The sequence below is a fragment of the Cryptomeria japonica genome, chromosome 6, assembly GCF_030272615.1.
Source record: "Cryptomeria japonica chromosome 6, Sugi_1.0, whole genome shotgun sequence".
In the NCBI taxonomy this organism is placed as follows: Eukaryota; Viridiplantae; Streptophyta; class Pinopsida; order Cupressales; family Cupressaceae; genus Cryptomeria; species Cryptomeria japonica.
In genome coordinates, this window is record NC_081410.1 from 219875774 (window position 1) to 219947862 (window position 72089).

Consider the following 72089-nt stretch of genomic DNA (forward strand, 5'->3'; position numbering starts at 1 on the left):
CTGTATTTGAGAAGTTGGTGATCAAGTACTTTTTATGAGTTTTCTTTCATGATTATACCTGAGATAGCTCATGCAGAAGGTTTAGATTACTTTGTGTGGTTATATATGGATTCGAGATTGAGTGGCAAGTTATGGTTTCCATTTTTGTTTTGTGTATGTGTTTGCTACATATTACTTTGGGTTTCATGTCAACAATTTCATCTTCTCAGTGGTTTAGGATTTCATTGCTACCTAAGGTTTGTGATTTTGAGGGTTTCTTTTGTATTTGACAATGAGAAGATTGAAAGTGTGTTTAATTAATGTTTTTCAGAGGCTCCTTATGGAATTCAGAAGGTGGTGGGTAAATCTTGGATAGTGGAAAATGTGAATGTTTCTTTATCTGAGGTGGATTCTCATTTTTTTAATGTATGCATGAATCTCCTTTTGGATACTCCTTTGGTTCGGGCTCTCACTGACATATTCTTTATCCCCTCCTTCTATTCTGCTAGGGATATGGATTCTGCTTTGTCTAATTATAGTTTTGATGTTGGTTTGTTTCCTTATGATGGTTTCCTTCCTCTTACTGAGCTTCTTGCTAATGATTGGTGTGAAGAATTATTGTTTGTAGTCAGATGTTATCTTATTGCAGGGAATTATGATGATACTTTGTTGGAATTTGAGGCTTCTATTTACCATGTTTCATTAGATCTCTTGGCTATGGCACTAGATGTTTTTACAGGAATTCATTCTTTATTAGAAGTCATGGCATCTATCTTAGCCTCTCCCTTCTTAATTGAGCCATTACAGTTGATTTCTCTGAATGCTTTTGTTGGCAATTATTCTCCTGATGAAGTTGCTACTCTAGATGTGGTTCCTCATTCTTTTTCTTAAGTACCTCTAGAGGAATGTTCAAGCACTTGGTTTCTTGAGTCATGATGTAAACTTTCTTTTGGGTTCCTTTTGATCATAATTTTGTTGACTGATCACTGTGGGGGGGGGGGGTTAACGGGTATGTATTGGGTTGGGCCTTGGGTATATTATCATTTATAGGGTTATTCAAATGGCATCCTTAAACGGGTTTTTGATCAAGGGCTACAACCAGAGGTTTTCTTTGTATGGTTCTTTCTTGCTGGTATGCCCATTTGAACCAAGTTTTTTAAAACTTTTATATATTAATAAAATTACTTAGTGGCTATGCCACTTTTATAAAAAAACTTAAAAAATTTAATATTAATTAAAATAAAATAATAAAAAAAAAATTAAGTGGAATAATGAACAAATATGATATATTTCAACATACTTTTACTTATATTTCTTTAATTATGTATATGCTAGTATATAATAAGAAATGGATCAAAAGATGGAAATAGGTGGGTGAAGATACCCAAAGTATACACAAAGAAATTGTAATTGAGATAAGAAAGATACTAGAGAATAAATAATATTTTAGATGATAAATGTTTTGGGAAACTGTGGAAAAGAAATAGCTATAAATCAAAAAGAATTTGAGGTGGGTTAGGAAACAATGAAGGCTCATGATATGTAAGAGAGAATTAAGATTGAATTAAATAAGTCCCTTATGGTATTAGGGAGTTTGAGAAAAACCATTCAAGAATTTAATGTTCTTATAATTTGGGGAATCTTAGAATGATTGTGATAGGGAGCAGTAAATGATGATTATTTTATTCAATTAATGTTAAATGGATAGGTTTTTATACGAGAGGGAAAATGATTAAAAATGAAGTAATTGATAAATATGAGTTGTAAAATCTAAAAAAGTAATACAAGAAAATTAGTTAATTATCAATAAAAGAGAAAATAGATTAGAAAGTCAATAATATTTTTCTAGTTGTTAAGGTAATTTTATAATATGAATGTTAAGTCTACATTTTTTTTGTTTATATATAATTTTGTGATGATATCGGTTATTGATTTTTTAATTACTAATCAAGAAGAAAAAAAATTAGAAATATAGTAATATTTTTTTGGTTGTTGAGGTAATGCATTAACATATGCTAAGAGTCTGTCTATGTGCTTAGATATTCTAAATAAAAGAGACGTGATAATTTATTCATATCTTTGGACATAAGGAATCAATAATTTACGATGGAAATAATAAATGAAAGAAGTTGAATGTTCCTTTGATTAATATAAACACTTGAGGTCTTATGTAAGAAATGGATCTCTCATTAATTCAAGTATTCAAGGTATTGTATGACAAAAAGGAAAAACTATTTGTGTTAGTGGACTCTAGGTCTAGAGAGAAGATTATGTATAGTCAATATCCATTAATGTATTTACTATTGTAAGAAGGTGATCAATCCTATCTATATTCCCAATCAAGTTAATCATTAGAACAAAAGAGATGGTTAAATTTGTCTAATTTCTTATATCTATTTTTTTTCCTACTCATAAAAGAGATAAAGGTAACTATAATTATAAGGAGTTAGTATATCCTAGTTGGAAGCTAGTAGAAGACTATATATAAGATAGTGCTAATAAATGCACAAAATAAAACTTTTCATACCAATTACATGGGTGTATCGCAATGCTCGCATAAAAATAACTGCTAAACAACCAAAGCATTTCCTTGATTTGAAAGTTGCTTGGCTCAGACACAAATCTGCAGGCCAACCACAAGCCAATATTTAATAAAGATTGCCACTATAAAAAGAATATATTATAGCAATGAATAGATCCAACCACCAAATGGAGATTAGATCCACAAGGCTTGCTAAGTAAAACAACTTCAAGCAAGAAATGTAGTGATTTGTTGGTGAGGTACATAGAAAACCGATAACATATGAATATAATTCACCACTAGATCGAATGAAATATGACTCAATAAAGGCTACAAGTTGAGCCAAAAGATAATTATGATGTTGTGGTATAAAAATACCTTGTAATTTAAAGACACAATTATCAGAAAGTACAAATAAAATTACAGATAGATGTAATGCAGGCCAAAATACCCTAGATAAATAATCTAAAATCTACTAACAAATGGAGATAATTTTTTTTTAAAACCATCCATAATATGCAACCATATAACATCATCATATGCAAGGTAATATAAACCCCATATTTAGAATCATAGATCAACATTACGCAAGCGGAATAACTCAAATTAACATATCTTCAATTATACTCTTACAAACTCTTCCATTCCCTAGGGTATCTTAACGTCACTAATTGACTTCATAACACAGAGAATCATATCCTATCAATCCTCTAAGATTTTCCTTCATACATCTAAAATAAAATTAACCCATATGCATAATACATTCATACAATAAACTCTAATAACAACATCTTACAAGTCATTTAACCATTTGATATCAATAATCTCCTAGTTACACAAGTAAGAATAATTGAAATCTTTTCTATTCTTTTTATTATTCATTATAAAACACAATGTAATACCAAATCACCCATAATGAAATGCAACTTAAATTCATATAACAATTACATTTCATTTTCTCATAGATCTCCTAACTCATATTACATAATGAACATCCAATACATCAAGGAAATATCAAAGTACTTTCCCTAATCTCTACATTAAGTCCTATTACAATTTCCTTTCAAATACATGATAAAATTTTATTCAAGAATATATCATCTATTATACATTTGCAATGCATCATGATACAATGTTTACTCTTCCAAGGATATAGAAATCATCTTGAAGCACATCACATGAAGAATCCAAGAATCCATGCATGCTACATCCAAGAAGAGGAATATCCCAATGGAAGAAGGCATCAACCACCCAACTGTGTGGTACCAAAAAGGAACCAACCCCCGTGCTATGAGATGATAAAATTTCCAACCCACACTCAAGACCTAAGCTGACACCTATCAACCAAAGGATAAACAAGGCTTAACAAGACTCCAACAAGAGAATGCAATACCAGAGAACAACACAAGGCTGAAATGAACAATAAACCCTTCAGAGGAGAAATCAACAAAACAAGGCATATGTACAATGGACACATGTAGGGCAAGAGTTTCATCACATACTATCCTCACAATATAAGGGACCGAGCCTCACCCTGATAGACATATGGAACCATCTTAACCTTGGAGCCATTCAAAGGAGATTGGTTTACCGCTCCAACGATCTTCCCAAGCTCATCCTGAGAACACATGCTTCTAGGGCTATGAGGAGGGGCACAAAACCAATTATTATCTTGTTTAGGAATTCCTAAATACCCAACCCACTAATCAATTATTAAAGTTATCACTTGCAATTACAATTAAAACTCTTCATGTGGTCCCTGTTGGCTTGATGATGATTATAATGAATGACTTCATATGTTGTCATTGATGGAACATCTATACACACATATGCTCACATTGTCTACCAGTATTACTTCTAAAAGTTACTTGTATTGCAATCGGTATTGGAAGTTTTGTTTATGATGGTTTAGAGAGTGTCAAACCGGTACATGTAGACAACCCGTATATGCAAGAAATGACTTGACACCAACCTAAAGATTCAATGAAGACCACCAAAGAAGAATTGGAGGACCATCGGTTTACATGTTGAAATGGTTAACTCTAACTGGTATCGGTGTTCCAACTGATATTCATTGATTGTGTGATGAGTTATCACCGGTCGTGATGAGTTACCCTAACCGACAAATTTTGGCGTTAATTTGTGATAAGTTATGTTTGATTGTCTTGATACACTGCACCTAGGAAATTATGATATAATTTCTAAGGATGACATGAATTCTAAATGTCTATATAATGACATTATGATGAACTATTTTAGAGATATTATGTGATATGATTTGATGCGAAGATAGAAGTGTTAAGTTGTTCAAGGAATTGCAGAGTATGTTGGTGATGCAGTTAAGAGTGAGTAGAAGAGGATCTATTCAAGCAAGTTGTGCTACTTCTAGATCACACCACCTATTGTTTTCTAATCACTACAACAGTCAAATCCCCTAACCGGGTAAGCTCTAACAAGCTTCATTATACAAATCATTTAACAAGGTGATCCATTAGTTTAGATTCAGAAATCCTCTACTGAGGTTAATCCTAGCAGGGTACTACCTTTAACAGGGTATAGCTCCTAACATAGATTTGAGATCTTTAACAGGATTCGCTCCTAGCAGAGCACTTTTGTAGACCTTAACTGACCGGTTACCTATTACTGTAGATAGTTAACTTGTGAGTCCCATCTCACCATGGTTTTTCCCATTTGGGTTTCCATGTATAAACACTTGTGTTATGGTGGATGTTTTACTTATTGTGGACGCTTTAATATCATTTTGGATTGCATGCATAGTGTTGAGTAAACTTGTTAAGTATATCTACCAATCAGTGTTTAAAGTAGTATTGTTTTTGGTGTCACTCATTCACCCCCCCCCTCTCAGTGCTTTATAAGTCTATCAGTCCCATCAAGTCTAGACCCCCTCCTAGAGGCCTAATGCTCAAGACCCTAGTCGAAACATGCAAGAGTCCACTCTCCCTACCATGGACCATAACCATAGGGTGAAAATATATATGAAAAGAATATATAATAGCATCATGAAGGCACAAAGATGATACAAAAACAATCTCAACAAACTGAGCACAAACTGAGCAAAAAGGACTCATGAACCAAACTCATAGAAAGAGGCCTTCACCAAAGCAACATCAAGAATAGGCCAATCATAAATGAAAAACATAAAAGAGATCAAAATAACATCAAATCCTCAACAACGAGGCATGAAACATCCCACTGGATCCATAAAACCAATCCCTCAATAATGAGGCATTCTCCCTCTCGTCGGAGCCACAAATCACATATGAAATACCTCTACGGTAATGCATGAACCCTCTTACTGGAGCATAAAAAATATCATAAGAGATCAAAATACATCATGAGAAAATCTGATAATATCATTATAAACCGTACAAGCCTTTGGAGTATTCACACAGTCTAAAAATGCACAAAAACAAGCTAAAAACTGACTTTCAGAGACCCCCCCAAGACAATTCAATGCCCCCAGTTCCTAGGTTAGTGCCCCTGGTATGTATGTCAACATCTTTGGTACTTACCATAGTGTTTCTGGTGTGTGTGAAAAGTGGACCTGTATTTGTATCTTTATACACAACACTTCAATTAAGTCATTAGATGCATGGTTAGTGTTTGCCTAGCCAATAAGAACAATAACTAGATTTAAAGTCTTAACTCAAAGATTGGTCATCCATTCCTAGTAGCTACCATTTCCATGACTAAGGTTCATTTACTTGTCAACCTAAGGATGTATTAATTGAAATGGGTCTGCATTGTATATGCAGTAAGTTCCGATGAAAGTCATTTTGCACTACTGCAGCAACTAAGTCTTTTCAAAATAAACAAGCGAAAATATGACAACTGAATGGCTATAGGAAATCTTAACATTAACAAAATATTCTAACTAAATAATTGTTAACTAATTTTAGAGCTAACAAATAGGAATTACTCTATCTGCTTTGGTTGCAGGAACAGTCACAGGATCTGGTGCCAGTGGTTGTAGGAATAGTCAGTTGCTAGAACATCTACTACAACAAAAAGGAAACTTAATCTAACAATCACACAAGACTACTCACCAAGTGGGGCCCCTTGGATGAGTGTATCTAGACTTCAAAATTATTTTTTATACTCAAAATAACATAGCTTTTATTCATTATTTTCAAAAGTCAATACAATGCATGAGATAAGAGAAATGCTTCTAATTCTAGAAAATGTTGTCTAACCTCTGTGAAGAGGTGCAGGTCTTTATTTAAAAGAAATTTATAACAAACTTTCAACTACTTAGATCATGCCCATGAAATTAGGTGGAAACATTTATTACAACAAGGAGAAGAAGTTAATCCATAGAGAAGGTGGGACTTCACTAAACCATAGCCAAGAATATAGAATGGCGGTGGTTATTAGATTGATGCTCACTGGAGACAATCATAAATGAGTTTTGTATCACTTCACTATTCCTTTGCCGATTCACTCAAACACCATCTTTTCTTCTATTTTAAATTCTCAACTGCCTCAAAATGTCTCCAACTATTTGCATGGCGTGATTCTCCATCTAGCTTAACACAACCGCTTCTGCAACAACTTATTTACTCTCGCATTAAAGGTTAGAACATACAAGCATATATATATATATATATATATATATATGTATATATTTCCATTAATCACAACATTTATACATCCACACATGATATTACCATAATAATCCGCATAGCTATAGGAATATTAAGTCAGAACAATATAGGGCTCAACGGATTTGGCTATCATTGAAAAATGCACATAATCAAAACTCTGATACATCACATGACTTAAACATTGTCCCAATATGAAACTTAAAACATAGGACAAAACTTATCAGTCATAGAAATAAAAGAGATATTATTTTAGCTCATCATTTTTCCCCCAACTTAATGTCTTGCTGGTCCTCCAGCAGGAGGAAAATTCCTTAGTTTGGCACTGACTTGAAAATCACCTATGGTACCTTGTCTTGTGCCTCCTGTAGCCAGCTTCCAATAAAATCCTTTCATCTTCTCTAGCCTAGCCCACCTAGCTTCCTCTGTGGCCTCATCATATGGTTTATCTGTAGCTCAAAAACCCATCAATGGCTACATAAGGATAGGTGGCTGAAATATCAAAGGTAACCAATTATTTCCTTTTGTCCTATCCAAGTGGATATACTTGGGAGCTCTTTCTGTGGCTGCATGATAATTGGGAAATGAATGGGGTTCACCCTGCTTTAGGTCCTCTGGAAGGTTGTTCCAATGCTGAGCCAGACATTCAACTACAACTTGATTCTCTATTCCAACCAAATTTTCATACTCCTGAAATACTTCCTCTCTCAATGGTAAAACTTGGCTTCTTACATCAGGTCTAGTCAACAACTTTTGCCAGTCATAGTACATCTGTCATGGATTTTTAGCTTCAGCTCTAAGTGGCAATGGACAATCAAGCTCCAAGTTCCTATATATTCTAGATTGTACTCCCATACTAATTTCATTCTGTATCTAGGACATCAATGCTCTTAACTGAATATCACCAATATATAGCGAGGGATTCCATTCATTGTCAGAAGAGACAACATAATTATTCAAATAAAACTCACATATAAAATTCTTAATGGATGTAGGAGAGATTTGGTAAGCACTATAAAACTCTTGTGGAGTCTTCAAAGAAGGGCTAAGATCCCTAACAATGTGGTCAAGTTTAAAACATAGATACTATTCCTTCAGATATAAAGCATAAACTCTTGGTGGAGCTCTACACTGCATTAACTTGGGAACCATGTTTGCTACAATATCTACTTTAGTTTCAAACTCAATAATTTGGTTGTCCCTCTTTTCAATTTCTTTTTGTTGCATGTCAATTATCCCCTGTATCCTAGCCTTTTCTATTTCCCACTGTCTATAAAATGTGAGTGCAATAGATAAGCTAGTGAGACATGAAGGGAGCCTGTGAGTAGTTACCTAAGGGCTCAAGATCTTATCACCTAGTTCTTCAAACTGCTTTGCTATTTGGGATAAATTTTATAGTCTTTCGAATTCATGTCCTTCCTACGGCTTACCCTCTTTCTGACTTCAGTGCCCTAATTCTAATATTTCCACGGAAATAACCTCACTCACACCTCCTTTTGCCTAAATTCTTTGCTTAACTCGATGGCTTATTCTTAATGTAAATTCTTGTGTGGCTGTAGTAGGTTCTTCTACAGGAAAATCCTCCTTCATTTTTTACTTTTGAGCTACAGGAGGAACCTACCCTTGTTGAGGCCATTCCATGGTTTCTCCCCCTGCATCGCCTTTTTCTTTACCTTTCCTTTTATAAAATGCAGCCCCACTTTAAGTTTGAGTGGAGGGATGCTCAACACTTAGCTCAAAAAATATTCCTTCAGTGCTATACAAAGCTTCCTCGACAATAGGAGGTTCGACTTCCATAGAAACCCTAGGAGATGAAGCTTCTCCGATATTTTCCTCTTGAACTACGATTTCTTCTACAGCAGGAACATTTTCTTCCCCAAATTTTCTGATATCCTGAAACTCTCCCCATGACATCTGTAAGACATCTCTAAGAGACCGTTCTACCAATAATTTGATTAATTTGTGATCACTTACAGAACAGGTACTACCCTTCTGTGTCTCCTTTGCACTAATAGAGATAAGATGATACAAGACATTTGGAATATTCATCCTTAGGCCATGCCTTAGATGACTCAATAATTTGAAATGGACAAAATGCAGATTGGAGTACTTACCATCACATGTGAAATACTTCATTATATGAAATGCAACCTGCAACCATTCTCCTGGAAGAGATATCCACTTAGTTCCTTGATTGTCCATGCTTAGAGTTCCATCAGCTGGGTGAGTAAACTTTGCCCTTGCACTTCTTGCATCTTTTGCCTCAGGAAATAGTTCTCCATCCTGTGGCAACTTGGTGACTTCAGCTATTCTCTGCTCTATGGCTATGACTCGTAACCCTTTGACAAAAGCCTCCCCTTCACTAAATGTGTGCATACATTCCTCCGTAATCTCCTCATTAAAATCTATCAATTTCAAAATATAATCGATCCACCCTTAGGTCCACAAATAGTGTTCGCATTGGTTGTCCTGCAACAAAGTGTCATGAATCACAGACTCATGATGGATAGGAAAACCTCCAATGGCTAACTTGACATTCAAAAACAATCACCACTGCAAAATGAATATCATCACAACAAAATAAATATCATTGCAACAAAATGAAAGGCTGAAATATCCTGCGAGATTTGAAAATTCATGCCCTGTAACCTTTTATTTATTCTTCAGTACCTTTCATCAACTATGGAGAAAAGAAAGGTATACTCAATCGTACTAAAAGCTTTCACATAAGTACTAACTCATTCAAAAACAATGTCAAGAAAATTAAAACACATCATGGACAAGGACACATAATTATGCAGTTGCAAATAGAACCATAAAACACCCCCCAACTTAAGATGACACATGTCCACACATGCAAAAAAGGATAGAGGGAAGGGAATGTGAATTATGTGAATCATATCAGGTAATAATCATAATAAAAGTATAAATGCATAATTAAAGAAAAATAAATAATATGAATACTTGCAGTCATGCTAATTGATGTTGCAATCAAACAATTAGTTATTCATGATATGAGATGAGGTGACTTGAAGTGGATGATGTGGCAAAAATAGAAATAAAATGAGATGAGGTGGATGAGAAAATAATTAGCGGAGAACGGTATTTCCATAAAATATGGAAATATTTATTATGAATGCATGCAAAAGGAATTTTAAGACTCTCGACCAAGAAGGCCCCTACAGAGGCTATAGGAATTGTGGTCTGTACTTGGTTGTCAAATTGCTACAGGAAGTCTTCTTTTGTTGCAGGCTTCTGATAAAGGCGTAGTTGATGATGATTGGCCAAAATTTTGAATCTGATTGGGTCAATTGTTGCGAATCGAACTACTCCATTTTGAAAAACTTCATCAATCTCATATGGGCCCAACCAATGTGTCTATAGCTTCCCCATTGTATCCTTATATATGGAATCATATAACAATGCCCAATCTCCAGATTTAAACTTTCTCTCCTTAATATATTTATCATGCCTTTTAGCACGTTGATGTTGAATAAATTTTGTATGCTGGACAACCATCTTTCTCAGTTCATCTAGGGCATTCAATTGCATGATGCGGTCTTTTTGTGCTTCTAACAGAGTCATATTTAATTGCAAAGCTATCCTAAGAGTTTTATGCTCAAAATCAATGGGCATCATGACTATTTTTTCATACACCATTTCAAAAGGTGTAAAATCAGTTGTTGTCTTCCATGTTGTTATGTATGCTAAAATGGCTTCAGGAAGTCTATTTGACTAATCTTTCTTATGAAGAGCTACTGTCTTGGTAAGAATAGCTTCTAAATCCCTATTTGTAGCTTCTACCTGACCATTTTCCTGAGGATGGTATAGAGTAGACTTCCTGTGTCTGATATTATATTCATTAACCAATGCTGCAATTAATGTGGAAGTAAATTGTGGTCCTTGATTTGAAACAATCTCTCTTGGGACTCCATATATTGTAAATATTTCCTCATAGAGAAATTTAGCTACTTTATTATCTCTTGCATGTGCCATTGCTCTTGCTTCCACCCATTTTGTAATATAATCAATGCATACTAGAATATATGATTTCCCATTGGAAGGAGGATCAATTGGTCCTACAAAATCAAATCCCCATTTGTCAAATGGTGCAACCAATATTTGGGGATATAATGGCATTTCATCAGATCTGGTGGGTCTACCCATTCATTGACATCTATCACATTTTCTAGTATATTGAGTTGCATCTTTATGCAAAGCTGGCCAATAATATCCTATGTTAAGGATTTTAAGTGTTGTTCTTTTAGCAACAAAATGTCCTCCACATGGCCCATCATGACATGCATGAAGAATATCATATGTTTCATCCTCTTTGACACACCTTCTTAAGTCTTGGTTAGGTCCAGTATAAGATAAATAATCAATAATCCAAGAGAAATTAAAGCTTTTCTCAACTAGCAACCTTCTTTCTTTAGGAGAAAAATGAGAAGGCATCTTATTAGCAGCCAAATAATTTGTAATATCAGCATACCAGGGAGTGTGAGATTTTATCAAGAACAAATTCATCTAGGAAAGCATCATCTATAGCTTCAGGATTATCCTGCAATTGAAGCCAAGAAAAATAATTTGCAAATACATTAGCTTTACTTGGTTTATCAACAATTGTAATATCAAATTCCTCCATCAATAGTAACCATCAAGCCAATCTTCTTGTAATTGAAGGCTTGTTCATGAGATATCTGATTGTTGTATGATCAGTATGCACATATATTTGATATCCTATGATATAATGCCTAAATTTGTTAAGTGCATATATTACTGCCAACATCTCCTTTTCTATGACAGTATAATTAAGCTCAGGTCCCTGCATATTTTTGCTAATGAAATAAATTGAATTCTCTAAATTGTCCATCTTTTGTCCCAAAACTGCTCCTATAGAATAATTTGATGCATATGTATGAATATGAAAAGGAAATGACCAGTTCAGACCCTTGAGAATTGGTGCTTGAGTCAATGCATGTTTGAGCTTCAAGAAAGCTTCATGGCATGCGTGAGTCCAATCAAACTCCATATCTTTAGTCAAAAGACAATATAAAGGTCCTGCAATTTTACTAAAATCCTTAATAAATCTTCGATAATATCGAGCATGACCAAGGAAACTTTGGACATCCTTTTGCTTTGTGGGAACATGAAGGTTTTGAATGACTTCAATTTTGGCTGGGTCAACCTGTATTCCAGTTATAAAAATATGATGACCAAGAACTAGGCCTTTCTGCATCATCATAAAGCATTTTTCACTATTCAAGGATAAATTGTAATCTTCACACCTGTGTAAAACTTTCTTTAAATTCTCCAATGCTTCTTCAGATTCTGAACCATAAGTGGTAAAATCATCCATATAGATCTCCATGCTATCCTGGGAAATATATGAAAATATGCTTATGACTACTATTTGAAAAGTAGCTGGAGCATTACACAACCAAAAGGGAAGAACAAAATAGGCATACGTTCCCCAAGGGAAAGTAAATGTAGTCTTTTCTTGATCCTCGGGAGCAATTTGAATCTGGTTGTAGCCACTGAATCCATCCAAGAATAAAAAGTACCGCTTCCCTACCAAGGAATCTAATACTTGATCCACAAATGGTAATAAAAAATGATCCTTCCTAGTTGTTGAGTTCAAAGCTCTGTAATCTACACATACCCACCATTTACCTCCTTTCTTTGGAACTATGACTAGAGGGGACACCCACTGACTATCTGATATAGGATAGATAAATCCAACATTTAACAATTTCTATAGTTCCTCTTTAACTATCTCCGTTAATGCAGGATTGATTCTTCTTTGTGGTTGTCTGAGTGGTCTACAACCTTCTTTGATATAAATACAGTGTGTACAAATCATAGGATCTACCCCTTTCATATCTTTGTAATCCCACACAAAAGTGTGTTGATGACATTTGAGCAATTTCAACTAGTGTTAGCCTTTGAGTTTCTGTGAGTTGATTATTGATATTCAAACATTTATTTGGATCAACTTTCACCTTGATAGTAAGATCCACCTAAACTGCTTCAGGAAGATAAAAAGTGTGGAATTTCTGCAACAACAAGGTATGCAATATGTCAGTGGTTGCAAGAAAAGACGATGTTGTAATACTTGATGTTAACTCTTGCGATTGTTGCTCCAAATTATACTGATTTTCCAGAATTTTAGAAAGGACAGAATCGTCATCCTGGAGTCGTATAAATGATTCTCTATTAATCATCATAAGATGTCTGACAGATTTGATTTCCCCTTCTAATTCCTCCCCCACGTCAAGCCAAACAACTTGTTCTTGATCAAGTTGGGGCTGAGCAGGTGAATACAGAGCTAGAGTTTTAGTAGTATTTTCATCAGAATTAGTCATGTCCCCTGATCGACATCCAATATATGCATTGGTTGTATCAAGCCAAGGTCTCCCTAAGATGACCGGATATCCCCCAAATGTAGCTTAGGAGACAAGATCATAAAATTTGCTGGATATTCCCAGGAGTCTAGAGTAATGATAACATCTTTAGTCATACCATTAGGCTGAACTGTGGAACTATCAGCAAGCTGTAGGACCATAGGAGTAGGCCTAAGATTGGTTATGATAAGTTTTTGCATAATTTCCTTTGTCATTATATTAATGTATGCTCCCAAATCTATTAAGACATTCGTTATTTAAGTGTCTTTGATGAATATTTTCACAATAGGACTACCAGGGTAAAAAATATTTAGGTATTTTAACTTTCCCCAACATAATATCAGCCAGTTGACCCATTACATGCATTGTTTGCAGATCCTTTTTCTTCCTACTAGGTTTCCTTAACCATGCCTCTTTAATTGCCTTACCATAGATAGGGACATCCTTAAAAACCTAAAATAATTGAATCTTAACACATATGTGTTTCAGTTGATCAATGATATCGAAATTTATATCCTCTTGCTGATGAATCTCTTCAGCTTGCAACCTTTGAGGAAATGGGGGTATTTGTTGACTCTGGGGAATTTGGGTTGCTGGGCTAGATATTTCCTTTTCCTTTTGTACTTCAGTTATAACTAGAGGGGGTGGGTTAGGCAAAGTTGTCTCAAATCTAAGGTGAATATCACTTATAGAAAGATAATATGTTGGGTATTGATTAGGCTCAGCTGAATAAACTTGTTGTTTCTATTGAGGCTTGCTATTAGGATTTGGCATGGGTTGAGTGGGCAGGTGTGTGGGTTTAGGTGGAATGGTATTAGTAGTAGGAGGGTGTATTATAGTAGGTTGTTGAGACTGCTGAGGCTACTGCAGAGGTTGCTGATAACCAAAAGATTGATTTGACCATTGTTGATTTCCTCTCCATTAAGGAGTGGGTTGCCATTTCCCTTGGAATGGTTGCGATGGTCCCTAAGATTGAGACCAATTTCCTTGTGCCTACTGCCATTATGGAGTTTGATTGACAAAATATTTCCCTTTGCCTTGAGGGTTATATCAATTTTGATAATTTTAAAATTTTTGAGCATATGGAGGTTTCCACTGATTATTTTGTGCATAGGAATTTCCATTATAACTAGAAAAAGAAAGTGGATCAGGAGGCATACCTTTTCTTGGAAAATTTGGCGTTCTTTGAGAAACATAAAAGATTTGTTCATCATCTCCTTATACTGTCTTGAAGTCAGGAATTTCAAGATTTGCAACCATCTTATATCTAAAGTCTCTTTTCTTCTGTCTACAATGTGGACATAATTCTGCAAGCATTGCATCAGCTTCCTCATGCTTCTTCTTAGCTTGAAGTGTGTCTAACTGAGTATCCATATTGTTTATGATATCCTCTTTAAAATCCTTCAAAAGGTGACTAAGCTCCATTCGTGAAACTCCATTACTAGACGTTGATGAAGACATTCCCAGCTTGAAACACCTATTCTTCTTAGAAGAAGTTCTGGAATACTTCTAGCAAATTTGGCCAATGTCATTCCATGTTGATTGAGTTATATCACCACCTCCCATAAGGTCTAAAAATTCTGTGCATTCGTCACTACTCCCTCTCAAAAATATCAACTTAAGAGAATCTTCATTTAAAGTACTATGCTTGGACTTCTTGACACTGAATAGAAATCTCTCCAGATAATCTTCTAGACTCTCATCCTCCCTTTGTGTCATTCTAAAGATAGCATCCCCATGGCGGTCAGTCCCTCTACAATAATCTTTATATTTCACAAGAAACAACCATTTCATCTCATCCCATGTATTGATTGTACTACTCCCCAGACTCATAAACCATCTCAAAGCTGATTCTTTTAGAGTGGCAGGAAATATTTTAAGTCTATGGACATCTGTAGTGTAATCATAACTCCTACAGAGGACATCAAATTCAAACAAGAAAGTATCAGGGTCCTCTGTCACTAGTTCATAAAATTTAGGAAGAGAAGAATATGGAATGTGCTTGAGGTTAGCATTATCATGCAAATAACAAATGGGGAACTCAAATGTTGGGTTCATAGGTGGAGGTGGGTTATTCCCATCGAGGGGTGGATTTCCTTGCATTGGTCTTTGAGGAGAAGTTACTAGACAAGGGTCCTTTTAAGGAGGTCCAAAGAGGAAATGAAGGTTGTTCTCAGAAAGTTGAAATGCAAGTGGGTTCAAATTATCTGGGGCTTGATAAAGTGCAACAAAAGGGCTTACATCTGGTGCTTCATATGGATTGAGTCTTGTATGATCAGGATGGTTAGGAAGGAATCTACCTTGAGCATCTCTTCTTCGTCTATGCATGCAGATTCATGAGAATTACTTAAAACAAGCTGAGCTATCAAAACCAACTATATTGAAAACTTTAAAATTCATAACTATGATAGGTTCTTAGTTTGACACCATCCCCGACAATGACACCAAAAATGTTTGCCTAGCCAATAAGAACAATAACTAGATTTAAAGTCTTAACTCAAATATTGGTCAGCCATTTCTAGTAGCTATAATTTTCATGATTTAAGTTAATTTACTTGTCAACCCAGGGATGTATTACTTGAAATGGGTCTACATTGTATATGCACTAAGTTTTGGTGAAAGTCATTCTACACTACTACAACAACTAAGTTTATCTAAAATAAACAAGCAAAAATATGACAATTGAATGGATACAGGAAATCCTAACATTAACAAAAGATTCTAACTAAATTATTGTTAACTAAGTTCAGAGCTGACAAACAGGAATTACTCTGTCTGCTTTGGTTGCAGGAATAGTCACAAGATCTGGTTCCAGTGGTTGTAGGAACACTTAGTTGCTAGAACATCTACTGCAACATAAAGGAAACTTAATCTAACAATCACATAGGAATACTCACTAAGTGGACCCCCTTGGATGAATGTATCCAGACTTCAAAATGATTCTATATACACAGAATAACATAGCTTTTATTCATTATTTTCAGAAGTTGATACAATGCATGAGATAAGAGAAATGCTTCTAATTCTAGAAAAAGTTGTCTAACCTCTATGAAGAGGTGTAGGTTTTTATTTATAAGAAACTTATAAAAAACTTTCAAATACTTAGATCATGCCCATGAAATTAGGTAGAAACATTTATTACAGCAAGGAGAAGAAGTTAATCCATAGAGAACGTGGGACTTTACTAAACCGCAACCAAGAATATAGCATGGTAGTGGTTACTAGATTGATGCTTGCTAGAGACAACCATAAATGAGTCTGGTGCCGCCTCGCTATTCCTTTGCTGATTCACTCAAACACCATCTTCTCCACTGTTTTAAATGCTCAACCACCCTAAAATGTCTCCAACTGTTTGCATGGCATGATTCTCCATCTGGCTTAACACAACCGCTACTGCAACAACTTATAAAGGTTAGAACATATATATATATATTTTAATTAATCACAACATTTATACATCCATGCATGATATTACCATAATAATCTGCATAGCTATAGGAATATTAAGTCAGAACAATACAGGGTTCAACAGGTTTGGCAATCATTTAATTACCTTTGGTGAGGACCTTGGTGATGTAGCTGAGATTAGGGGCCCATGGTTTAGGTAAGGATTTTTAGGGTATTACATTTTGCCCTCTTTGAATTGATGTGCGAGCAACGCATTGATTCAAAGAAAATTTAATGCCCAATAGATTATCAATTTTGAACTTGATGGATCACAAACCAATGAGACTAAGATGTTCAGCTTGATTTGAAGCGATGAAATTGAACATATTGCTTAAAGTGATATCGATCCTGAACTTGATTGATCTAGGATCGACAAAGAGAGAGATACTAATCTTGAACTTGATGGATAAAGAAACTAGTATCGATCTAGAACTTGATTGAACTAGGTTGAATGAAGAGATGAAACTGATTTCGAACTTGATTGAACTAGAACTGATTGAGAAAAGAGAATGTCCATCTTGATTTGATGCGATGAAACTGAACACTGACTTGAATTAAGCATGATTCAGACGAAGACAATATCAACTTGATTTGATGCGATGAAACTGATATGCCCCTAGAGATTGATTCAATTTTGAAGAACAATGAGGTTTTATTTAATTAATCTTTGATTAAAAAGATTTTTTGCTCGACTTTCGATGAAGATTTGAAAAAATCTTGACTTTTTATGATGCAATCATTGATAATGATGATGTAATGATTATGCCTCCTCAGGAGTGAAATCAAAAGACCAACGAGACCATAGGGATTTTAGGCAATTGAAATGATAAAAAGATTTAGCGCTGATAATCTGAGCACGAAGATTTATTGGAGAATTAAATTGAAATCAGAGTTGATTTGAGTGAAAAATGATGAGAAAAAGTGATCTGAAGACGAAAGTACCAAGTGGTCAACATTGTGAGATTTTGACTAGAAAAATGATCTCAGATTTTGATTTTAATCCCGAAAATGGACTCAAGACAGTCGTTTTAGTCAAGGGTATAATTTTCACATCCATCGGAGCAAGTTTAAAAATTAGGGTTTTCTATATAAGGGGTTGAATGTGTCATTTTTATTTCATTTTCACCTCTCAAAGTTCAAAATTTGAAAAAACTTCTCTAGAGAAAAATGGCAATTCCTGAGCATATGCAATGATTCGAGCTACAAAGACAACATAATCAACCTAGGAACTATCCCCTTGCGGTAAGTGATCGATCTTTAGCTTGTTAAATTTCCAAATTTTTAAAATTTTGCATGAATTTTTCATTTGAAATTTCGTTTTATCTCATTTTTCGATCGTTTAGTCGTATGGCGAACTAAGGTTTGTCATATGACAAACTATTTAAATGTATTTTTTCATATGAAGCTATTAGTTTTGTCATTCTATGGGCACCCTTGAGTCATATGAGACATGTTAGCAGGGTCTATTTAGTTGTTCTGTCTCAGCAAGTTAGTCGTATTAGTTTGTTTACTCGTACTACCGGATATCTTTACTCATACGAGTTTCTACCCCATTGTGAAAACTTGTATGGGAAACAGTGAGTGTTTTTCAAGTCATAAACATGAAGTTTTGATTTATGTGATTGATTATTTGGATTGTTGAGTACTTTTGATAGCTTTCTAACCCAATTTATATTGCATACTGATAAGTAGTCATTAAATTTTGTAGGTTAGCTTGCCAAACATACAGTTTCGATGTACCTATCTGCCCACTATGAGATTAGTTCGGTAGCTCTCAGATGCTCATAGGGCTCATGTCAAGGAATGTGGTTTTGGATGGTTGCTCCATATGCCAGATAGCTATGTGAATCATGGATTGCTTAGTTTGTTAGTCGAGAGATTCCATTTAGAGCATAACACTTTTTACCTGCATATCAGGGAGATGACGATCACTCCCGAGGACATATATAGGATTCTGAGGATTCCATTTTCAGGCGGTAGTGTGGACTATGATTCTTCTCCTTAAGTGGGGATTACATCATTACGTAGGGTATTCCATGATGATAGTCTCATAGTGCACTCCATTTCATGGGATGGCATGATGAGAAGATATGGAGGGCGATTTAATATCGCTTGTGTGCTTGCTGGACTTATAGGATGCTTTGTTATGCTAAACAGAGGACAACAGGGATTCTTATGTGGCTGGGGGAGGATATTAGAGATGTTAGTTGCTCAACCAAGGAGATTGGGTTGGGGATCCTTCTTGTTAGCACACATGTACCATGAGATGCATGAGATCTCATACCAAGATGTGAAGAGCATGGCCACTAGGGTATCTTGTATTACAGATATGGGCATGGGAGCATATCCTAGTTTTCAAGCTAGTTGTCAATGATTATAGAGAGCCACATCAACCCACCATGTGTCGATACTCAGGTTATTTGACGTAGCCCCACTTGGGGAAGACAACTTTTTGGAGGTGCTAATTGGATGATCTAATTGCAGTTGTTTGGAGGCCTTATAGGGGTTTAGAGGAATGGGATGACTGGAGGCGAGAGCAGAGATTGATGTTTATGACACACCCACTCATTGGGAGATCTCAAACTATTATTGAGTGGTTTGTTGTTAGCCAGGTTATGAGGTAGTACAGGCAAGTTTAGGCCATTTCACAGGAGTTTACTGCTTATGCCCGGTTCGGGGATGAGGAGAGGAAGGGATGGGGGCTGAAGTTATCTTATGCCTTGTTGGTACAAGAGTTGATAGTCATCCAGCCACAGTGCTGGGACTATTTAGAGGATATTGTTGATGCGGGGGTGACCCCAAAGTACAAGGATGAGTTCTTAAGACATCCATTTCCATGATTTACAGATCCTACAGATCAAGCACCTTAGATTGATGAGAGTGGAGATGATGTACCAGCTCAGGCACATGCATAGAGAGGAGATCTACGTAGGGAGGTAGAAGGTGATCCTAGTGTGAGCAGCAGTAGGGCACCAATGGCTAGTTAGTAGCAAAGGAGAGGAGAGGGTGGTTCATTAGGTGCACTCAGAGGTGAGGGAGGTGGAGCTCGGAGTGCAGAGGCTAGAGGTGATATTGGTGGTGAAGGGGAGATGGGAGAGAGAGCTGCCCCTTGACAAGTGTGATAGTAGAGGGATGAGTTAGCTGAGGAAGAAGAGGAGGAGATACCCTATGGATAGACATCGACAGACATGATTCATACATTGAGAGGGAGAGTGAGGACTCTCCAGACACAACTAATAGTCATGCAGACCTAGGTTGTAGAGCATGATCAAGAGGTGTAGAGATTGCGAGGAGAGTTAGCTGCCTCCTAGCATGAGGTTCTGCATTAGTCTAGTCGAGCAATTTATTATGTAGCAGCATGTAGTGCAATAGTGTTGACAGATAGACATGTGGTCCCTTATTCATATTACATGGCTAGATTGGAGGGAGCACAGACACCTTGATAGTTCGATGCTCAGCAAGCACCTCCTCCTCCACCAGGCGATGAGGGAGAGGGCCAGAGAGATTTTTATAGGCTATGTTATTTTGTATACCCCATTTTTGTAGATTATGTGATTCTTGCCCCGATAGACATTATGTACAACAATTGATATCCTTTGTACCCCTTTGACATTGATATTTTTATGAGATATATATACAACAAATGATTAGATCTCATTGTTCTTGTGTTGACTTATATGAGATGTTTTGTGAGATGTCCTTCTATATGTTATTTTTTTATATGAATGAATTTCTCTTCAGTATGTATGTAATGCAGATGAATATGAATGTTGTTGTTTCTTTTTCATATGCAAAAAATGATAAAAATAATGAGCTAATGATGCAAATGTTCTTTCATGCACTGGTATAAATGCAAATGAATTCTTAATGAACTTATGGATTTATATGATATGCTCATGTATGCAAAATAGGATATGTATGAAAACTAGGACTTAGTCACTAGATTTTAATTTTATTTTTATCATCAATGAGCGGAAATGTAGGCATAAACACAAGAACCAAGGCACAAAAAGCTAGGATGACCTGAATGTCACATCCTTTTTAAAATAGCAATAAAACATAAGCACCAAGGCATAAAGAACCAGGATGACTTGAATGTTTCTTGCGTGCAAACACACCAGACAAAGCAGAGTTCCTTCCTTCTTATATGCAATATTAATTATCTTTTCTACAATGACCCTTTTATCATTCATATCATAGGACATATTAAGCATGTATCCAGATTGCATGATAAAGAAATTTACTCAAAAAAAGACAAGGAAATAATTCCAACCTCCCTATAGTATACAAATAAATGGAGTCGAGGTATGTGTGGTGATTTCACCTTGATGTGAAGGTACTAATCATAGACACCCAGCTTATGAGATGTTTTCAGATTATTAGAATTATTCCTACAAGAATAAAACAAAGAAAAGTATTATTCCCCCAGTCCTTGTCCTCTTAGTCAAGATAGACTTCCTCGAGTTACTTAGAGGGAATAATAATTGAAAACCAATTTAAAAGACAATATTCAAAGAAAATTTCAATCATAGCTCAAACAATTTTTCAGTGATTGTGTTCAGTATTTTTGCTTTGTGCATTTACTCAGTAGTAAAACTCTGCAGTGGTTAGGAGATAGGTGACTGACTCAGATTGGATGACCTGGTACTACCAATAGAAAGATGACCTGGTTGAACTGCTTAGGACATTTAAATTGATCAGTTGATTACCCTAAGACTGGGACATTGATTGGTTTCAAGCCATGAGGGTTCCAAGAATAACCAAGGTGTCACGAAAGCGACTGAAGGATATGTACAAGCTAAAGCAAAGATGCAGGAAAGCAGGAAATAAAGCAGGAAATGTCAAATTTGCATTGATAGATGGAGCACTTCAGTACAAGAGGTGCCTGTTTACTAGGGTTTCACCTTCTTGGCAAAGATTCTCTCTTTTTTACTACCAAGGTGTCTGTTTACCAGGTTTTCACCAAGGCATTTTTTTTTCTCTTTTCTCTCTTTTTTTTTTTTTTTTTCTTCAAGACTTTTTAAGGATTTTTAGGATTTTTCTAAGGACTTTTTAGCTGTACAGATTGCTGTAGTAGAGAATGCTAGGTGTAGAATTTCTTTAAGTGGATGGTGTTGATCAGTTTGTGGAGTTATTCTCCTTCCAATGTTGAGAGATGATAAGCGCCAGAGCCAAAGGTTGTAGTAACAATGTATGGACCCAGCCAGTTGGGTTCAAACTTCCCCTTTTATTCTTGAAACTGTTGATTTTTTAGGATTTTCTCTCAAAACAAGGTCACCAACCTGAAATTCTTTGTGTCAAACTTTCTTGTTATAGCCTCTAGACATTCTCTACATTCTCTTCTAGTAAGCTCTCAAATGACCAAATGCCACTTGTTGACGTTCATCCAACAATTCTAGTTCTTGCAATCTAGATATTTTGTGATCTTCATCAGTAATAAGACTTTGCAAAGAAACTCTCAAAGAAGGAATTTCTACTTCAATAGGCAATACTGCTTCGGCCCCATACACCAAAGAAAAATGTGTAGCCCTAGTAAGTGTTCAGATGCTTGCTCCATAAGCCCACAATGCCAGATTGAGCTACAAATGCCAATCCTTTCCATATTTGTTGATCGTTCTGTGCAAGATAGTCAGCAAATTTTTATTAGATGTTTCATCTTTACCATTACCTAGAGGGTAATATATATAAGACCAATGTTGTTTGATTTTGAAATTTTCACAGAGCTCATCTAGATCCTTGTTTTTGAACTGTCCTCCATTGTCAGTCACAATCAAAGAAGGTATTCCATACCTGTAGATGATATAGTTAAGAATGAACATAGCCACTTGCTTGCCGATTGCTTTGATTAGTGGAAACACTTCAACCCACTTGGTGAAGTATTCAGTGGCAGTTATGATAAACTTGTGTCCATTAGAGGATGCATGATAGATTTGGCTGATGAGATCAAACGCCCATTGTTGAAAAGGCCAATGTGTGATAAAAGGTATTAGTTCTCTTGCTGGAGCATGTATGAGATTCCCATGTAGCTAGAATTTGTCACAAGTTTTAGCAAACTTTATAGCATCTTTTTCCATATCTAGCCAATATTAGCCAGCCCTTAGCAATTTTTGAGCTAAAGTTAGACCGTTTGAGTGAGATCCACATTACCTTCATGGACTTCAGATGAGGCACATTGAGACTCTTCAGGTTCTAGACACCTAAGCAAAGTACTATCTAAACCTTGCCTATACAGATCATTAGCAATGATGACATACCGTGAATCATTTTGGATCATGTTTCTTTTCTCATTATGGGTAAGGTTATTAGGGATGATTTGGTCATGAAAGTAAGAGTAGATATGACTATAGCAAGATGAGTCATGTCCAATGATAGAACAAACCATCTCAGACTCAGGGGAATCATAAGTAGGACAATGAAGCTCTTCCACTAGGAATTCATAGCGATACTCAAATTCTTGTAGCTATGGTATAGATGTCAATGTAGCCATAGCATTTGCTGCTCTGTTTTCTGATTTAGGAATTTGCTGAAATGATACAAAGGTAAAGTATTTCTTAAAGTCGTCAGCAATTCTTTTATAGGGAATTGGTTTTTCATCTCAAGTTTGATATATATCATGATTTGGTTGATTATTAGTTGAGAGTCGCCATAGATGTATAACTCAACAACTTTCCATTTAATATCTAGCTTGATTCCATTTACCAAGGTTTCATATTTTGCAATATTGTTTGTACAAAGAAAGAGGATATTGTACGCCTTTGGAATTGAGTATCTTTGAGGAGTGATAAAAAGAATTCCAGCACCAGAACCTTGTTGAGTAAAATACCCATCAAAGAACATTTTCCAGGATTGCTGAGTAAGATGCATTATGGATTCATTTGGAAATTCTATGTGTAAAGGTTGATTGTCTTCAAGAGGAGCATTAGCAAGTTGATGTGAAATGACTTGTCATTTGATAGCTTTGCATTCTACATATTCAATGTCAAATTCTGTAAGTATCATAACCCACTTAGCCAATCTCCCTATAAGCGTTGCCTTGCTGAGAAGATATTTGAGTAGATCTATCTTAGCCACCCGTTTGATAGAATGTGCTAGCATATAATGTCTTAATTTATGTGATGTGAAGACTAATTCCAAGAAATATTTCTCAATAATAGTATAGTTCATCTCAGAGGACACCAACGTCAGACTGATATAATGTATATCTCTTTCCTTTTTATTCTCATCTTGTTGAGACAAAAGTGCCCCCAGTGATGTATATTTAACTGATATGTAGAGAATCAAGGGTTTGTCTTGAATCAGTGGCATTAAGATAGGTGGATTCTAAAGATATTCCTTAATCTGCTTTAAACATTGTTCATAGTCTTCATCCCAGTTGTAGGTAACTCCTTTCTATAAAGATTTTGTGAATGGTTGAGCCTTATCTACTAGCTGAGAAATGAAGTGTCTTATTGATTGGAGTCTTCCTTGTAGAGTCCTCATTTGAATGACATTATTTGGAGGTGGCATTTCCATTATAGTTTTAACTTTTTCTGGGTCCACTTCAATTCCTTTTGCTGAAACAATGTATCCTAGGAGCTTTCCCGATGTAATGCCAAATGCACATTTCTTAGGATTTAGTCTGAGTTTAAATTTTTCCATCCTATCTAATATTGGATCCAGTTCTAAGAGATGTGTTGATATTTTCATAGATTTGAGTAGAGTATCATTGACATAGTCCTCCATGTTTTTGTGCATCATATCATGAAAGATCATTTTTACAGCTCTTTGATAAGTGGTGCCCGCATTCTTTAAGCCAAAGGGCATCACATTCCAGTAGAAATCTCCCCATGCATAGGTGAACGTTGTTTTCTCTTGATCTTCGGGTGTAATTTTGATCTAATTGTATCCAGAAAAACCATCTATCAGAGAGTACATTTCATAGCCAACAGTCATGTCCACTATCATGTTTATGTTAAGCATTGGAAAATCATCTTTTGGACATGCTTTGTTTAAATCTCTAAAATTTGTGCAAACACATATTGATTTGCCAGGTTTGGAAATAGGTACAATATTAGATATCCACTTAGCATAATCATTTGCTCTGATGAATCCAACTTTTAGTAATTTTTCTAGCTTAGCCTTAACAAGTAATGCAACATGAGGATGCATTTTTTGGAGTTTTCCTTAACATTTTAAACTCTGAGAGTGATAGAAAGATGATGCATTATGAGGTCAGGATCTAGACCCGACATATCAACATATGTCCATGCAAAATTGATCTTTTTTATCCGTGAAGAAATTAGCAAATCCTTTCAGTTCTTCTACTGATAAGGATTGAGCTACATCTATGGTATGCTGAGTTTCTTTTGTTCCAATGTTCACTGGCCGTGTAGGTTCAATCAACACTGATGATCCCTCTTGAAAGTGATCAGGCAAAATATCAAGTATCTCACCTCTAGGTGGCTTAGAAAGGTTTTCACCATTAGGTACGTCTTTATTTTTACTATTTTTTATTCTAACACTGCTACAGTGTGGTTTTTGCCATCAAAACACTTATTTTTCTTTTTTTGATTTTTGAGACTAAGATACTTGACATCTGCTTCTATCATGTTCTCGCTTTGTTCACTGGTGGAAGAGTTTGTTTGTTTGACTGCATTACGATAACAGGCTAATGTATAATTGATGGCAAAGGTAGGGATATTCAAGGGTTGATCTTGGAGAGTACAATCATTAAACTCGGGATGTACCAGGGATAAAGATTCAACAAGTTCAAGGGAATTCATAGTATTCTCATCACAACCTCGGACCAACAAGTTGAGTTCTATAAGACTACCTTGCGTAAGCATCTCGAGACTAGGAAGAGTTAGAACATGATAATTGAAGTTGATGTTAGTATTTAGGGTATCTAACTCAATAGACCTAGCACTATCACCTTCTTCTACTTCAGACTGGACTACATATTGTGGTTCAATAGTAACAAGTTCTTCAGACAAACTTTTGACATTCATGACAAATTAAGCATAGTTTGGTGTCGAATAGTTAATTTCATAAATAGATCTTATTTCAGAGTGATCAGAGTTAGAAGATGAAGCATCTGACTCTTCTTCAAGTGGCTTAGTGAAAGCATGTATAGTATTAATATCAACATCTTTTATGTTGCAAGCTACTTCATAATTTGGTTCAATGATCACTTGTAGTTGACATACTTGTTGACATAACCTTGATGACTCTGTTAGTCTCTATCTTCTTTCCCATTCAGCTTCCTCTAGATTGATGATCGATCCTGCTTGTCTAGCCTCGAGTTATTCATTTGTATTCCCATATCTAATTTTCTAAATCTCATTAGAGGGATATACAATAGGTGAGTAATTTTTTTGTGTCTTTCCTTCTTTCAGCTGGTTTTCATAATCTTCTTGTCTTTTTAGTCTGATTTCCTCTATTTTTGTGTGCAGCTTCAAGTGTATTATCTCTTGTGCTTCGTCTATGATATCATTAGGTTATTTACGAGTTTCTTTTGTAGATGTATCTGAGAGAGGCTCTGGACCCCATTCATATGCATTCGAATTTGTTTCTAAATCCTTTGCTTGCATTCTTCCCATATATGTGACAGTAGTGTTTAGTGGCACACACATGTTTTTAATTCCTTCCACCTCTTCTCTTATGTCTTCTAGAATATCTACTTCTTGTAGTGTTACTATTGATATAGTTGGAACGTGATTACAAGCTTCTTCTTCTCTCTTGATTGCTAGTTCTTCTTGTTCTTTCTCATACTCATCCTGAATTTGTTGAGTATTTACTTCTTGTGATGCTTGATGTAGTATCTTTTTCCTCCACTTAGGTTGTTGATGAGAAGTGTGTTTTTTATTTGATGACTCTTCTAGATGGTATCCGAGTCTAGTTTTATCATTTGTAGTCTTAGTTTTTAGCTTGATAGGTTCAATGATTCCTTCTTGCTACTTTCCTAGAGGACCAGTACCTAAATATCTAATGCATTGAATCATCTTATAGCTTGGACCATATTGGTCAGGGGAAATATCATTGTGTTTCCCTTCTCTATTTTCACTCTCTTTTTGAAAAGCCATTTGAGAACAACCGCCTCTTCTATTTCATTTGCAAGGGAAGTATAGGACTGCACAAAAATACGATCATAGATGACGTTTGTAGTTGAATTTTGTGGCTTCATAGCCGCATATGGTTTTCCAGACTATCTTGGTGATGGTGAAAGAGACATCAATGAGAGGACAGGTTCTATCTTGTATCCATCCATGCCAGTACTTGTGATTTTCAATTTCTTTTCTAAGTCTTTCATCAAAGTTTTAGAACTTTTAGCTGTAGATGCTTCTCTATTATGAGGAACAAGGGTATGATCACACTATTTTAAAGCATTACAGGTGTAGGTTGTATCGACAGGAACACTGACTTCAACTCCATTGTAGGGAAATTTCAAGCAGTGATGGTAAGTAGATGGCACTGCTTGCATTTCATGAATCCATGGTCTACCCAACAAGATATTGTAGGAGAGAGGAAGGTCAAGCACCTGACAAATAACATCTCTTTCTATAGGTCCCATCCTGATCGGTAATAGTCTCAAACCTTTAGAGGTCCTTTCTTCTTCATTATAAGCTTTGATTGTTTTTTTCTTTGTTGGATTAATGACATTATCAGAAAATCCCAACTACATTAGTAAATTGTAGGTATAAATATTCAACCCAATGCCTCCATCTATCAAAACATGCTTGACTCGGTGCTTATGGATCATGGCTTCAATGTGCAATGGCTGGTTATGTGGATGATTCAGTGAATTGTCATCTTCTTCAGAGAAAGACAAATAGTGAGGTGAAGTCAAGTGACCCCTCATAGATTGAAACTAACCCAAATCTAAGTCTTTAGGGATTTTAGTAGTGAGCAAAGCTTTGTCTAGAATCTCTCTATGAGCAGAAGAGATTTTAAGTAGTTCAAGAATGGAGATTTGAGTGGTAGTTCATTTTAATTTTTTAACAATGCTATAACCAAAAGAAGATGATGAAGCCAGCTGTTTGGATTTAGTTGTGATCATATCTAGTTGTTTGTTTGAAGAAGTTGGTATGTTTGACACTGTCAATGGATTTGATGATGTCTGATCAAGAGAAGAAGAGCTAGCTCCTTTCATATTAACCCTTTTTTGAGTGCGCGTTACGACATTCACAATTTGTGTTTTATTTTGCTTATCTTTGATTATGATCACATTGCAATATTTAGATTGGAAATATTTAAGCATGTTGATCACATTGTCATTGTTGGCATAGGTACAATTGACTTTATCACCTCCTTTGGATTTTGAGGAATCACCCTACTCATAAGCAGGTAAGGGATCTTTGAAAGCTTTGTGATTAACATTGGTTGCATGATTTCAAACAAAAATTTTGCCAACATCGATGAGGTCTTGAATCTCGTGCTTGAGTTTCATGTGGTTATTTGTTGTATGACCCTTGTTTTGATGATATTCATAGTACTCATTTTCCCTCCACCATTTAGGTTTGACCTCAGGATCATATGGCTTGGAGTTGTCAGGCAATGTGATCAGTTCATTTGCCAATAGACTCTTAAAAGCTGACTCATAGGATTCTCCTAGAGGAGTAAAATCATGCATAGGTTTTTAAACCCAAGGCTTCTCTTTAAACAACTCTTTTGATTTCTTAGGTGGGTTTTTTGTAGCGCTTGTGTACTACTAGTCAGATTGAATACTATGAGTTTTGATTTTGGTTTGACAGTATCAACCAGTTTGTCATTAACAACATTTCTATTATTATCTTTTCTGTATTTCCAATATTTGTTCTTCTCTTTGGAACTAGAGCCTTGATGTGTTTCTTTATAAAGTGATATATCCCTTCCTTACAAGCACGTCTTCCATTTTGAGAGCACTATCCACCATCTTGTTGAATGAAGGGTATACTTGCATTTGGATATTATATTTCAACTCAAGAATTAGATTATTGACAAAGATGTCCATCTTCTCAGAATCAAGAATGGGTCGTGAATATCTAGAGAACCTCTTTCTCCAATGCTGAAGGAAAGTGAGAAAAGGTTCTCTTGTCTTCTATTTGGTATTACAAAGCGCGATCATTGTGACTGGATGACAAATTTTATAGGAGTATTATTGTAGAAATAACTCAACCAATTATTGAAAAGAATTAATTCCCATAGGCAGGCTTGAAAACCATTCCATAGCTTTTCCTCCTAAACTTTGTGGAAAGAGGCGCATGAGATATGTCTGTTCATGCATGAACTCCATACATAGAGCACAAAATTCTCGGACATGATCTTGGGGATCCGAGTTGCCATCATATTTATCAAACTTAAGAATTTCTATTATGGAAGGAAACAGAGGCATGCAAAGACTCTTGTCGAATGGAAATGGACAAATTGTATCCAAGGAATATTTCATAGGAGATTTGTCTTTGTCTTTCATTTCTTTAATCTCAGTTTATAGTTCTTGTAATTATTTTTTCACCAATGCTAGTGGAGTATCATCTTCTTTAGTGATAAGACTTTCAACATTGTAGCCAGGGGGGAGTTTGGCTCCTTGTTTGGCCAATTCTATAAAATATTCTTCTTTTTCTCAGGCCGTGATAATCTTCATCATCTTTTGAAGTCTTTGTCCTTTTGACATTTTACTATAGTATCTTCTCCGGGTTTGGAAACTTCAGAATCATTGGAAAAGGAATCACTGTCATTAGCCTGGATGGTAAGGTCATTATGAGCTTTACGTTTAGAAGACTCATTTTCTTGTTTTTGTCTAGACATTTTGGACCATAAAGGTTGATCAAATACCGATTGAATTGACGACAAAGGTTTGTCAGAGGTTTGTTGTTCAAACACTTCACCAAAAATTGGGTGTTCTTGGAAAAAAAGATTAGTTTGCATTGTTACTGTCTCTTTCTCTTGTTCTTGTTCTTAGAAGAGCTCCTAGTTTGAACAGGCATTTACAACCGACATGACCAAGAGCTAGATATGATACAGATGTCAAGATCAAATCAAAGCTAGTTATGCGTTTAACGTAGTGATTGAGAGAGGTGACTAAGACCAAGTCTAGTTTCAGGAATGATCTATCTTGTATAAGACGTGATCTAAGCAACCAAGGCTGATTAAATTTGATAAGCGATTGATTGAACTAGCTGGGAGATGATCGAAAAAATCATGCAACACATCGGAAGGGGTACACTATCAAGACTATTATGCTTCAGGATTGAGAAAGACAAGATTTAAACTTTCTACAAACTAACAAGTTCCTGGACTGACAGATTTGAGGCTCGAACAACAATTTACCTTAACTCAGATGATAGTTTGATACTCACTGGACAACATAGATAGTCACTCGTACGAGTTGCTATCTTTACTTAGACAATAGTTTAACCTCAACCAGATGACAAACTGTAACTGACTCATACGACAATTCTCTACAAACCAGATGATAGTTTAGGAACCCAGATCAACGGTTTGGAGAAGATAGAATGACAAACTAGATGATTTAGACGACAACGTAGATAAATCGTATGATAATTTAGATGAATCGGATGATGAACTAGGAAACACATACGAAAATTCTAACTAGGGATAAATTTTTGATAAGGAAACTGAGTTTGTTGACCATTGAATTTGATTTTTTTGATTGTTTTGAGTATTTTCCAGTTTTTTTTTTTGCTTTAGGGATGAAGACACAACAAACACTCAAGATGAAAAGTGTTCCAAGCATAGCATGCTAACCCTAAGGAAGTTGGCTGAGAGAGAAAACCTTTTCTTGCAGACTTAGGTACACACCCAATAGCTAATCAGAATACAATCATTGAGTCTCACACAATGGATTATCAACACTGTATTAGTTGACTCCAAATGCTAATGGGGTCACGATATGGCAAGTGTCTTGGGAGAGTTACTATCTATCTTGCACAAATATTATCCCCCTTTTGGAGGTGAACCGTGTATCTTCTATCTTAAAGTTCTTAGTAAGGATTTCCATTCAAAATTATCCCTTGAAGTCACGCAAGCATGATTGAGGCTTATAGCCCGAGCGGTATCGAAACAAGTTGTAGTTATGCAAGCATGATTGAAACCGTGAGGCCCTACAAAATGCCCGATATGAGAGATATCAAAGGAGAAAACTCAAATACTCCCGTCCTTCGAGACTTTAATCCTAAAAGGCCTATTTATTATTGTGAGTCAGAATGCTTGGGTTAAGTTGTACTCACTTGGGTCATTCTCACTGGGTGATTACTTTTTCCCACTGTGACAGGCTCGCTAAAAGGTACACAAATCTCAAACTTAGAAAAGCTTCAAGGGTCTAGATTTTTTATTGTTTGTGCAGACAAGAGCATACTCTCCTACCTCTTAGACTTTTCTTCAAACACAAGATACATTTGTTCATTAACCACATAGCAATTTAAGTGCCTAAAAATAAATTAAAGAATACACAATATTTAGTCGATTCTCCTTAGGCAATTTACAAAACCAACGCATCAGCAGTCATATTGTTTTTAATTCTTTGACATGGCTTAAGTTTGATTTGATAAATTCTTTGATAGGCATTCTACAGAAAATTAGTTAGGCTATGAAAATCTCAGGCAGATAGAAGACAATTCAGGGTTAACATTAGTAAATCCCAATCCAAATCAAGAAAACCCCAAAAAGTATACCATTTTTTAAAATGAGCAAAGCAAAAACCTTTACGATAATTCTGGGTGAGTAGAACGAGTATTCTCACCAAATCGAATGAGTAAACACAAAATGAAATGACACAATAGATACTTGTATGAGGATTACCATAGAGAAGAACGAAAAATATCAGAACTCGTCTTGTATCTCGCATAAACTCGTATGGCCTTTTGTAGAGACTGTACAAATGAAAATTGAAAAATAAAAAAAAAGATTTGCAAGGCGAAAAAAAAATTGAATCTTTATGGCCCCACGATGGGTGCCAAAAATGTGTGTGTGAAAAGTGGACTTGTATCTGTATCTGAATACACAAATCTTCAATTAAGTCATTAGATGCATGGTTAGTAAATCAATAATCAATGAATAATAAAACCATTGCAAAGCAACCTATTTCCTTCTAGTAGATGTGAGTTTTAGTCTTTCTCTCAGATTTCTTTATGCAACACCAGTGACTAGATGACACCTAAATGAAGGATTTAATCTATATGAGCATGGAATTAAGCTAAATGGATGCATGATATGCAAGATTAATGAATATTAGGCTAACATGATTAAGCTATGAATGGATATTAAGCTAGATGATTTAACAATTATGCAATAACTAATATGCAATATTCTCAATGCACAAAAATCTCAATAGACCTAGAGAAAAAATAACATCATAATGATAAATCTCTAGATTTTTTTAAATGAGATATGAGAGCCTAAATTTATGGAAAATCCAGAGAGATACCAACGGTCAAGATCAATTAATGATGAGCGACAAAGATTCTCCAAGAGGAAGCACAATCTAAGTGAATTGATGTGATTGGCTACTTTTCTCGGCTTTAAAGGAAATTGAACTAAATTTAAGATAAAATCAGAAAATTGATTTATTTCATATTTTTATTCAATTTTGACATTTAATTGATTTAATTGCTTTTTTGAGATTTTTCAATTTAATTCCTTTTTAATTTCTTTTTCCAAATTTAATTCTTTTTGTAAATTCCTTTTTAAAGATTTAATGGCAAATTGATTTATTAATTAAATATGCTAGGATATTCAATTAAATAAATAAGATAATTGATTAAAATGATTTACTTGGAATGATTAATTAATAAAAAATATATTTAATTAATATAGAATGATTTATTTACCACGTGACTTTGATGACTGAGAATTAATTAATTAGGTGCTCATGATTGATTTAATTAACTTTGGTTAGGACCTTGGTGATGTAACCGAGATTAGGGGCCCATGGTTTAGCTGACCATTTTTTAGGGTATTACATCTGGTATGTTGCACAACGTTTTTGGTCTCTAGGATGGCGTTTCTGGTCATTATGCTTGAATCTGTAAATCAAGACCCCTTGCACAATTGGTAAGTCTCTCAACACCCCTGGTACATACAGTGGTGCTTTTGGGGTGCAGGTTGGCACCCCTGGCATGTAGGGTAGTGCCCCTAGTCCAAACAACAACATTTTTGGGTGATCTTATGGCATTTTGGGGAGAGATGCAGAAAACTATTCAATTATGAGACATAAAGCTTAGAAGATGTCTCAGGAGGGCTTAGGGGTGAAAAAGGACCTTATAAATCATACATAAGGTTTGAAATACCCAATTACTGACAGAGTCAACAAACATATCAAGAACACGGTCACTACAAAAAGTTGCAATAAGAAAGACTTCTCCCATAGAGCCAAACCTGAGGTTTAGGGAGCTAAATTGATCAAAGGAGAATAAAAACAAGTTGCAAATACTGAAAGAAGACCCAAGCAAGTTAAATAGGGACAAAATGCAACCAATGCAAGTCAATGCAAGCATCTGCACAATTAACAGTGCAGTCTTAGAGAGTCTCAGAAAGCTCTATTAGGAACTAGACACCAAAATAGGTTCAACCAAAGGAAGATTTAGAATCAAACTCAAGAACACACAAATGCAATCTCTGATTAATATCCAACATTCATAAAGGCTGAAATAAACATGATCAGACACAGAGAAAACACAAGAGATTTCGGCAATGCAAATTCCAGAAAATTAGAATCATTCGAATACAATTTCTCCCAAAATATTTAAACTATCAAAGAATAATCAAACTGCTGAAAATTATGAAACCATTTTCCCCAACAATCTTTTCAAGACAATGCAAACAATCTTTCAGAAATAATAAATGCAGAGAGCCAGCAAGAGAAACCAACCTCAAAAAAGATGAAACAAGGAGAAATCCAAAGGCACAATCCAAAATCCAGCAAAGAACCTTCAACAATTCAAACCAAAGCCAAATGCAAATTCTCCAAAATTCAAATCTTCTATCTCCTGAAATTTTTCCAACCCCCGTGAATGCACATGAAGCCCGATAAATAAAAAAATTAAACACCAAAACTATATTGCAAGCCAACCAATAAAAATATTTTAAAAAATATAATATTTACCTAACTTGTATAGTTTCAAGGCATATATTGTTTCCTCCATATAATTTACCTACCGATTAAAATTCAACCAATCATATGCGAGGGTAGGTAAATATAAATAGAATTTCAATAACCGACAATATAAACATGCAAAACACATTAAATGATGCTACATTATTCAATATAATCAATTAATAAATTAAAAAGGATAAAGCCTTAGAAATAGGAACTCCAATTAAAAATATAAAATCAAATCATAAATAATAATTAATTAATTAATTAATTAGTGAGGATGATATTAATTTATTGAAAAAAAATAATAATAAATAAATTAATAAAGTCAATAAATAAAAAATCAATAATGATTAATACTTAAATAAATCTCAACAACAATAAATAAATAATAAATAGATTGCTCATCAATAAATCAAAATAATAAATAATACCAAATAATTGATAATCCTCAAATAAATAAATAAATAAATATTCATCACAAATAAATAATAAATCAATAATAGATTAACCATCAAATAATAAATAATCAAATCATTAAAATAATTAAGTCTCATCAATTAAATAAATAACCACCAATAAATAGATAATTGATGATTAAAAATACATCATGACAAATCAACAAACCTATTAAAGTAATCCTAATTGGATAGATACAATCTCACATTGAAATCATGACCCAAAGTAATCAAATAAATATCTAAAATCTAACAATTAAATAATTACACATTAATCACATAAACATAGACTCTAATCCACTTACACTAGGAGAACCTACTCAATACAAAACCCTAACCACAACTTGCGTCGCGGCACAATTGACAAGGTACACATCCTAGACCTAGAGTGTGTGAGGGAAACCTTGTCATCTCTAACAACTTGCCATTGGGATAAAGGAATGCTCAAACTTGTGGAGCCAGGTGGAGTCGATGTTTGGTACTTGCAAACCTACATCAAAGACCAACACAACATATATGATACATATTGATAAATAGACAAGTGATAGAGAATCAGGATGACATATCCCACTCACAATGAGTGATATGGCATCGTCTCTACTCATGAAGACCGTCACACAATATAATATCAAAAACATTGCATAGAGTCCTCATCATGAAATAGGGTTAGTATCATCATAAGTCACATAATCCATGTAAATAATGTGATGGTATGATGAAGGAATAAGTATCCAGTAGAATACTGAGAGGGGGGATGAATCAGTATATTGAAGAATTGATACAGAGTTGCCAAACTCAAATTCAATCACACAAAGTAAACATATCTCAGTCAAGATCAATATTCATAAGAATACTTGACATCAACCGGTTTAACTGTTATGACAACTTAACATTAAACAAATATAATCTTGTAAACATCAACAATGCTTAATCATAACCCAACATATTCATCTCTCAATGCTTCTAGTTATCATGCCTTATCAGAAGTTAGCCAAATTAACAAATAAGAACATAACCACAAAAACATTCACCACTTGACACAAATGTTTATACGTGGAAAACCTAAATAGGTAAAAACCACAGTGAGATGAGACTCACAAGGATAGCTATCTGAACTCTTCTGAAGTTTGCCCTGTTAGGAGCCAAGCCTGTTAAAGCTTTACAATAAGTCTTGTTAAGAACTAATTCCGGTTAGGCATCACCCAGTTAAGGGATTTACAAATATGCCTTGATGAAAAGCACAATACACTGTTAGGAGTAACCTTGCTAGAGAATTTAAGAATCCAAGCTAATGGACCACCTTGTTAGAGGATTTAATGAGTAACCAATCTTGTTAGAGCTTACCCGGTTAAGGGATTTAACTTCTGCTGTAATTGTTAGAAAACAATAGGTTTTCTTGATCTATTTGATTAGCACTACATTTGCTTGATCAGATCCATCTAAGCTTCAATTTGCCTTCACTCAAAGTGCAGATCCATTCATTGGTTAGGCAACTACACACTCAACATATTTCTATCAATCTTGCCAACAACCTTTACAAACAACTTCATTGACCTTAAATACAAATCAATTAGGTCAGTAACACAACAAAAACCTATTTCTCATCATTGAGATTACAAACAAGTTAGTACAATCTTGACCATTAGAAATCATGACAATATCTTCACATTCTTCAAGAAAATTCCAACCGCTCCATGATCACCGCTTCATCAGACTTTGTAAATCATCATGCGTTGTGCATTAGATGCAATCCTATTTGCTCCTTCCCTAGACAAAAAAAAAGCCAAAACAATTTGAACTTATCCTCATACAATGATCACACATGTCTCCATCATTACCGCTCGTTAGATAATAAACTAACAAACTTGATCGGTTAGGGTTTAACAAATGATAGGGTTTACTGATTACATTGTATAGAAATGTTTAACCCTTTACACCAGTTTACCAGTTCAACTTACAAACTTTACATACCAGTTTACAACATCTTCCACAAAGATTTTGTTATCAGTTACTAGCCAATATCAAAAACAACAATATCAACAATAACATGAATACCATTACCGATTCAATTGACATCAATGACAACATATCATTAATGCAATCTCTATGCAAAAATGCCAACACAACGATCATATATAAATCCATCCATCAAGGAGATACTATATATCGATATCCACAAGAATCATTGAATATCATATGACATATACAGTCTTGCATCATCAATCATAAAAGTCTCTAATCATAAAGAGTCATGACAAATAACATAAATCCACATAAAGTCCTAGTATCAAAGATACCATCCAAGATAGCAGAGAGTCATAAATAACCATCCAAATAACCATCACATGTCTAAATAAGTCTACTAGGACGCAAATAAAAATGCAAGTCTAGGAGGGACACTACAATAGATATAACTAAGAAAAATCTTAAATTGACGAGATACGCCAAATGAAATAGTGTGAATGTATCATCAATCTAGAGCTTGGAGCCTCAAAACCTCAAGGGAGGAAGATGCAAGAAGACTGCTCTGATACCATGTTGGAGAATAACTCCATTTCCAAGAACACAACTCACAATATGACCTTCACAAAAAAATAAATATATTTCACCAAAAATGAATTGTATTGAGATTCTATACAATGTACAATAGCCAGTGCATAAATAGGCAAGAGTGGCAGGGAGGAGATCAAATGATATGGACACGTGTCTCAATCATATGTGAGGGTAGGTAAGGTAGGTAAGCTAGCTAGCATCAATTATCTAGCTACAAAATACAAGGTAAGTGATATTGACCTAAATCCAAAATATTAAATAATGATGTCTAAGTAAACTTAAACATGAGTACAATAAAATAATCACTATTTACTCCAACAATACTCCCAACAAAATGGGGTAGAAAAAATAATGAATTGTACATTAATGGAAAGAGCTAGGAGAGTGCTAAGTAGTGCTACATGTAATGGTGGAAAAACTAAGGTTTCATCAATTAGGATAGTAAGACCACTTATTTTACCTTAGGGACCATTACATTGAAAGGGGTGAATCCAATAGATCTAGCCACAATCTTAATGAGAAAAGGGCTGAAATTTTTATTAGATTAATTGGTTGTTTGTTTGTTACCCTCTTTCTTAGTTGAAATTGGATGGTAATTGTGAAATTATGGTAAAACAAGGGATAATTGAAGAGACAGTGAAAAGGGACTGCTATAGATGTGTCACAAACCCACAAACTGAGATCTAGGAAAAATAAGATGTTTAGAACCTATTCTAGATGTTCAGCCTAATTTTTTGGGACTAGATAATATAGATTTCCTCTGGTTCCTTTGAATTTTTCTCCATTAAGAGTTCAACATATTCGTCATCGTCAACTCTATTAGAATATTTGAGTACAACTCCTAAGCTTGTTTCCTCATATTTTCAATTGCTAATAGAAGGATTGATGATGCAATTTTCTTTGAATGTAATGGAATGACAAATACATGAACATGAAAACCCTAATCAAACACACATTATTTCATGAAGATTGATGTAACTTTTCTCCATGATGATTGAAAGATGAAATGCTATCTTGAATCTTTGAAAATGCTTAATGATGATTTCTTAACAAATGCATGAATGATGGGGTATATGAGTGATCTCAAAATGAATTGATAAGATATCTTTATATAGGATTCCCAAGGTAAATTACCAATTAGGCTAACCTCCAAAGGTCAAGTGTAGCCATGGGGACCAGATTCCATTGGAGAGGGGGGGTTTGCCCACTCCATTTCAAATTGGGGCTTGTTTAAGGGGGACCAGGGCATTTTGGGGCATCCTAGTCCAACACCAAGGTGCTCCATATCACGATCCTTCAAAAAAAGGACTAGAAGATGAGAAATAGGAGAGGAAAACCTCAAGGATGGGGTCTACCCAGTTATTTCAATAGGTGATATCAAGGCTAGAGAAAAAGAGGGCCAAAACAAGCCTAGGGTAAAAAAGATAGGACACACTAAGGTAGGAACAAAAACATGAGGTTTGAATTGTACTAGTTACAATTTATGATGCTACACTAAGATAGATAAATGATTTTGGGTAGAAGCTATTACTACTGCTTATTATTTAATTAATACATCTCCTTGTAAATCTCTTGTTGATAAAACACCTTACTAAATGTGGTTGGGTAGAAATACTTCAGTTTCAAATTTAACGGTCTTTGGTTATAAGGATTTTCTTTATGTGCCTCAAGAGAAGTAATCAAAATTATATCCAAAAGATCATAAATGAATATTTGTATGACATGTTAAGAATGTAAAAGGTTATAAGCTTTGGAATCTTCTCACTCGTTAAACGATCTTTTCTAGAGATGTGATTTTTTAGATAATTTAGATCTAACTTAGGTGAAGAACAACTAAGGAAAAATTAAAACATGGTTCATTTTGAAACTAAGTAGAAATATGCACATGTGGAAGAATAGAGAGATGGAGAAGAAGATGGAAAAGAAGAAGAGAGTTCAAGTGAAAGTTTTAAAGATTAAGTTGTGACAAATAAATTGATCATAATGAAGAGCATGAAGAAGAACCTCTTACTCCACTTTTGAGAAGGTCCAAAAGGTAGAAGAATCCATTTGATAAGTATAGCCCACTAGATTACCATTGTAAGTTTTCTTTATTAAGTACTAACGATGAATCTATATCTTACAAGGAGGCACTATCTACTAAAGAAAGTGAGTCTTAGATGCAGGCCATGCAAAAGGAGATGACAACTTTGGATAGATGTAACACTTGATATCTTGTTATTTTTTGCAAAGGAAGAAAGCGCATTGGATGAAAGTGGGTGTTTAAGAATAAATTTGGTGTATATGGTTGGTTAGAGCGGCACAAGGCCAAATAAGTGGCCAATATCTACTCCTAGAAAGGGAGTTAATTTGGATGAAATATTCTCTCCTATTGATAAGATAAATTTTATTAGATTCCTATTATCTATTGCTACTACTTGTGATTTTGAGATAGATCAAATGGATGCTAAAACTAATTTCTTACATAGGGATCTTAAATAAGAGCTTTATATGTGACAACCTGATGGTTTTTTAATGAAAGGAAAATAAAACTTGGTTTGCAGGTTAAAACATTTATGTTATGGTTTGAAGCATTCACCGAAGATGTGGTACGATAATTTTGATGCATTTGCATTATAATTTGGTTCATGCTATAAGTGAATATTAAGATTATTTATGATCGGGTATAGACATTTGTCTTGTATGTTGATGGCATGTAGTTTATTGGAAATAAGAAGGCAATAATAAGAGAGCTCAAAACTTAGCTTTTTGACACATTTGATATGAATGATTTGGGGGTTGCTTAATATATCCTTGGGATGGAACTTAGTGGGGATTAGGTTCAAAGAAATATTTGGTTAAGTTAGAGTATGTTGATACCATTTTGTAGAAATTTAAAATGCAAGATTGTAAACCAATAAGTATTCCATTTAAGGTTGGTAGTAAAATGAGTTTAGACACGTGTCCTAATTCTAATGATGATATTGAAGAGATGTCTAATATTCCTTATATTAGTGTCACTGGTAGTTTAATGTTTCCAATGGTTTATATTAGACCAGATATAGCCCAAGCAGTGGGAGTTGTAAGAAAGTTTATGTCTAACCCTCGCAAAGAGCATTGGGCTTTTGTTAAAAGGGTATTAAGGTACTTGTGACATACTTTTGATTATTGTTTAGTTTATCATGGTACTGATGATGTATATAATTCATTGGACATATAGGGTTTTGTTGATGTGGATTGAGAAGGTGACTTGGAAAGTCAAAGGTCCATTAGTGTCTATGTGTTTACTTTTTTTGAAGGTGTAGTGAGTTGGTTGAGTAAAAGATAGCCTACAATTATATTTTCCACCACTAAAGAAAAGTATATGGTTGTTATACATGCCTCCAAGGAGGTGGTTTGGTTAATGAGACTTGGTAAAGGTTTTGGTTTTGAGTGTAGGATAGTGAGGATTGGATGTGATAGTCAGAGTACCATATGTTTGGCGAAAAATCCTATGTATCATGCTCATACTAAACATGTTTATTTTTCATATCACTTTGTGTGAGAGATGGTTGAGAGTGGATAAGTCTTGATTTAAAAAATTGACACTTTGGAAAATGTTGTAGATTCTTTTACAAATCCAATAACCACAGATAAGTTCTCTTGGTGGAGGAAGGTTGTGGGACTTGATCACTATACTTGATTTGTATTATGTATTTCTATGGGGTAATTTACAATGTATGATGTAAAATGGGAGAATGTCAAGATTTAGGTGTTATAAATCTTGTATATCATTTAATTTATTGTTTTCCTAATGCCATTTGTAATTTACCCATAAGAGGTTAAATTGTTTAACCAATGGTGGTGAAAGAGACCATGTAAAATAAAAGTTACAGTTATCATTTTTTTGGGAAAAGGACAAAATAGCTAGGTGTCCCAATTGGAATCTACTATTTGTGGGGGTTATGACATCCATCACAAGTTGTAATAGGATCTATTATATCTATGACAAATCTCATAAGATGCTATGACAACTATGACAATATTTATGCCAGAATCCTTACATAGGTGTCCATGCATGAGAGATGCCTTATGAAAGTCGTAAGAGCATTTGTAAGTTGCTATTTTTGGTAGATCTAGCTAGTTTGATGGAATTAGACATGATTTTTTATAGGTGGTTTTTCTACTTGTTGTTTGGTGATATGATAGTGGTGTTCATCCTCAGAAATTCCTATAAATTGGTGCCTTAATCTAGAGTTATTCATTTAGTCTTGTTCAATTTTTAGGATAACAAAGTGCTACCTAATTTTACAAAAGTTTACAAATAAGTGTGTTGCTATTATAATCATAATTGGATTGGTAATATACTTGCCTCTCTTTCTAAGCTAGATTTTTTCCCCGAAAGGGTTTCTCCATGTAAATTTGGTGTTTCACCTATTATGATTTCCTTCTTCCTATTTTAATTCTACAATCACATTATTAAGGGTTAATATTTAGTTTCAGATTTGCAATAAATTTTATTTTAATTTCAGATTGTAATACTTCTTCACTTGGTTTTACAATAAATAAAATAGCTAAAATTCTCAAGCTACAACCTAAGAAAGTAAAACTAAAGAAAACAATTATTCTTGTTGTGAAAGAAACCCCTACAAATAATCCCCCTAAAGCCACTTCTAGCACTTAGAAAGGAAAAAAATTGAACCAAGTGTTGATAAATTTTGTGCTATATCTTTACCAAATTATAACCTATTTGACATGGCTCAGACTCTATCCGAAATTAAGATCTTAGTTACTTGAGCTGGTGAGAATTCAAGAGCATAAAAATAGTACATTTTCTCTAATTAATATTTTCTCAAGAACATAAAATGACACTAAGAAGACTCAATGTGCATCGTAAAAGGTGAAGCAACAAGTGAATGAGGTAAAAGATGAAGTGAATATAGAAATTCCTGAAGTGTATGTTGGAACAACTTTGACATAATTCCCTTTGCAAGTGGATCCAATTCATGTCACTTTGCTAGTCAATAATAAACTTGCCCAAAATTATATGATTGACTGAGGAGCTTCAACAAACGTAACGCCATTGGATATTATGAAGTATCTTGTCTTACAAGTAAAAAAGCCTATGGTAAGTGTTTTACAATGGGTTTAAGAGTGGTCCCTGTCATAGGAATCATGAATTATGTGTTGAACCCAAGGTAGGACTGAGAGGGGGGGGGGTGAATTGGTTTAAACAAAAATTAATGCAACATGTAAAAAATTAAATAGAAAGACAAACACAACACACCAACACCAAGATTTTTAACATGGAAAAACCATGGCAAGAACTTGCCCACAAAATATATCCACTATGTATATCAAATTAAAAAGAAGGAGCTCACTTCTTCAGACTTGCAGACCAAGGCTAACTACTCTTGGGGCAAGATATAAAAATAGGACTTTCAAACTTGATGCTAACTACAATAGGGAAAGATACAAAATGACTTGAAAAGAAGGATCTCTTGATCATGAAGTTGTCCTTGAACTCTGCATCAACACACACAACTCAAACCACATCTATTAACACTCTATCTCACACCTCTACCACAATCTCAACCAGCTTGCATATCATTCAATCACAACTCTTCCTTTCTACTCTTTACCAAATTTCACTAAATGTCTTCATACTTCCTCTTACACACTCTTTTCCAATCTACCACACTCAACTCAATCACATACAATATTTATATATTTAAGATAGACCATCAAAGCTTGAACCAAGTTCTCCTAAAATAAAATAAACCTTCTAGACCAAAAACACACATGTTGATCCACTCGAAGAGAAAGGGGGGACCAAAACACAACTTCCTAAGCTCAATCCATCGATCTACAATCTTTGGAACAAAAACCTTATCATCCCAACATGGAATGCATCCATAACAATAAAAAAATATTCCCCAAAGCAAATAACTCTTATCTAAATCTCCACACGCCTTAGTGAGACCCATAACACATCAAATAACCTTCCAAAAAACATATCCAGACCTCAAGATAGGTTTGATATAGAATATCACAACTGACAACGAAATATACCACAACATCTAGAGAACAAAAATCTATTTTTGGATCTCAAGACTATCACATCCATAAAACCAAAAACATAACCAAAGAAGATAACAACATCAAACAACATCAGCAATACATTTTGATCTAGAATACTTCTGGAACAACCAACCAAACAATTGAAACACCAACACAACAAGATATCTCTACACCACATACATTTCAGACCAGCAACTATTTGGAACCACAAGTTTGACATCAATAACAACCACAACAACACATACTTCCAACAAGATGTGGAGTTCAAACTCATTGCATTTCTTGAGAAGTTTTGCATGAACATAATGATTGTGGATATCCCAAATTAGTATGGGATGTTATTATCTAGGAAATGGATTGTGATTGTTGGTAGAGAATGCAAGTATACCTATCATATGCAATGATTACCATAAATAGTAATTAAAGGATATTGGATAGGGACAAGAAATCTCCTACTTTAGTTGAAGATGTGGAACCAAAAAGGAGAGTTTTTTTAAAATGTAGAGATAGACAATTTTGTGATTGGCATTCCTTATTTAGTAATAAAATAGAGAGATCCTCTAAACATTAAGACATAAACTCTTGTTTGTAAAGAATATATGTGGTGAATGTACTTTGATAGAGGATGTTAAAAAGAGGGTTTAGAGGTAGGTTTAATTCTCATTGCACCTAGTGAGAAGACTTAAGTTTTATTTTCTTCTCAAATGTGAGTGTATCGATAATATAGAAAGGTATGATGCACCATTTCTAGAGTTTAATATTATTATAGAATATAAGATAAAGATGTTAAGAGTTATTCATAACTCTAAGATAGTGGTTTCATAGGGGTTAAATATGAATTTAAATATGGATCAAATAGTAAAAGTCTACAATTTGGGATACTTCAATATTTTTGATGCATTGTTAATTGATTAGATTGAAAGATTCAAGAATGTGATGACATATTTCTTGGAAAGCATATATTTAGAGAATTTGACATAAATATTATAGTAATATCAAAATTTAAGCTCAATAGTAGACTGATGCAGAGCCAGGCAACAAACTAGCTGAAACCCTTCTCTCGCCCACAACTACTTTGTCCAAAACAAGTTCTTTTGTTTGTTCAAGGTGTAAACAACACACCTACCATATACTCAACTCACACAACAATTTGTGTGACTGGATCCATTTCAATTTAGTATCTTCTGGTACTGGCAGGATGAAAACACTCTACCCATGTGTGAGTGGTAGACAATCTTCCAGTACCGGTGGGATGGAAACGTATTGGATTTTGTCTGTTGGTGGTCCAACCAACACAAAAATCCCATAAGATCTGACTATCAAATGTGTTAGGGGATACTTGTCTCACAACTGTCATATTTGTCTAGTAGCCCTACGGGTTGAGTTCTCCAAACACAACTTAACAAAATTCCAAAGGATAAGACAAACAAAGGGCAAATTCAAATACCCTTTATCAAGTTACACAATTCCCCAAAGGCTTGGACTCTAACCACAAGTTGAAAGGTCTATACCCTTACTGTCCTTGTAGACCTAACTAAGCCAATTAGGCCTAATTTAAAATGGAACCTCTAAAATTTTCCCACAATTTCTTTTGTCCTCTGGTGAAAATGTCATATTCAGGGCATCTTTATAGTGAAACCCTAGGTGTCGACAGGGTTTGTGACTAGTCTGGTTAGTTTTTGATGGATGTCTACAACCCGGTTGTTACAAGACCTCAAACTTGATTAAAATGAAAGGTAAGAGAATTATCTAACTCATCCAATTGGTTTCAGGCATCCACCAATCTGTACTAGGCAAAAATGAATAGCAAAAATGCAAAATTTCAGAAAAATCCAAATATTGTATTGCTCCAAACTCCAAAACATCATCAATTTCAACAACTTCAACAACTACTCCAACAACAACCTTGGAATCGATCCAAGTGGGCATAATATAGCCTCCCTAATATTTTCCAACCACTTTTCAAACTTTGGAACTGTTGGAGGATTAGTTATCCCTTTTTACAATATTTTATAATGCCAACAAAAGTTGTCAACTTGCACTTTTCAAATTTGGCGACTCCAAGGTGCATTCGACCTATTCCAAGGATTGGTCTAATGTTTCTAAGACCAATATTTATTTTCCTAACTCATGCCTAGACTCCTACTGACCCACATGGTCATTTGTCCATTGTGTCTTATAAAATGCAACCATGACAATGCTTTACATCAATTAGGTCTTATTGACTCTCAAACCTATCAACCTATTACATATGATCATTTTCACCTCATGGGTGATATTAGGCTCTTTTAGGATTCATTTGTGTCTTTGGGTCCTCCTGCAACATACTCCCTAGGCAATTGAATCTCAAGTCCACTTGAGATGAGTTCCTGCAATGTACTCTCATGTTTCTTCATCTGGTCTTCATCCATCCATACTGCATCTTCCTCAAGGAGTCCTTGCCACTTGAAAAGGTATTGTTTGTAGACCTTATTTCTAGTTTTCTTTACAATCTGTGTGTTCAATATCCTTTCAATTTTGGGTGGTCCTTGACTTGGAAAGTCTTTTAGTATGTCTGAAGCATCTTCCACTAGGAATGTACCATCTTCCTACACTATACCATTGAATGGTGTCAGGTCTGCAACATTAAAGATTGGGGATATACCTATATCTGAAGGTAATTGGATTTAATATGCATTGTTCCCAAACTTCTTTAGCATTTGACAAGGTCCAACCTTTCTCATCATGGGATTTGTGTGTTTCCCTTTTGGAAATCTCTCCTTTTTCAGATTTTCCCATACCATATCTTTGTTGGTATTATCGATGTGTTGCATTAGTTTTTTCATTGATGTCAACACTTATACTTCTTGAGATCTTTGGTTATGTTGAACCGGCACATTGTGTTCACCGACATGTTCAGTGACTTATGCACAATCACTAGTATATTGTTCATCGACACTGAGGATGACTTGTTATCATTTGGAGATCCCTTGGTTATGTCGAAGACATGGTTTGGATACTTGGTTTTGGTATTTTTGTTAATGGTCTGATTGGGTTGACATATTTGCTGTTACTGGCAAATTGGTCTAGGTTATGGATCGGTATGCATTATCTATTCCAGATCAGCACGACACGTTATGGAGATGATTTATTAATTGGATATTGTTGTAAATGTATTGAGCTAACATGATGCATCGCATCTTGACTTATTTGTAATTGATTTTATTGTAATATTCTTAGTGAGCCAACCTACACATTTGGTCTTAGGTTTTGGTATATATGTAAGATCTCAATTGATGAGATAAAGGAGATGATATATGATATGTAAGGTTATGGTATTGTAACATGGTATGTGCAAATATTGAAGATCATCTAAGAAGACCATAGAGAAGGTTCAAGGAAGGTTTGAAGGTGATTATCAGAGCTTAATTGGTATTGAATCCAACATTGGAGATGCTACTTTGAGTAGTACATTATCATCGGATTTAACCATCCAATTGTAGTCAGTGTGACTGCTATTTTGTGATTGAGTAGTGAGCTCTAGGCAATTGGCCTTTCTGCATGTGTAGACCCTATTTGTAGTAGTATCATCTGATTATGGGTAAGGTTTACCACCATGGTTTTTCCCCTTATAGGGTTTCCACGTACAAATGTTTGTGTTATGTGTTATGGATGTTGTTTCTCTTTCTGTTTTATGCATTAAGTTTCACCGGTATTAATATTAACTTCTAATCTGTCAACTGTCATTAAATTTGGTTTACCGGTATTAAGTATAAAGTTTGATTTAGTTGTATTTGGGTTGAAATTCATGGTCAATTGATTCACCCCCCCCCCGCTCTTAGTTTCCTCTTGGGTCCTAACAATTGGTATGAGAGCCTAGTCCTCTTTTTGCAGAAGCCTAATAACTTTAGGAGATCCTATGGTGGCTAACATTTTTAGGAAGGACAATTCGAAACTTGATGGAACCATGGTATATGGAATATCAGAATGGAGACACATCTGAATTGCATTGGAAGAGACATATGGGAAGTTACAAAGAATGGCTATGTTAGTCCTGCACCGAATCAACCTAATCCACCAACACTGGGTAAAGATCAAGAAAATGATTGCAAAGCAAGAGAAGCACTTTTCAGCGCATTATCGGATCAACAAATCATGGGATTATCAGACCAATCTACTACTAAAGCTATTTGGGATAAATTGGAGACATTGAATGAAGGTGATACCATTGTCAAAATTGCAAAATTGGAATGCTTTCGGGTCAAGTATGAAAATTTGAAAATGGAAGAAGATGAAAGAATTTTTGATTTCATGGAAAGAGTTAATGAAATTGTTTTGGGAATACAATGTTGTGGAGGATCCTTAAGTGAAGATGAAATTGTTTCTAAAGTTTTAAGAGCATTTCCACTGACATACAAAATCAAAGTAACTGCTATTAATGAGTTGAGAACAATGCCTAATACATCAGTATCTAGAGATACCTTGGTTGGAAAAAAATTCAGCATTTGAGCTTGAGGAATTTGGTCATGTTGCTACAATTAAAATAGATTTGGCCTTCAAAGCATCATCATCTGAAACATCATCATGATCATCTAACAAATCTGATTGGAAATCACTTTATGCAAGAAAACTTGAAGAATTAGAAGGGAAAATGAAGAACTTGAAGCACTATTTGCAAGGAAAATGCCTAAAGGTCCGGTTGGAAGTAAGTATGAAGGTAAAGCACCATTTAAATGTTTCAATTGCAATAAAGTTGGTCATATGACATCTAGATGTCCTGATAGACATGCAAGATTGAGATAGGAAGCTAAAAGAACATATAAGCCTAACCCTGAATATCAGAGATAGGGATTTAAGAAGAATAGAGACATATCATGTTACTATGCTGATGAAGGAGTTATTGATGATTTTGATGAAGAACTAATAGACAATGGATTGGCTTTTGTTGCAATAAAAGAAGATCAATCGACACCTATTGATCCACCGATAGAGTAGGCCCTGATAGCTAAAATTGAAGAAAAAGATGAATGGATCATATATTCTAGATGTTCACATCATATGACTGGTGATAAAAGTAAATTCTTATCTTTTCAGGAGTATAGTGGAGATCTAGTAAGATTTGGGGATGATAAAGCTTGTTTGATCAAAGGAAAATGCACTATATCTTTGGATGGTAAGCACAATACTAACAATGTTTATTACGTTGAAGGTTTGAAGCATAATCTTTGAGTGTTGGTCAATTAGTTGAAAAGGGTTTTTAGTTACAGTTCAAAAATGGTAAATGCAAAATCATGAACATAACTGGATTGGAGATTGCAACTGGTAATCAAACTAAAGGTAATATCTTTCATTTGAATAACAGTGATAAGACATGCTTGATTGCACATATTGATGAAAGTTGGTTATGGCATAAGAGACTTTGTCATGTAAATTTTGATTGCATTGTAAAGATTAGTTCAACTAAGGCAGTAAGGGATTTACCTAAGATTGTGAAACCTCATAATCCGGTATGTAAGGAATGTCAAATGGGAAAGCAAGTTAGAACAACTTTTAAGATTATTTCTGAGAAATCCAATAATGTTCTTGATTTAATCCATAATGACTTGTGTGGTCCGGCAAGAACAAGAAGTATGCAGGGAGATAGATACTTTATGCTAATCTTTGATGATTATTCTAGAATGTGTTGGGTTACTTTTCTCAGGGAGAAATCATAAGCTTTTGGAAAATTCAAACTGTTCAAGGCAATGGTAGAGAATGAAACTGGTAAGATAATCAAATATTTGAGATCAGATCAAGGAAGAGAATTTACATCTAAGGAGTTTAATAAATTTTGTGAAGTGAATGGAATCAAAAGAAAACTATCAGCACCTCAGACACCTCAACAAAAAGGAATTGTGGAAAGGAAGAATAAAACTATTCTGGATGCAGCTAGAAGCATGATATTGGAAGTGAATCAACCTCATGTGTATTGGAGAGAAGTAGTGAATACAATGATTTACACTTTTAACAGAGTTCACATCAAACGTGAAACTGGTAAGACCCCTTATGAACTATGGTTTGGTAATACTCCTCTTAAATATTTCAGAATATTTGGAAGCAAATGTTATATTAGGAGAGATGAGTATATTGGTAAATTTGATTCTAGAAGTGATGAAGGAATATTTCTTGGTTATTCATCTAAGAGAAAGGCATATAGATGTTTTAATAAAAGATTGTAGAAAATCATTGAGAGTGCTAATGTGAAGATAGATGAACAATTTAGAGTAAATTCAAGGTCTATAGATTCTGAACCGGTAGTTAAGATGATCATAGATGAACAAATGCAGAGTGCATCGGTATAGAGTGTGGATCCAGTTACACTGATATCGTCAGAGAATTCCATAGTGACTGAAGAACAACACCATGTGAATAAACCCAGGTATGTAAGACCGAATCACTCAGAAAATCAGATAATTGGGAATAAGTATCAAGGAGTTATGACAAGAGGAAGACTAGCAAATGCAAAGGTATGTTTAATTTATCAAATTGAACTGACATCTGTTATTGAAGCTTGTCAAGATGAACATTGGATTAAAGAAATGGAAGATGAATTAGAACAAATTGAAAAGAACAATACATGGACATTAGTTCCCTGGCCTAAAGACAAAAATGTAATTGGAACTAAATGGGTATTCATAAATAAACTTAATGAAGATGGTAAGGTAATCAGGAATAAAGCAAGATTAGTTTGTAAAGGATATTCACAGAAAGAGGGAATTGATTATAATGAAACTTTTGCACCGGTAGCTAGAATTGAGGCAGAAAGATTATTTCTTGCATTTGCAGCTCACAAAAACTATAAAGTATATCAGATGGATGTAAAATGTGCATTTCTGAATGGTGATCTTGAAGAGGAAGTTTACATTGAAAAACCTGATAGATTTTCATTGACAAATAATGAAGATATGGTTTGCAGATTAAGGAAATCTTTGTATGGATTGAAGCAAGCTCCTAGAGCTTGGTATGCTGGATTAGACAAATATCTTTTGAACCTTGGTTACACTAAAGGTAATGCTGACAAGAACTTATATTTCAAAGTGACTAATGATGACATCTTGGTTATTGAAGTTTTTGTTGATGATATCATTTTTGGAGGAGAATATGGATTATGTAAAGACTTTGCTAATAAGATGCAGGAAGAATTTGAAATGTCTATGATTGGGGAGATAAAATTATTTTTAGGATTGCAAATTTCATAGACTGATAAAGGTAGATTCATATGTCAAACAAAATACTTGAAGGAATTATTGAAGAAATTTGGTCTGGAAAACTCCAAACTGGTAAGTACACCTATGACTACAACTGATAAATTGATATTGAAGGATGATTCGGCTCCTATTAATCCGACAAGATACAAATCTATGATTGGAAGTTTACTATATTTGACACAAACAAGACCTAATATAATGAATGCAACATGTATTGTTTCAATATTTCAGAGTATTCCTAAAGAAAATCATGAATCAGCAGTAAAAAGGATTTTTCGGTATCTACAAGCCACAACAAATATTGGTTTATGGTATCCTAAAGATGAAAATTTTGATTTATGTGCATACATCGATGCAAATTGGGCAGGAGATGTAGATGACAGAAAAAGAACCACTGGCGGAGCATTATTTCTTGGTAGTAGATTGATTTCATGGTTGAGCAAGAAATAGAGTTGTACATCATTATCAACAATAGAATCAGAATATGTTGTAGCATCAACTAATTGTACTTGGGTATTATGGATTAAGAAAATGTTGAAGGACATCAAGGTAAAATGCAAAGAACCTATAATCATTTATTGTGATAATTCAACAGCAATTGATATATCAAAGAATCCAGTATTCCACTCTAGGACTAAACATATTTCTATCAAATATAATTTTCTGAAAGAGAATGTTGAAGCAAAAGAAGTAAGATTGGTTTATGTGAATACTAAAGAGAAGATTGTAGATATCTTTACAAAACCTTTGCCTAAGGAAACTTTTGAATATCTCAGAGAGAAGCTTGGGGTAATACCCTCACCGATAGAGACTTAGATAGTTGAAGATTGGCATCAAACTGGTAGAAAATAATAGAGAAACCTTTACTTCTTAGGGGGAGTAGTTGGTTATTGTAATTGGTTGTATGTTTTGGTATTTGTATTTCTTTGGCATTTGATGTCAAAGGGGGAGAGATATCTACGGAAAAAATTTGTATATAGGAAAAATTATCCTAGGGAGAGATTATTCATTGAGGGAGAGAGATATACTCTCTGCATTTTGATTTTGATTTCTGGTATTGATCTATTCTGGAGATTTTTGGTTTTTGGTTTTTGGCATTCTGTTTTGGCACTTAGATGTTTTTCCATCTTGTGTTGCCATCAATGCCAAAGGGGGAGATTGTTGGTATTATGGATGTGTTGCATTAGTTTTTTCATTGATGTCAACACTTATCCTTCTAGAGATCTTTGGTTATGTTGAACCAACACATTGTGTTCATCGGCATGTTCAGTGACTTATGCACAGTCATTAGTATATTGTTCACCGACAGGTTGTATTGTTCACCGGCAGGTTATATTGTTCACCGACACTGAGGATGACTTGTTACCATCTGGAGATCACTTGGTTATGTCTAAGACATGGTTTGGATACTTAATTTTAGTATTTTGGTTAATGGTCTAATCAGGTTGACATATTTGTTGTTACCAGTAAATTGGTCTAGGTTATGGACCGGTATGCATTATCTATTCCAGATCATCATGACACATTATGGAGATGATTTATTAATTAGATATTGTTGTAAATGTATTGAGATGACATGATGCATCACATATTGACTTATTTGTAATTGATTTTATTATAATATTCTTAGTGAGCTGACCTACACATTTGGTCTTAGGTTTTGGTATATATGTAGGATCTCAATTGATGAGATAAAGGAGATGATATATAGTATGTAAGGTTATGGTATTGTAACATGGTATGTTTGAATATTGAAGATCATATGAGAAGACCATAGAGAAGATTCATGGAAGGTTTGAAGGTGATTATCAGAGCTTAACCAGTACTGAATCCAACATTGGAGATGCTACTTTGAGTAGTACATTATCATTGGATTTAACCATCCAATTGTAGTCAGTGTGACTCATATTTTGTGATTGAGAAGTGAGCTCTAGGCGGTTGGCCTTTCTGCATGTGCAGACCCCATTTATATACACATACTATCTACAGTAGTATCATCTGATTGTGGGTAAGGTTTCCCACTATGGTTTTTCCCTTTACAGGGTTTTCACGTACAAATATCTTTGTTATGTGTTGTGTATGTTGTTTCTCTTTCTGTTTTATGTATTAAGTTTCACCAGTATTAATATTAACTGCTAATCTATCAACCATCATTAAGTTTGGTAACCGGTATTAAGTATCAAGTTTGATTAAGTTGTATTTGGGTTGAAATTCTTGGTCAACTGATTCACCTGCCCCTCCTCTCAGTTGCCTCTCAGGTCCTAACAGTCTCCAACTTGGAACTACACATCTCTCTTTCTTCTATCAGCATGCTCCTTGTACTTCTCTATACTTCTCTACAATTGAATCCTGACTTGGTCACGAATCTCCTTTATCCCTTCAACAAATTCTTCTCCACAAGCACTAATATGTTTAGTTGAGGGTAGATTTCTCAATTCTAGTACGCCTCTTGGATTCAATCCATAGAAAATTTGGAAAGGGTTTCTTCTGGTACTCCTATTGATAGAATCATTATAGGCATATTTTGCTTGGGAGATGATGGAATCCCACTTTTCACCATGCTTCTTGGTGAGGCACCTTAACAAATTTCTGAGTGACCTATTGACCACTTTTATTTGGCCATCTGTTTGGGGATGATAAGATGAACTAAAAGACAAGTTTGTGCCTAACTTCCTTCATAAAGTCCTCCAAAAATGTCCTACAAATTTCACATCTATGTCTGATAGAATGTTCAAGGGTAAACCATGTATTCTCGCAACTTCATTAAAGAAAAGGTTTGCAACATATGTAGCATCACTTGTGCTCTTGCATGGCAAGAAATGTGCCATCTTGCTAAACTTGTCAACAATCACAAAAACACTGTCAAAACCTTTTTGAGTTCTTCGCAAACCCATCACAAATTCTATGCTCACACTTTCCCAAGGTATTGAAGGAATGGGCAATGGCTGGTATAGTCCTACATTTGTTGTTGTCCCTTTGGCCTTTTGACACACCACACATGAATCCACAAATTTTTTGACATCTGTCTGCATTTTAGGCTAGTGATAAAATCTTCTCACCAACTCAAGAGTTTTGTCTGATCCAAAGTGTCCCCCCATACAACCACTATGATTCTCCTTAATTATGTTATCCCTCATTGAACATTTAGGAATGACTAACTAGCATCCTTAGAAAACAAGATCATCTTGAATCAAATAATCAGAATACTCTAAATGATATCGGCTACCAAACTCAATGCATACCTTGTAGATGTCTTTGAAATATTCATTTGTAGAATACATACCCTTGAGGGAATCAACTCCTACACTCTCCAACTGGATTTCTAAAAATGTTAGTGCCCTCCTGCTAAGACCATCTGCAACTTTGTTTGAGACACCTTTCTTGTGTTTGAATGTAAAGGTGTAGGCCTGAATGGACTCAACCCACTTCATATGACTATGGCTCAATTTCTCCTAACTATTTAGGAAGCTTAGTGCCTGATTATCTATATACACAACAAAATCTTTGGAATGAAAATAATTCCTCCACTTCTTTAGTGCTTGAACTAATCCATACATCTCCAAATCATAGGAAGAATATTTTTTTTTAGCATCATTCAATTTTTCACTAAAAAATGCAATTGGTCTACCTTCCTGACTAAGTATTGCACCTATTGCCAAATGACTTGCATCACATTCAATCCGAAAGATTTTATGAAAATCATGTAAGGTAAGAACTGGTTGTTGTGATACCTTTTTCTTCAACACTTCAAATGCTTCATCTGCCTCCTTGGTCCATGAAAATTTGCACTTTTGTCCACCCCTGATGGACTCTAAAATGGGAGCACAAATATATCTAAAATTCCTGATAAACTTCCTATAAAAGGTAGCTAGGCCATGAAAAATCCTTACATCACTAATTGTTCTAGGAGTTGGCCATGTGAGAATGGTATTCACTTTATTAGCATCCATTTTTATATTTCCTCTAGAAATCACAAACCCAAGGTAAGTTAGTTATTCCTGCAAAAACACACCCTTTTCCATGTTTATCATTAGTTTCTCTTCATTCAACCTTCTCAAGGCCATATCCAAATGTTTTAGGTGCTCCTCCTTTGTCCCGCTAAACATTAGGATGTCATCTAGATACACTATGACAAACTTACCAATGAACTCCTTCAACACCTCATTCATTAGTCTCATGAAAGTGCTAGGGGCATTTGACAACCCAAATGGAATCACCCTCCATTCATACAATCCTTTGTTTGTTTTAAAAGAAATCTTCCATTCATCACCGACTATAATCCTTATTTTATGATAACCACTTTTTAAATCAATCTTGGAATAATACCTTGCACCTCCTAAACAATCAAGAAAATATTCTATTCTAGGAATAGGAAATCTATACCTGATGGTTATCTTGTTAAGGGCCCAAGAATTAGTGCATAATCTCCATGTTCCCTCCTTTGGTGCTAAGATAGTTGGGACTACACAAGGGCTCAAGCTCTTCCCTATCAAACCTTTATCAAGCAACTCTTGGATCTGACTTACAACTACGTCATTTTGTTAGGGAGTCATTTTGTAGGCTGGCTTGTTTGGTAAGGTGGCACTAGGAATGAAGTCAATGCAATGGATTATCTCCCTTATTGGTGGTAGGGTTCTTGGCAACTCTTCTGCAACTATGTCCTTGTATTTGCTCAATATTTCCTTCACCTCCTTAGGGATTGTCACCCTTTTCTTTTCTACATTGCTATCTGCAATAGGCTCTTCTTCTTGCCTTGGTACTGACATCATTGCAAAACAAGGTGTCCCCTCTTCCTTTATTGCCTTGAAAAACTCTTTTCTTTCCATGATAATGATCTTGGCCTCCTTCTCCTTCTGATCCTCACTGTTATCAGGCAGGGGTATCAATTCAATCACCTTTTCATCTTTGGTGATGGAGTAGGCGATCTTGTGTCCATCATGACGGGCGTTGAGGTCATATTGCCATGGGTCTCCCAAAAAGAAAATGACAAGCATTCATCTCAACAATATCAAACAAGATTTTGTCTTTATATGCTCCTATCTAAAATTCAACCCATGATTTCTCTTCTACCAAGGTTTGTTTTCCTTTAGTAAGCCAAGAAACTTTATATGGAAATGGATGAGGAATTCTTCTCAATTTTAGTTTCTCTACCATTTCTAAGGATACTAAATTTTTAGTTGATCCTGAATCTATTATAGTCTTACATACCTTTCCTCATACTTTGCATGTGATCCAAAAGAGTGTCTTCCTTTGTGGAGGTTCAGTATTGCTTGGTACCTTAAATAATATTCTCCTCATCATCAAGGCTTCTTCTCTCTCAGGAAGTCCATAGGAATTAGGAGAATTGACAATCTGACACTCTGTGTCTTGAACCAAATGTGTTCTCCTCTCTCCTTGGGAGCTTGATTTGGTCTTCTAATGGCACTTAGATGTGGTATGACCTACTTGATTGTAGTTGTAGCATCTGAAAGGCTTCGAGCTTCTTCCACCAAATCTACCTCTATGATTGGGTCTTCTTCCTCTGAAACCCCCTCTCATGTTACCATCTCCATTCTGACTTTCTTGATTAGCCTCTCCTTATGGCCTAGGACTCTATCCTCTACCATTCATAGGGCTTCTGCCTCTAAATTTTTTTCCCCCTCTACCTTTGTTATTCTAATTATTTTTTCTCTCTAACTTCTCCTCTTCTCTTAGTGCTAGTTGAAAGCACTTATTCACTGTCTTTGGTGCTAGCATGCTGATATCATCTTTGATACTATATTTCAATCCACTAAGATATCTTGCCACTTTCTCCGGTTCCTCCTCATGGTGTTTGGTCCTTAGACTCAACCTATGGAGCTCCTTGGTATATGTACTCACATCAAGGTCTTTTTTCCTCAAACCTTACAAAAACTTGTATACTTGGACTTCATAGTCTACCGGGATGAACTGTGCCTTCACTTTTTCCAACATTCTATCTCATGAGGTTATCATACCTCTACCTTCCTTCACCCTGTTGCCTTGGAGCTAATTCCACCAAGTGATCATTGCTCCTTTCATCTTGGGCTTAGCAAAGATAACCTCCTTATTCTCATGGGTCTCTTTGCATTCAAAATGGTTGTTCAATGCCTCAATCCAATCCATCACTTCTTCTACATTCATTTTCCCACTAAACATAGGGATGTCATCTTTAACTAATGAGGATTCTCTGCCAATGGACTTTAGGACCTCAACAAATGCTCTCTAATATATAGGTAACTCAACTTCCTTCTTTGGGGTCTCTTCTTCTCCCTCTTGTTCTACTTCTTTATCAGAGTCACATTCACCCTCCTTTCCTTTGCCTTTGGCCTTCTCTAACTCCCTCACTCTATTTTCAAACACATGTTCAAACAACTTCTTGATGGCATCTTAAGACATACTCTTAGGAGGCATGTTTCTAGCCTCTCCCTCACTCCACGGACATACACCACAAGTGACTTTCCCCAAGTGATCCAACTCACGCTCCGATACCAATATGATGCAAAGCCATGCAACAAACTAGGTGAAAACCTTCTCTCACCCACAACTACTATGTCCAAAACAAGTTCTTTTGTTTGTTAAAGGTGTAAAAAACACCTACCAAATACTCAACTCACACAACAATTTGTGTGACTAGATCCATGCCGGTTTAGTATCTTTCGGTATTGGTAGGATGAAAACACTCTACCCTTGTGTGAATGGCAGACAATCTTCCGATACCAGTGGGATGAAAACCTATTGGATTTTGTCTATTGGTGGTCCAACCAACACAAAACACCCATAAGATATTAATATCAAATGTGTTAGGGGATACTTGTCTCACAACTGTCATATTTGTCTAATAGCCCTATTGGTAGCTTAGTAGCCCTACCGGTTGAGTTCTCCAAACACAAATTAACAAAATTTCAAAGGAGAAGACAAAATAAGGTCAGATTCACATACCCTTTATCAATTTACACAATTACCCAAAGGCTTGGACTCTAACCACAAGTTGAAAGGTCTATATCCTTATTGTCCTTCTAGACCTAATTAAGCCAATTGGGCCTAGTTTACAAAGAAAGTACCCCTTGTATTAGTCCCCTAACTAAACTAGAAATTTTTCAAGGTGTGTTAAGGTGTCAAACCACCAAATCCAAGGTTTTAGGACTTGATCCCATCTTCTTTATCTTATGCAAGTGATTTCCATTTCTTCAGTTTAAACTATCACATAGAGATGCCCGCCTAGGCTCAATTCAATCTCTTCGGGCTTGGAGCCTCCCTGAAAAAAAAACACCAAAATATTATGGTAAAATGGCCCCTCTAACATTTTCCCATAGGTTGTTTGTTCCTCTGGTGAAATTGTCAGATTAAGGGCATCTTTACGGTAAAACCCTAGGTGTCAGCCCAGGGTTTGTGACCAATCCAGTTAGTTTTTGATGGATCTCTACAACCTGATTGTTACAAGACCTCAAAATTGATTCAAATGAAAGGTAAGAGACTTTCCTAACTCATCCAATTGGTTTTAGGCATCCACCAATCCATACTGATCAGAAATGAATAGCAAAAACACAGAATTTCAGAAAACTCCAAATATAATGTATTGCTCCAAACTCTAAAACATCATCAATTTCAACAACTTCAACAACTAATCCAACAAAAACCCTAGAATAGATCCAAGTGGGAATAATATAGCCTCCCTAATAGTTTCCAACCACTTTTCAAACTTTGGAATTGTTGGAGGATTAGTTATCCCTTTTTACAACATTTTGCAATGACAACAAAAGTTGTCAACTTGCACTTTTCAAATTTGGCAACTCCAAGGTGTATTCGACCTATTCCAAGGATTGGTCTGAAGTTTCTAATAGCAATATTTATTTTCCTGACTCATACCTAGACTCCTACTAACCCACATGGTCATTTATCCATGGTAGCTTATAAAATGCAGCCATGACAATGCCTTACATCAATTGGGTCTTATTGACTCACAAACCTATCAACCTATTACATATGATCATTTTCACCTCATGGGTGATATTAGGCTCTTTTAGGATTCATTTGTGTCTTCATTTATGTCTTTGGGTGCTCCTACACTGCAACAAACGTTTTCAACTTGCACTTTTTAAATTTGGTGACTCCAAGGTGTATTCAATCTATTCTGAGGATTGGTCTAATGTTTCTAAGGCCAATATTTATTTTCCCGACTCATGCCTAGACTCCTACTGACCCACATGGTAATTTGTCCATGGTGGGTTAGAAAATGAAACCATGAAAATTCCTTACATCAATTGGGTCTTATTGACTCACAAACCTATCAACCTATTAGATATGATCATTTTCACCTCATGGGTGATATTAGAATCTTTTAGGCCATTGGCCATTTGGTGGAATTGATTATGTGCTTCATTAATGTTTTGTCATTGATGCCAACACTAGCTGTTTGGATGCTTTACCGACACACTTCTGGTCCTAGAAGGTTGAGTATTTTTTGGTTGATTTGGATCCAGCATGATCCGGTAGGCTCTGGTATAGTTTGGTTATGGAATTGTCTTGTTCATGATACTCGTGCTCATATTTGGTCAGTTGGTTTTTGTTTGGTGATCAGATGCTATCCTGCTTGCTTAGAAACTTGGTGTCTAGTTTTGGCGAGGGTTTCACCGGCAGAGCTTTTGATGAAGATATTTGTTGAATTGAATAAGTGGTGCTGGTGCAGCTTCTGGCAGAGTTTCAGGATGTTGTTGGTGATCATGTTTGAGACTTGGCAGATGGAGATCATTTTTGTAGTGTGTGGTCCAATACTGGGTCCCGATTGATCTAGGTTATGGATCGACTTTAATGTAACATATGGATTGGTCCTCTCGATGTGTTTTTGAGGTGTCTTATGCGTTGGATATTATTTAATTGGCCTAAGGCCGACATGGTTTGTAAATATGTAATTGGTTTATTATCTGGTGGCTGACCTAATGATTTATGGTCGAGGGTTTGTATATATAGATGTAAGATCTCATTATAGATCATCATGGTTATGTTAGAGGTCATGGTCAAGGAATGTGATGTGCAAATAATGTAATATCATTCACAAAGAGGAGTTGATCAATCATTGGAGATCGAATTGGGTTTATGTAAGAGGATTTAGTCCTCCGATATTGAGTTTAACCGGAACTGTACTCAGGCATAGGAGATGCTATCTTTTGCAGTTCAACACTTCTTCGGATTGTAGTCTATATTTCTATGTAGTCAGTGAGACTCCTTCTGTGATGAGCAGTGCACTCTAGGCTATTAGCCTTCCTACAAGTGTAGGCCCCTCAATTTTAATTCACATACTTACTGTAGAAGTATTCTATGACTGTGGGTAGGCTTGCCACTATGGTTTTTCCCTTTACCAGGTTTTCCACATATAAATCTTGGTGTCATGTGGATGACATTTATTCTGTGATTATTGTTTATGCTTAATTTGTTTAACTACTATTCTGGTATTAATGTTTTGGGTTCTGATATTAAAGTTTAAATTGCTAATAGCTTTGGTAATCTGTGACAACTAATTCACCCCCCCTCTCAATTGTCTTCTTGTTATTTTTGATAACTCAATGATAAGCGAATAGTACCAAACTAGTACTGAGAGGGGGGGGTGAATCAGTACAGACAAAAATATAGTCCAAAACCGGTTTGACAACAAACACTTCAAAAGACTGTCAGAGAGTGAAACCGGTTTGAAACAGAGTGCAACCGGTAAAGCTAAGAATGTCTGAGACAAGCATCAACTGGTTACTCACTTAGATTTTCACTCAACTCGAGACTACACTACCATTTCACCCTTATGCATAAATAGGTGATCTATCATTTGATCATAATAATAGCTAGTTCAACATGCTTTATTGACGGGCATAAAACATAGAACCATCATATGCTTGACAAACAATAGCAAAGCATCACAAGATAAAAGCATCACACATGACACACATATTTTTCACATGGAAACCCAATAGGGAAAAACCACAGTGGGGATGAATACCCACAAGCTGTTTTGAACTCTTTGGAAGTCCACTTTATTAAGAGCCTTGTCCGGTTAGAGACATTACAATAGGTTCTGCTAGGAACCAATCCTGTTAGAGATCACCTGGTTAAGGGATGGCTACAATACCCAATTAAGGGTTAAACCCTGTTAAAGGTTACCTTGTTAGAGGATTTCAAGAACTCAATAGCTAAAGGACTTCAAACTCAGTAGCTTAGAGTTACCCTGTTAAAGGATTTTCAGCAAGCCGGTTAAAGCTACCCTGTTAAGGGATTTTCCAACTGTTGAGGTGGTTAGAAATCAACAGGTATTACAATGATCTGGTAACAACACTCAATGCCAATGCAGATCCACTTAAGCTCCTCTTTTCCTTCTGCACTTACACTCTATAGGTATCACTTCTCTCCTTTTGGTCTGGCAAGAATCACGTATCCCTTCTCTTGGATACCCACACACAACTTTTGCCAACAACCCTAGAAAGAGTCACAACATCGACCTTATAGAAAACAGTTAGGTCAGTAGCATAAACCCTAAACCATAAACCTAATAGGTTAAGGAATTCAAACAGTTCAATCCTGACCATTGAGCATGCTGCATTAATCTCCATTGTTTGTTTTCTGCCGTTTTCATGCCAGCTGACAACCCATCACACGTTATCACCGTTTTACAGTCTTCTCATATTCCCGAGGTAGATAGGCAAGATCTTCTTCATGCATGATCCTTCATGTACACAAGGCTTATGTGGCAACACAATCTTTTTTTTTTTTTATCATGCTAACTCATCGCACAAAGTCACTAGTTGAGCCACACAGGCTTGAAGCACTTAAACCGAAAACCCTAAAGTTGAGACTACGAACTGGTAGTCATTCAATGCTTCCATGTGTTGGTTCCCATAACCATATGTCGGTTCACCTTTGAACAAGCACACCGCTTTACTTTGGCAAAAATATCGATTCACAGTGTTATACCAGTTCTCACATATGCCGGTTCACAGCTCTGCAACATATTGACATCAATGACAACATACAATGTCATTATGTCCTCATACCAGTTCACATAATGCCAACAATTTGAACTGTCTAACAAATGGTATCAGAGCTTTGGTCCTCTCTGCAGAAAGCTTAACCACTTGAGGAAGATCCTATGGTGACTAATAGTTCAAGTTCATCCAGTTCTTGTAGTGTCCACCCTTGATTTGACTTATTTTGACTAGAGTTGACTTTTATATTATGCTTGATAGACTTATCTAGACTATATTTTGATGATTTGGATGATGGTTACTCATGTGCTTCAGTGACTTAAGATTGATGTTAGAAACTATTGGACATATGTTATTTTGATTATTTATATGGATGTTGGTACTATCATGATTGATCATGTGATTTGATGATATATGTAGTCAATGGATTTTATATGCTCACTATGTGATGGATTATTGATAGATTAGATTTATCATGGTTTTGATGATGATTATGATTACGCTAACCCTACTTCATGATTTCATATGATGAGATGTTTATGAAATGTGTTTGACTATTGTTTGACTGTCTTCATGATAGAGATGATTCCACATCACTCATTACGAACAGGATGTGTCGTCATGATTCTCTATCACTTGCTTGTTCTATATATGTAAATGTATATGTGGCATTGTCATTTTATGGTTGCAGGATTTTGCAGGTACCAGACATCGACTCCACCTGGATTCATAGGCCTGAGCGTGTCTTTAGTTCCAATGGCTTATGTGGTTCGGAGATGGAATGAGTTCCCCTCACATAATCTAGGTCTAAGTTGTTCACCGTGAGTAATCAACGTCTTGGCATGATTCGCCATATCAGTTAGTAAGCTTGGTCTTTTGGTATTGTGAGTCCAGTTTATGTCGGTTGATTTACTTGTTTATGTTAGAATAATTATGTGGCTCTTTATGTGTAGTTTTATATTTGGTAATGTTTATTTTAGTGTATTTAATTTATAAGTTTTGAATATTTAATTATGTGATATTTATATTTATTTGATAATTAATGTTTATTGATTTTATGATAATTTATTTGATAAGCCTTATTGTTGTTTAATATTTATTATATATTTGTGATTTAATCTTTAATGGTATTTGATTATTTAATTATTTATTTGACTTTCTATGGTTTGATATTTATTCGATATCTTATATTTATTTGGTTCTTTAATTTATTTTATTAGCTATTGGGTCATTTCATTTTAATCCCCATTTGGATTATTTATTTATAGCATATATTTATTTAATAGTTTGACTTTTATTTCTAAGTGGGGTGTATGAACTTATTAAATTAAATAAAGAAATAAAACATTCCCACTTAGTTGGATAAGTATATTTTATTTACTTTACCTACCCTTCACTCTCATTGGTTAAATTCAAAATGAGTGAATAAATTATATTATATGGTGGGTTGGTAAAATATACTCCAAAATGGAATATTTTGATTAGTCGAAATTGAGGCTAGGGTTTTGGATTATTGTTGCTTTTTATTTTCTTTCCCGTGAAGTTTTTCGGGTTGGTTGGCTCTTCTCTGGAAAAATTTTCCAGCAAGTTTTCTTCTTGGTTTTGGATTTCTTCTCTCTTGGTTTTGGCTGGAGCTTGGATTGGATTTGGTTTGGATTGTGGGAGCTCTTCTTTGACTTCAAACCATTACTTTGAGTTGCAGGTTGGAGTACTTCACTTTGCATTTTGGTTTTCGATGGCTTCTCTATGTATGCATTGTGTCTGTTGTTAGGCCCAATATGGAAAGCTAATGTACTAAGAGGGGAGGGGTGAATCAGTACTTCAAAACATTTCTTCAACAATATCTTTACTATTATGCATAAACCGAATAGTGCAATAACATAATATAAAACTAAAACAAATAGATAACAATCATACATGATTCACTCCATAACACATATATTTTGGTTACGCAGAAACTCTTGGTTAGAGAGAAAAACTGCGGTGGGGATTGCACCCACAACTTCACTACTGCAATAATTAAGAGTGCTCGATTAGAGCTACATGTTTATCTATTTCTGATAGCTTACCCTATTAGGAGTAACAAGATCTGTTAGATCTACCTTGCTAAAGGATTTTACAACACTTCATCTAAATGTTGCACCTGGTTAGAGGCTTTACAATTTATAGACTTGATTAGAGTCTTTTACCCTATTAAAGGTTTCTCTTACAACTTCACAATATTACAATAAAATCATTACAAATATCTGTAACTTTACATCTAGAATGTTATAGCAGATTCTATGTGCTCAGAATAGGTTACGTTGCTTATAGCATACCTCGGTAACCCATATAGTAACTCGGTAAACCCTTCTGTTTACTCTGTTCTTCGACTGTTCTCTGGAAACCTTCTCGGTGACCTCTGTGTCTCTGTAATAGTCTTCTTACACTCATGCACACACCTTTAACTCTTAACTCATACTGTATAAATAGATCTCTTATGACGGTGATCCAATTCATTGCTTCGATCTTACAAACACGATTTATTGAATGAATAACCATGCAAAATATTTCATTGGTTAGATAACCTCAAAATCATACACAATCTTTAAGTGCAATTTTCAATGTGATAACGGTTAGATGTGCCTCGATCTTGTAACACATTTTCATGTGTATGTCCAGGTTCAATGAATCTGGTAACACGTTTCAGTTAGTGTAAATCAACTCGGTGTGTCATCTTTGCTACTCAGTAAACATGTAAAGATACTTGGTAGATAGCTCGGTGTATACTGCGTTCTGTGACTACTTTCTTCTGTAACCGACTAGACTATTCATACCGATTGAATATTTCGGTAATAGATAACCGACTTGAGTATATAGTATAACTTTGACATAAAACTAATGGCAATCTGATAAGTAGTAACAATCTCCCCTTTTGACATTAGTTGAGATGTTTGACAAAAACTACTTTCAAAGTTATAACTCAATAATCTATATACTTGCAAAATTTGACTATACTGACAGTATATACAATAGTCAATAATAATATATCAGATATACTCCCCTTACCGATATGCTGTACATAACTCTGATTTTGCATGCTTGGTGATCTATTCTTGTGCTTTGCTTACTGTTCTGTATACTACTTAGTTCACTTCTCTTGGATACTTTGCTTATTCTGCTCGGTATACTCCCTCTGTATACTATACTCTGAATACTATATCATTCTCTCAAAACTATATTAATACTATATTACTCCCCTAGTACTGTAACATATTACTCTCCAAATATAGTATCACTCCCCCTTTTTGACAAACATCAAAAACTTAATTTCCATTCGAGGGTGGTAACTGGTCAAAAATGGATTTGTACTTGGTTCGGGCGTCGGTGAGAGCGACAGAGAGTGCATCCTTTACACTGTCCATTAAAGAATTTTGTGCTTGAATATCAACCAATAGTGATATTAAGCCATCTAGAGTGCTTCCCTCTTGAGTAGTAGATAAGTATGTGGCTTGGTCGATTTGTTCTTGGACTGATGAAAGATGTGGAAGGAATAATGTCTGAAGTGTCATTATGTCCATCCTGATCTTGTGTTCTTCATTTTTTAAGTCCAATTGTTGAGTCATGAGCTGTTGAAGCTTTGTATAAAAATTTTGAATTGAATTTGGCTCGGTGGTCAACTTATTTGAGAGATCGGTATCTCTTTCTCAATTGCCTTTGTTTTATTCTTAATGTCTTTAATAAATAAAGAAAATGTGCAGAGTTTCTGAAATAAATAACGAGTGTGCTTGAGTTGAGTCAACTCAGCAATAAATTTGACAAGTTTAACTTTGCCAATAGCTATAGTTTTTTGTACCTCTTCTATCATTTTGACAGTGAGCTCTTTGTCTTTCAGCTTGCTCAAATACTCAGATGCATCTACTCCAGATGTCTCTATATTTGTTAGGAGTTCATCCAGTTGAATGTGGATGGCTACATCTATTGATACTATAGCTTCAGGTAGCATATCTATTAGGAGTGCTTTTACCTTCTGAAGTACTTTATTTTTCTTTTGAATGGCCATTTGCTTCTCTTGTTCGGCCTTTGCTTTGCATAGTTCACCGAAATCAATGAGTGCTTGCCCCTTTAATTTTGCTATGTCTACATTGGGCAACACTATGGGTTTTGACAAATCAACTTTAAAACTATGCTTCTTCACTTTCTTTTCTTTACCTTTCACTGATGGAACTAAGACAATTGCTTGTGAGGCTTGATTACCCTCGGTAGGTTGCTTGGTAGAGGCAACACTTTGATTGGTTCCTTTAGCCTCTGTAGAGTCCTTCGGTGTCTCGGCACTTGGTGTCTCAGTTGCAACATTCTCAGTGCCAAAAGGTGCTTGAGATGTCTATTCTTGAGTAGTACCTTCTCCTGTTGCAGACTTGTGACCTTCAGTGCCTTGATCTATATCCTGAGGAGTTTCGGTTGAGACAGGTTGCTTGACCGATGGATAAGGCTGAACTTGTTCCAAAACTGATTCACTAGATACAAGTTTTGCATATGCAGTGCCTTCTATCATTTCCTATTCCGGTGCCTCTAAATCCATGACATCTTCATCTATTTGAATGGTGTCAGCAGGGTCTTGTTCGGTAGCATCAGGACCTTGCTCAGTGACATCAGGATCGTGCTTGGTGACATCAACGATTTCAACTATAGCTTGCTCACTGGCATCCTTGACTTTAAAGATTTCCTGTCACTTTGCTTTTGTCTCATTTTCTACTTCAATATATAGCCCATTCATCAGTTTTAAGGCTCTCTATTTGACAAGAAACTTTGAATTGTAGGTTGTCAGATGTTCCTTTATTTCAACTACTAACATATTAGGAAAGAGATGGACTAGACTTCTTTCTTTGATTTGTTTCTCTGAGTCCATTGCATAATTCCACTTATTATCAATATGCAGATATAGTTCATTTGGAAGTGACTTAGCTAGTTCCAATGGAGCTAATTGAAACTTTAGAAGTGTGCAGATTATAGCTTCTTCAATTTGTCTCTTTTCATCATTTTTCCTGGTTTCATACTTGACATATCTAAATCCTCCAAATCCACCATATTCTTTCATATTGGCACAAAAGTTTTCAACACTATGTATATTTACCTTCTTGCTCTTGACAATCTGAAATTTGCTTGCATCTTCTGATTCGGTATCACTAGACTCTTTTGCCAAAATGAGTCTCTGAGTAGATTTCTTGTAGGTCTTTGTTACCTTGGGAACAGTAACACTCTTTGTCTTCTTACTTGGTGAGGCTGCAGATGCTCTAGTGTTAGGTTGCTTTACTGGAGGTGGAGTCGGTGAGACTTTTGATGTGTCTTGTTTCTTTCTCTTTAACACTTTACCCTTAGGCAATTCAGTGCTCAGTGTTATAGCTGCCTCTTGGGCTTCAGATTCCTCTTCGGTAATGGCAATGGTGCCTTTGATAGGTGTAGAGGAAGAGTCTTCTCCAAATTTCTCAGACAATGCCTTTATCATTTTTGTTGCCTTTCTTGTAGCTTTGGGTACTACAATATTCATCTTTACCTTTTCCTTTACTTCCTCATAGGTACCATATCTCAGCTCGGTAGTATGTCTGGGCAATGCAAGAAATGCATCAATTTGTTGTTTTGTGATGTCAAAATCAATCTCGTAACCCATTGGTGAAAAAGATTGAGTCCTTGGTTCCATAGCATTCACATAACAGTAATTGGTGTCAACTTCAAAACATATATCATTTTTGTATTTCTCTACTAGCTGGGGTGGAATCCTATATCTGTTATGCATTCTCTTGAAATTTACTGAAGTAATCATCCATGATATCATTGAAATTATCACCTAACTTCTTAATGAAGTCATTAATCTGATGGGTGATAGGTCGGTGTAGCTCCTAAACAACTTTACCGACTGATGGAAAGAATTTTTCAAAGTAGAAAAACGTGCATACCAGTAGTGATCCAAACTTTAGAGTATTAGCTGAGTTGTTCTTCTTCAGCTTCCTGATGGTGTTCAGATTTTCAAATAGGTTCTTCAGCAACACATCACATAGGTCAATTTTCATTCCCTTTTTCACAATTTTGTAAGCCAAGTCTACTACTGCACAGGGAACACTATTTTCCCTTGCCGATTGGAAGAAACAGTAGCCCATTACTCTAATGGCAAATTTTAGTTCTTCATTAGAGACATTATTCAGTTTCAATCCTCTGCAATCAAATTCCACTCCAGTTAAATTGATCAATTCATTCTGTGATATCATCTTCTGGGCTCGGGCATGATCATAGATAGGGTAATCGGTAATCAGATGAATGATTTCCTTGGTAATCTTAAATGGTTGTTCTTCTAGCCACATGAAATCATCGTGAAATCTGCTCAGAACAAACTTGACCCACTGGGGTTTAAACACATGAGGATAGGTTAGGGCTTCAGTTAATCCCTTGATCTTGATGTGCTCATACTTGTTGTTCAATATACCATTGGTACATAGCTCATCATAGGTGTCTCTGATTTCAACATGACCGAGTTCTTCAACATGACATTTGGTGAAGAATCTCACATCTTCGACTACCAACACTCTGTCCGGGATGAGTGAAAAGGTGGTTTTGTCATCCAATTCAGAAGTGACTTTGGGGGTCAAAGAGTATTTCAGTGAGGGCTTCTCTACTTCTTGACAACTATGGGATCTTGGATCTTGGGTGCCATTTGAAGATTTCAGATAAAAAACTAACAAAGAGTTCTTAGGGTTTCAGGATTTCAAATGACGGACGCTTTATACTTAGCAGATAATGGCAACTAGATATGCTCGGTAAACCAGCTAAACAATGTGTTGAGATTTGATGTAAATACCTTGAATTTGCTTTGTAGGAGGTTTGATCGCCTTTGAATCGCTTTCTCTTCTTTCTCGAAAACTTGGTAGGTGTAAATGACCACAAAAATGTTTTTAAGTACACAAAATACCTTATCGGGCTCCGTGCGGGTTAGGTCAAAACATTAAATGCACTTGGTTCACCTTTAACCGATTTGCTCTCCTTTTTCATTTTAACTGAGTAACCAAACTTCCTTCATTTATCAACTTGACAGGCTTCCTATATTCACCGACTTGACAGGTTTCCTGTAAAGTGCTTCAAAAGACTTTGATAGAATTTCAAACTTACTAATACATCTTAACTATGTAGATTTTTGAATTTAGTACATAATATAATAGGAACTGTTAAGATTTTAACCTTCAGAGAATGCAATCCCTTCATACCTTTACCGATTAATTTGGAATAGGTGCACCTAACTCGGTAGGTAAGGTGCTTTCTTCATTTGACACAATTTCCTTCTTTTTCCAAATCATCTTTAATTTTTCTTTTATTTCTTCAGTGTCTTTTCTAGGTTGATCTCTGCAATCTCCAGCTAAGTGTCCCACTTTGTGACAATGAAAACATGCCATACCAGGATTTCTCCATGATCTTCCATTGTACATCCCAAACCTTATAAAATAGTTAGCACTAATATGTCCATTTTTTCCACAACATTCACACCATATCCTTGTATTGTAATCCCATGGTATTGCAGAATACTGTCGATAAGGATCTGTGTGAGTTTGGTAACCTCTAGCATTTGCTCGGTGTGCATACCACATATAATTCTTTTGCTTAAACCAGCACTTCTCGGTACTATGTCCATATCTATTGCAATTTTTACAAAACCCTTTGAATTTTGCCTTCTGATAATTGTTAACAGACTTTGTCCTACATTGATTAGATGTGTGACCATATTTATTGCAATTGTAACAATAACCATTGGACTTAGTGGCATTCGGTTGCTTACCTTTTTTGATTTGGCATATGTTGGCAGTGTGACCTTGATTTCCACAGTAGTTGCAAATAGGCTTCTTTCTTTTGATGTTATTCTTGTTTCTAGCTTGCTTTGATGAGTCTCCTCTCTCGGTAGTATGAATTCCTTTCTCGGTAGAGACTTTTCCTTTGTAACCGAGTCCTGCATCTTTGTTGGGTCGTCTTGTGTTCAGTTGCTCATCCAACATCTGTGATGCTTCATAGCTCTTCTTCAGTGTTTCTTTGGATTTCTTCTTTGTTTCAAGTTCATCAGTTAACTTTTATACTTCAAGTTTCAATGCTTGATTCTCATCATTCTTCAGAATTGCTTCATGATGTGCATAACCTAGTTGATCTAATAGGTTTTGTTGAATTCCAGTTAACCTTGTGATTTCATCATTCTTATCAGATACTAAGACTTCAAGTTGTTGTTTCTCTCTTTCTAGATCTCTTACTTTATCCTCAATTGTTCTCAATGCATCTAGATTTTCAGTCATCTGTGTGCTGAAATGTTCATGTTCTCTTTTCATTGCTTTCAGTTGATTAGCCAGTGCTTTGTTCTTTTCTTTCAATACTCCAATCATTTCTTCAGTCTCTTCAGATATACTGTTCTCAGATGATGTCTCAATTTGTTCCACTAACTCTTGAGAGTCCTGCAAATCATCAGATAATCTTCTTCTCACTTTCAAAGATTTTTGCATTTGCCTTTGCATGTCTGCAATCACTTGATTAGCATGATCTAGCTCTTCTTGCAGATACACAATCCTCCGAGATTGTTTATAGCCTTCCATTGATAAGATCTTTATCTTTAGGTAGTTAAACCCTTTTCCAAGATTCAAGCTCTGATACCAATTGTTAGACCCAATATGGAAAGCTAATGTACTGAGAGGGGAGGGTTGAATCAGTACTTCAAAACATTTCTTCAACAATATCTTTACTGTTATGCATAAACCAAATAGTGCAGTAACATAATAAAAAACTAAAACAAATAGATAACAATCATACATGATTCACTCCATAACACATATATTTTGGTTACACAGAAACTCTTGGTTAGAGAGAAAAACTGCGGTAGGGATGGCACCCACAACTTCACTACTGCAATAATAAAGAGTGCTTGATTAGAGCTACATGTTTAGCTATTTATGATAGCTTACCCTATTAGGAGTAACAATATCTATTAGATCTACCTTGCTAAAGGATTTTACAACACTTCATCTAAATGTTGCACCTAGTTAGAGGCTTTACAATTTATAGACTTGATTAGAGTCTTTTACCCTATTAAAGGTTTCTCTTACAACTTCACAATATTACAATAAAATCATTACAAATATCTGTAACTTTACATCTAGAATGTTATAGCAGATTCTATGTGCTCAGAATAGGTTACGTTGCTTATAGCATACCTCGGTAACCCATATAGTAACTCGGTAAACCCTTCTGTTTACTCTGTTCTTCGACTGTTCTCTGGAAACCTTCTCGGTGACCTCTGTGTCTCTGTAATAGTCTTCTTACACTCATGCACACACCTTTAACTCTTAACTCATACTGTATAAATAGATCTCTTATGACGGTGATCCAATTCATTGCTTCGATCTTACAAACATGATTTATTGAATGAATAACCATGCAAAATATTTCATTGGTTAGATAACCTCAAAATCATACACAATCTTTAAGTGCAATTTCCAATGTGATAACGGTTAGATGTGCCTCGATCTTGTAACACATTTTCATGTGTATGTCCAGGTTCAATGAATCTGGTAACACGTTTCAGTTAGTGTAAATCAACTCGGTGTGTCATCTTTGCTACTCAGTAAACATGTAAAGATACTTGGTAGATAGCTCGGTGTATACTGCGTTCTGTGATTGCTTTCTTCTATAACTGACTAGACTGTTCATACCGACTGAATATTTCGGTAATAGATAATCGACTTGAGTATATAGTATAACTTTGACATAAAACTAATGGCAATTTGATAAGTAGTAACTTCTGCATTGTTTTTGTGTATTGGATTGAAATATTATTTATTCTATAGTTTTTAATATTGTTGAAGGTTAATAGTTGGGGAGGAAACTTTATATTATTTGGGTTTTGTATAGTTGCTGGAAAATATATGAGTTTGGTATTATCTGTGTATGTCATTCCTGGTTCTATGAAAACTCTTGTGAAGACATTTGATTTAATCTTGGTTTTTATTCTGAGTTGATTTATTTCATTTATACCTATGTATTGCTTGTTTCTGGGCGTCTCTTTCCACATATTTTTTGCGCCCTTTCGTTGAGCCTGGATTTTATTATTTTACCCAAAAATTTTCTAAGTTTTCTGTAAGTTTTGTGCAAAAGCGTTGTTTCTGCAAAAGTGTTGCTCTGTATTGCATTTGCGCTGCTCTGTGTAGCATTAGCGTTGTCTTAGCATGCATAAGCACGAATCTAGAAACATAAGCGCTTCTTTAGGATGCATATGCACGATTTTGGAATGCATAAGCATTGTTCTTCTTGACAGAAGCATTGTTCTTTTGGCAAAAGCGATGTCCTGCTGGAAAAAAAATGCTAACTTGTCTGTGTTTTGTATTTTCCTAGTTTTGGTCATTTTCAAAGTATTTTCCCAAATTGATTTTTGTACTAGAGGCTTTATTTTAGGTCTATTAATATTTCTCATTTTTGGGTTTGATCAGTTTGATGCATTTTGATGGTTTTGAGTATATTTGATTTTCTATGCATTGTGAATATTTAAACCTCTCTTCCATATGGATAGGCCACGGATGATTGAGATGATTACTATGTTGTTTTGGACCAGCAAGTGAGTAGGCCTTGCTATGATGTTATTCTTTATTTGATGGCTTGATATGCCTTTGTTATTGCTAGCCAAGAGGCTCATTTTGCTATATTGATGTTGTATATGTTGTTGTAGCCTTGTTTATGTTGTAAGAGTATGTGTGGAAGTTTTTGGCTTCTTTGAGTATTATTTTCATGTAATTATGTTGGTAGAGCCTCTTGTGATT